General features: G+C 36.3%; 1 protein-coding gene across 1 annotated transcript; it reads right to left on the bottom strand.

Annotated features, from left to right (window-relative positions):
• Positions 1-22,833: 22,833 nt before the first annotated feature.
• Positions 22,834-64,872, bottom strand: ZPLD1 (zona pellucida like domain containing 1; the record flags this gene model as incomplete). The annotated part of the gene is made up of 10 exons (XM_084231288.1): positions 22,834-23,074; positions 23,508-23,537; positions 30,752-30,860; positions 32,077-32,248; positions 36,212-36,292; positions 39,085-39,182; positions 42,396-42,468; positions 44,057-44,238; positions 47,163-47,383; positions 64,737-64,872. The coding sequence occupies 10 exons, from the start codon at positions 64,870-64,872 to the stop codon at positions 22,899-22,901; spliced, it is 1,278 nt and encodes a 425-aa protein (XP_084087414.1). The 3' UTR covers positions 22,834-22,898.
• Between the last annotated feature and the right edge of the window lie 7,217 nt (positions 64,873-72,089).

The raw sequence follows: 72,089 nt of genomic DNA, 5'->3' as shown, positions 1-72,089 counted from the left end.
GAAGACAAGATATATGGGAAGTCCAATTATAATCAAACTGTTTCTGGTCAATGAGAAAATAGTTGAAAAATTGGATATTCACATAAAGCCACCATCTCCCAGTAAGAAGTCTTGACAAAAGCGCAGGTGCTTGTTATCTGCCAAAGTTATCAGCCAAAGGTCTTTTTTCCTTCATATTCACCAAACTGTGCCAGAGTGGGTCCAGTTCCATTTATTGCCCTAACTCTCCTTTTTCTTTGTCCTGGAGGCTTAGTGCTGTCTTTTGATAGATTCATTGGTTTTAAAAAAAAATTGTGTTAATCTATTTTACTGGGTTAAGATCAATTCCTGTGAGCCCAGTAGCTAGCCCACCTCTCTGGTAACTTGCATGCATTTCTTGGCTCTATTAGTATTAAAGTTTTAGTCTTGGGGTGGGGAGGGCAGTGATTCCATCATGTCACTGTATGATGATGTCATAAAAGAATTAGCTAAAAGGACAATTAGTAAGAGAAAAAAAGTGTTCCCCAGGTCTATGATCATAAGCATCTCAGATTTTGTGGCACATCCTGAATTTCTACAAACCTAGTTATCCGTCTCTCTCTGAATTCTTAGGAGATTATAATAACTGGGGATCTCACACTGCTAGAGACTATGACTCCATCATGTGCCCAGTATTAAATGCTCACAAGACACAGGCTATCTGACATGACTATAGGAAGGATTTTGTGAAATAACTGCTTTGATCTCACTTTCCTCCTTTCCTTTCTCTAACTCCCTCTGCTTTTCTTTTGTCTATCTCTTTGGGTAAAGAGCAAGGTGGAGTAGGAAACTGGGGCAAATGGGGAATATCTGAAGTAGCAGATAAAAATGCAAGCAAGAGACAGGAGTTTGGTCAAGCCCCTTTTCTACACCTCAGTTTTCTTATTTTTTGAATGGGAATAATATTAGCCCCAATATTGTTATGATAATTAAATGAGCCTAGTTCATGGAAGATTGTTCAGCAAAGCACCTGTTAGAAACAGCTCTAGGGCCTCCCCTGGTGGCACAGCGGTTGAGCGCTGGGCTGCGAAGCTTCCCGCAGCCTCTGCAGTTCCAGTTCAATCCCTGGCCACTGGCGAGGTCCCACATGGCACGCAGACCTCTCCTGCCGCGCCTGCTGCTCCCCTCAGCAGTGTATTTCGTAGGCCTGCCTGTTCTGTTCCCCCCTCTGGCTCTAGTGAATTCCCTCACCCTCCCGCGCTTCAGACTGTTTCCAGTGCTTGTATAAATAAATAAATCTTTATTAAAAAAAAAAGAAACAGCTCTAAATATGCTATCTGTTATTATTGCTTGTGTTATTATTATTGCAACCAATTACCCAAATCACTTTTCTGACCCATTCACTTTGGACAATGCTATCAGCTAAGTCCCACCTTCCTGCAACTAGATTTCTATTCACAAAACCTGTTCACAAACCCTGGTTTATAAGCAATGCTTTCTTTCCTGTAATCCAAATGATTAACAAAGTGGATCTTTGCCTACTTGTCTTTCAGATTTCCCATGACTGAGCTCCACTGATTGTTTTACTGAACTGCTTACTAGTAAACAGTGCTTCACCTGCTGAATATTACTGTCTTACCATGAGATTAGACATAGGAAGAACTGGAGTTTCTAAACTTGAGAATTTCTCAGCTCATGTCCTTGTTTTTAACTTACTATGGTTGATATACTCATATTCCAATATAAGACCAGGACAAGAGTTTTATTTTGAAATCCTTGGTGTTATTCAGAACCATATGCATGACTGTAGCATTTAAGAGTGACATTTAGAGAATGAAAGGATGCATCATTAGGAATTATGGATCTGTATACAAATGAATATAAATGCAAACACAAAATGCCTTGGTGGTTCCCTCTTTCCTTCCTGAATCTATGGTTTATGGGTGAAAGCTTCATTGGCTACAGAAAATGGCTAACCATTTTAGCAGGCTCATTACCAATTGCTTAAAAGTTTGACAGTCAAAACATATTAGGTGACTGTTGGTCATAACTTACCGAAATTATAAGCACATATGGAGCTAAGCTGAGGTTTGAGGATTGTTCTGAGACTGTGAATACTAATAATATATTTGAATCCAGTAATTTACTGCTGCAAACTTAGTATGGTTCTATAAACATTTTGAACTCTATTGCTAGCTGAAGTGGTCATTTGATAGGTGAGAGGTTTTTGTTTTATTTTCCAATATGTTTTTTTTTTTCTTTCCTGGGCAACAAGAATCAGGTATTGCTTCTTTTCTGTTCTCAAAGACCTAATCTCAACTGCCCATTCTGGGGTGTTAAGGAGTGATAAGGGAAATGGTTATATCTTCACTCTAGGATTGCACCCAAAGAATAAAGCAGAAAGGCTGGCTTTATTTTCATAAGGACCAAGAATCTAATAGAAATCTGAACTGCCATAAGGATGAGAAAAGGGTGTACCTGAAAGAGCAGTCATCTATCATTTAAGTCTAGCATCTGTAAAGTGCCTCAATGGAGATCATTTATATTCTAGATTTTCAGTTTGATTTAATTTCTTGTGCTTTAAATGACAGGTTTAGCGTGGTACATTTCCTATACAAGGTAAAATTAAAGGATTGTAATTGAGAGGACACAGTTAACAAATCACAGATAATAAAGGACAATCAGCGATGTGAAATCCTCAGTCGATGCTGCTCATTCCTGGCCCAAGCCCGAGCATGTACCTTTGCAAAGCTTCAATTGTGGCCCATGAAACAAGGTAGAAACAAAGAGTAATTATGACTTTGCATTGATGTTGTGATTAACAGTAGCGACCTATCCTTCAAAAGATGTAAAATGACATAATTTAACATTTTTTAGTGTTCTATAATGTGGAGAAATATATATATGAATTTGAATATTCAAATCTAGAGGGGAAAAATGCACTTTAGTCACTTATCTGCTTTCTTTTGTCTGTAAAATGGGGTATTGGAGTCATAGGATAATCACTTGAAACTGGTAGCATTTCCCTGGACGCGTGCAGAAATGCTGCTCACAGTATTATAGCTAAAAACTCAGAATCTACAGGGAAAATGTTGTCATGGACCATTAAACTTATTCTTCATAATAAGGTGCAATGCCTAGATGCTAACTAGCTTGGACTATTTGCTTAGCTTTATATTTCAACTGCAAAATAAGAGGTTTGGATTAGATGATCTTTTATTACCTTTCAAGTATTAAGCTATGAAATTCTAGGGCCCCTACCCCTACTTCCTCTAAAGTGGCAGGACAATCAAAGGAGCTGAGGTGTATTCTCAGCCTTATGCAAACACAGTTCTAATGTTAACAATTATACTATAATTTTGATGAACCTGTATTTCATACAGTGTGGTTGGCAATTTCTTTAACATCTCTGATTATTCAAAAGCCAAAACAGAGCTCCTCCTAGAAAGTCATATTTATTATTGTGGGTTTGAATGAAACAATAAAAAGTGCCAAGTAATACTTTTATATATTTTCCCAAGCCATTCGATCTTCCTCTACTTTTTGGCCATATATTTCCTTCCTATCTGTCACATTGCTGGCATTGTAAGGCATAATCCAGTGCATATAAATGAAATAAGTAGTCTCTATATAATGAAAGATGTTCAATGCAATAGTAACCAAAGCAGGTCCTCATGCTTTGAACCATGTCACCTCAACACCTTGTTATAATTGAAGAAACCCTAAACTAAATGCACTCAATCCTATAATGTGTCCTAAAGTCAAAAATCAACTAATTACAGGTGCTGTATGCAGGACTATGATTATCTGTCTTGATTAGGTCCTTTTCCTGAGAAACTTGAGTACAAAAATAGAATGACTCAGAAAATATAGTAGCAGAGACACATGGAATGTTTGCAGTATCCAGAAACCACGAGACAGAGGTAACCATGTGCAAATGGAAGTCACAAGTTTGCCTGAGTTCCAGTCAAAACAAAAACCAGAAGTAAAGAATCACAGAAAGAGACTTGGAGGAACAGATCATTACTAGAATTGTTGTTGGCCCATTTGAGTAGCTTGAGTTCTTACAGTTCTCCATGAGGCCTGATTATTTCTGCTGAGATTTTCTTCAGTGCTTCTTGACCTCTTTGTACATCCTAAGCAAACACTCCCATCATGTAAACAAGCCTGCATACCTTTCTATACTTTGCAAATGAGCCTAAAATAGGCCTGCTTCAATAAATGTGAATTGTATCCAGTGAAAAAAGAGCTTATTTCTGAATTTGAAACAGGCAGGTGTGTGCATCAAGGCCAGGCCTACAGGCGTAGAGTCCTTATCAGCATCCATCTACACTTCGGGTTTTAGTAAAGGGATAAGAGGTCCGGGAATCTACAACTAAAGGTTTTTATGAGATGACTATCTATAAATTGCATTTATCCGTACTATCCCTGCTCATTATTTGCAGAGATATTCAAGATTGAGGTGTAATGAGATTTTGTAAATAAATCTTGCTTAAAGCTATTGTTACTTTCATGAATCCCTGGTGTCAGCAATATTGTTTATCATTCTTTAACAGAAAAATGCCACGAGGATTGTGTAGATTAGACCACAGAATGCTTACTCTGTCTGCAAGTTGTTGGAAGTATTTATCAGTGTGCTAATTAGAGTCCTGTTTATGAAAGAGCTCAGGGCCATTTTCCCATGTAGCTAGTGTTGGTGGGCATACTTTCCAGAAGAGCATGGTTACATCTGGTGTGTACCTTGTAGCTCAGCATTGATATTTTATTCATTTTATAGCTAGCAGCAGTTTTGCAGACAATATCTTTCTGAAACAGTGGATTCAGTACAAAGAGCAATGTAGTTATGATATTGTTGCTCTGTTCTATCAAGTGGAAAACTTTAAAAGGAAAACCTGTGTGATTTGAATATCCTTGTAAACCGTGGTTAATGCACCTTTAAATGAAAGGAAAGGAGGTGATCACAGGAAAAAATCACTCAATACATCCCCCTTCCAGATCTTATGCAAAGTAAAACTCAAGGGATGTCAGGAGAATGAAAGCCATCACCACAGAGCTATTTCCAACACTAAGAAGCCCAGGAAAATACTTTGACACATGGAAAAAGGCAATGCTTTCTGCACTCTGATTTAGGTTATCAGTTAGGCGATCAGCCAACAACAATCTTACTTGTTTTTACCTGGCAAAACTGCTAATTTGTGGATGAATATATTTTCTTTGTCCTTTAGACCATCTATTCTGATGTTAAATTGAAATTCAAAACTGTAGGAATTAAAATCATTCCTCAAAGTAAAAGATGACTAACTTTCATTGCCCATTGGTCTGGTCAAGATGAAGCTGTAACTGCTGATCAGTTTCATTCACTTATTTAGAATGATGGATAGCTTGGATAGATCTTTAAATTTTTAAATAGGCAATGTTGTTATCCAACTAATTACTCTATCAAAGGTATGGCAAAACCTTACAGTAGTACTTTGCCCACAGCTATTAATTCTGTGGTCCCCAGATGACCCTACTCATTACATCTTCTGCACAGTTCACAGTACTGCCCTGTGGTTTACATGAGAATGTAGAAAGATTTGAGAAACCTGAAGCAATCCTTGCAATGTTACCAGATTGACAGATGTGGTCATCATTGATAATCCTGCACCTTGTTGGTGTTCAAAGTCAAGAAAGTATTTTCTAACTCTGCCTTTCAATCTTCAACTTTTCACTCAGATAAGCAATTTGGGGCTAAAGAGAATCATAAAATATTGGAGTAGAGATCAGATGCAAAAAGTGAGGAGACGGTCCATTGATGAAATGCCATTTTGTTCTGTGATAAATTTTTCAACATACTCTGAATAGCAAACTGACCAGGTCAGGATAATATAAGTTGTCATCAAATAGTAAAAAAAAAAAAAAAAAAAAAAAAAAAAAATCAAGGAGTTATAGATTATAGATGTGCTTTTTTGGTGGTTGGTGCTGTGTGACACCGGGGGCTTGTCATAGATTTCAGTAAAACAGTTCAGAACAAAGATGGGTCAGTTCACAGTGGCATCTTTGGTTAGGGGAAAAACTTTGCTTCTCTCTTCATCTTTTATCTATGACCTTCCCCTAACATTTTTATTCTAGTAAATTCTTGTTAAAATAAATATCAAAAGAATGTAGAGCCTAAGAGAAATACATGAGAAAAGAGAGGAGAGCATCAAAGCCAACCTCTGTCCCCTCTGGTTTGGGGGATTGTTTATATCCAGTTGCTGCTGTATCTTTTGTTTCTTTACTTCTTTACTCTAGCTCAATACTAGTAAAGGCACCTATAGAAGAAAAAAGAAGGCAGTATTTCTTAATATAATTTTAGCACCTTCCTTGTGAAAGATGTTCCACTAGGCTTTGTGGAGTGTTGAGGGGAAATGGTGACCTTGCCTTCCACAGTTCTCAGGTCATGTTGTACATGACAAACTAAGGTGAAGGATGAATGGAGATATAGTCTAAAAAATGGTGAACAGGTAAGAGTGAGGTTGGTTTCCAGCTGGGAGATCCAAGAAGGTAAAACAGGAAAAACAAAATTGTAAGTAGGGCCATGAAGGACAAGAACATGAATAGTGAAAGAGAAATAGCCTATTTGGTACAGAGTGAAGGTATATGAAAATATTTCAGATCCATGTTTACCAATTAAAGAGTTATCTTCTCATAAAAAGCAAAATTAGAATATATTTAGAGGAAGGCATGTTTCTGAAGTGCTGGAAAGCAGAGTGGTGGTAGGGTATTAGGGGAAATATTGGAAGGTTGTAAAAAGAAGTAATGACCCACTCTGGTAATGTTATACATCATGCTGAGGAGCGATGGGAAGTATCTAAGAAGGGAGTGATTCTAAAAAGTTTTGCTTTAAAAGGTAGTTCTGGTGGCACTGTTTAGAATCGATTGGGATGTGTAATTATCAGAAGTGGAGCATATATTAAATGCTGTAAGTTCAGTAACTCAATAAAATGCTAAAAATATCTAATTATTCTATTGTCTGATAGAACATGCAGAGCTCTCTCTCAGACATTTTCTCATACCAGGACAGGAAAATAAAGTGCAAAGGTGAGATAACGTTGAGGCTGCCTTGATGGATCAGCTGTCGAGGGACTGCAGCCTGAGGGGAGAGTTACTGGGTAGCAGAACCACCATCAGCATACTGAGGACAGACGAAGAATTTGGCTGTGTTGAGAATTTATATCAAATGATCTAATTTAATCCTCCAGCAACTATATTTAGTCACACATTTTACAGATGAGGAAACTAAGGCTTGAAGATATTAAGAAATTTGTCAAGGATCACTTAGCTACAAGTGGCAGAGCCCAGATTTGGGTGAGTTTTAAGCTGTCAAAAAACCTCTTTAGCATGTAGGGCCTCCCACAATACTTGTTGGTGGCAGTCACGGAGGCAAACATTCTGTTTACATCTGAATGTTTTATGTAAGATGCTGATTTTATAAAGCTTTAATTTGACTTAATTAGGTTCATTATATGATTCAAGGATAAATAGTACTTTCTTTTAACATATGAACCAGGAGACTGTCAGATTTGATTAACGGTAACAGATCCCATTTAAAGAAACTTGGCAATCTCTTGCCACACTAGATTTTATTAAAATGGTGCACAATAGTAGTTAAGATTTCTGCCAAGATCTTGTAACATCATGATAGAGTTAGTTTCACTTTTAGACAATGGTTACTTCAAAAATTCTCAAGCTTCCGGTGAAGAAAATAATTTTCTTTTTCCCACCTATTCATATATGACAAGATTTACATTCCCCAAATTATTATATGGAGACACGGTCATTTCCTATATGCCTGACTTGTAGCATTTCTGTACAAACTACTGCGGCTTTCATTCTAGAACCTAACGTAAATCTTTCTGGCCAGCAGGACCACTTCTAAGGTTACTGCTTCCATACACTGAATGGGCCCTTGGCGGCAAGAAGCAATTAATAATGTGTCCAGAAATTCCTGATAATAGCTTAAGTCAGGAAAACGATTCAGTGGCAAACATAATGTACAACTGAAACGTGCATAATGTTATAAACTAATATTACTTCAATTTAAAAATTTAAGTAAAACCTAAAGAAAAAAAAAGGTTTCCTATTACTACATCTTCTACAACATATTTCTATAAATGTAACTGTGTACACTTCAGATGGATTTCTGTGATATTTATCTATGCTGGTCTTGAAATCATAGGCTGTCTACTTAGGATTTCTAATTCTCTTTGTACCTCATTTAATTTATATTCTCTAGAGAGAAGTTACATATTAAATGACCTATGCAAAGAGAAATAGAAAGGTGTAAAGTCATACTATGAACATTTGGGATTTCTGATTAAAATGATAAAGCCACTCAGTCACAAATATTAAAGAATGATAAGCATCTCTTTTTTGCAAAGTAAATATTATCATATTTTTCATCTTATCTTTCCCTTGTATTGGTGTGTTACTTATTTTACTCATAAATTTTTCCTAGAGTAAGAAAGGAAATAAACAACAGTCTGTGTTTCTTTCCAAAGAAAGCACCGGCAAAGGGAAAGTCTATTTAAAGAGTATTGTCTCTTTGGTTAAGCAGGAAATGAATTTTCTACAAAGAGTTGGAATCTGCTCTGATAGAATTGAAGGTAATTAAAATCTAATGGTAGACTCTAACCATTTAAATTGCAATTTAAATTGGTCAAATCAGATTGAAGTCAGAATACTTGACAACCTTAAAATGTGACTATAAGAGATTCACTGTGTACATATGAAATATTTGCTTACTCTGGATTGAAATGAACATTGTGTAGAAGTAATGAAATGGTTTCTAAATTTATATGACTTTTCATTAGTATAAAAAGATGATTGTAAGGATTTGCATCTTACAATATATAATGACAAAGAACAACTGGCATCAAATTAAAAGCACTCAATAACAAAAGATGATTAGGTATGTGCTGTTTATGAAATCTTATTATTCTAGCATGTATAGTTTATTATACAAAGTCTGAAGATGGGAATTTTAAATTATCAAATTGTATTTATTGCTATCTTAACCTAAGGCTACATGGCTGGGTTTGACAGTTATTCTCTCGCCAACTGTGGAAAACTTGGAGTTGCAATGCATATATTTCCACATGTACTTAACTATTTTTATCAAAGTTTTAATATATTAAAGTAGTCTGACACATGAAGTAGAAGAAATGCTGTGTGCATTTCTTATGGGAAATTAATAAAGCACAACAACAAGGATTCTAATGAAAGTTTGGAGAGATGATGATTTGCCACAGTGAATGCAGGTCTTCAAACTTTTTGCTCAACATTCTAACATATCACTAAATTCCCATTAGCTTGCACTTTACCTAAGGTGCTAGATACAACTTATTACCAACCACCAGAAGCCCAGTGTTGGTAAAGAGATGATGCACCATTTTTATATCTTGTTCCAGGTTATCTTCTTGCTCCAGATTACCTTCTCACTCCTGATAACCAGGGAGAGGATTTGCAGGCCATACAGACCAAATAAAATCCAGACCTCTGAACAAGTCTGTGATTTGAAATACACTGAAAGAAGAATAAACTACCAACAATAGGAGACAGCTCTGGGTAAAATCAATTTTTATTTTGTATTTAATAGCTTTTTTATTTGAAATTGCTTTCTATTTTTGGTTGTAAATCATTTATACATACAACCTCACTCCCACCCACAGACAAGCACTTTTAAAGAACTTCAGCTTCCTTAGAATTTTGCATCTCAAGGAAATGAAATCTTCATTCATAGTAAAAACTTCACGACCACATAACATAACCACATAACCTCAAGGGAAGCAATTATCCCAAAAGGGAAGTACAAAGAGGAAAAAAGTCCCAACAGAAATAAGAAAACCTCCATCTCTGGCCATTTGCTTTATTGAAAAACAAGCAGAAGCTTATGAAAGACAATGCATTTATGCTTTTTCCCATAGAAGCAATGTTGAATCGAGAGCTGTGTTCTTGACAAGAGACTTGGCATAAAAGTCAGTCTAGCTCAGGCCAATAATATCATAAAAACAACCATAAAATTCTCCCATATATTTAATAGTGAAATTATGCTCAGAGTCCAATAAAATGAGCATAAATATTCTCTATACATTGATTATACAAAAGGGCACTCTGTGCTATAAAGTATACATGCTACATATAAATAAAATTGTGCTATACTATAAATTAAAACTATTTAAAATATGCTAGCTATAAGAAAGATTAAATATTTAATTAACAATATTTTTGCTTGCCTTTTTAGAAATGTTATGATTTAAATGGCCTGGGTCGCTTCAATTGCTATCTAGGGAAGTCTGAAATGATTTTTTTTCTTTTCAGACTTTCTGTCTTGACTTACTAATCCAGGCTGTACGATTCTTGGAGTACTCAGCTGACTATAGCATAGGCCAAGTAAAATCAGAATAAGCATGAATAAGAACCCACATGCACTAGATCCCCAAGGGATGGTCAACCATTTAAAATTCAAAATCAAACCTCCAACAGACTTAGACATGGTATAAAATTCAGCTGGTAAAAAATTCCTACGGGGGAGAAATAATAGACCTCCAAAGAATAATTTTTAACACTGATGATGTCTTTGATCAAGAAGCCTCATCACTCATGATTCTAATTTATAGCAGGACAGGGCCTGAGTGGCAATTGATGGGCACAGAGGCAGAGAAACAGATTGCGCAGGTCTCAGAAAAGAGAACGAGCCAGGCATCAGAACTGAAGTCCAGTCATGAAAGGTGATCAATAAAAGGAAAGATTGGATCCCAATGGACACACACATGCCCAGAGAATTCCCAGAGATCCAATGGCAAGGGCTCTTAGGAGGATCAAGTTAAACTTAATATCCTTTGATCGCCTGATGGAGAAGGAACACCCAACACTCCCTGTTTGTCTTCCTTGGTTCTATGCTGGATCTGTAGTGACCTGCACCCAGCAGTCTGGGGCACATAAAGAACCATCCCCAGTGTCATTCAGTGACCTAACTGATGCTCAAAAAGTGAGTTTTTGTTTCTACGGTTCCATCTTGGTGGTAGATAAACGTTCTTTCCAACAACAACAATTTATTATGAAAAGCTTTAAACTTTTGAAGAACAAAACCTCATGAATTTGATCCTTCTGCTTCTTTATTTCTTATTTGTTAAATCTCATTCTACGAACAGCCCTAAAGCTGCCAAAGAAAATACAAACTGGCAGGTGGGAGGGGGCGGTGTTTGGAAAGGAGAAGCGGTCACTATACTCTTCACTGAGAGTGTGCTCTCTGGGGAGATGTTTATAGTTTGGTTATATACACATGACCTTGAAGCTTTTCATTTCAGTTTTTGGAATCATGTCATTACCTCATTTTATTTACAACAATTTAGAATAGATACCAAAGAATTACCTCCATTTTCCAGATTAAGACACTAACTTGGAGGGGTAAAGTTCTAAATGCAAATCTGTGCTTCAAAAACTAGGGACAGGAATCTATCTGTGTTTAAGTTCTTCCAAATAACAGTTCCTCAAAAACAGTTGCTGATTGACTTAATTAATGTATGGGGTTATTTGCTCCCACCAGAGTAATATGTTTTAGAGTAAAGGAATGATAAGGAAAAGTGAAGTCAAAACAGGGCTACGAAATGAGGATAATGAAGTAACAGCTAACATTAATTGCATCCTTACAATCTGCCAGTTATTTGATAAGCCCTTATACTCCTTTGTTCCTTACCAACTTAAAAAGATAGGGAGTATTGTTTTATCACATTGTACACGTGAGAAAACCACAGAGTATATTTCAGAACTGGGATTGAAACCCATTTAAGATGACACCATGGCCCATGCACTTAACAAGAAGGTCCAACACCATGGCCCATGCACTTACCACCCTCTGCAGAAAACAAATTAAAAAGACAGAAATCACAATAAAGACAAAGAACAACAGCAAAGGCAAATCATGCAAAGTGGAAAGTCTAAAATGTACCAAGTGCCAGGAATTTATGCAGATTATCCCTACTCCTCAAATTAACCTGAAAGTTGCTATGAGATTGTTCACTTCCTAGATAAAGAAGCTGAAGTTCAAAGAAAATAGATGACTTCTCCAAGGTCATGCAGCTAACCAATGACAGAACCATGGTTCAAATCAGGTCTGTCTGATTCCAAAGAACATGTTTTTTTTCCATTACACATTATTTTCAAATGTACAGTCTAGACAATAGAAGTTTTCCATATCCAGGAGTATTCTCTGTCTCTAAGGAATGTGCAGAAGAGCTGAGGAATTCAGGTCATGTGTATGACTTGACCAAAGAACAGTCTCTGAAAAGTTTATCCTCTTTAACAAAGCATATAAATTACTGCCTCCAGAGGATAAACAAGGAGCTATAAGGCAGAAAGTATACACCAGGTGGGCCAGGGCTGCCGAATCAGTTCTGGTACTCATGAGTGGTAACAAAGTGGAATCATTTAGATTAAACTCAGAAAAGAAGAGACTGATTTCATAATGGGGATATATTTCCAATTCTAGTCTCTAGAAAGTGTGGCTCATACCTTCAATTTATGAATATACAGATGATGTCATATATTTCTGATGACCCCAAACTTTGTAAAATTGCCTTCAATCTTATTCCAGAGTAGTGGTTCGCAAACTTTCATATGCAACAGAATCTACCAGAGAACTTGCTAAACAGAAAATATAGGTGTCCACACTGAGTTCCTGATCTAGTAGGTCTATATTGGGTTCTCAGAAATCGCATTTCTAACAAGTTCCCAGGAAGATGGACTGTGCTGACAGGAGTCTGCACTTTGAGAACTATGGTTCTGAAGTTATTGCAACTTTCTAATTTATTTCTCTTTACTCCAAACCAAAGTTGCCTATCACATGTATCAGCCACCAGGAGGGTGTAATCTGCTTTACAAGCAAAGTGCTCAATTCCTTGATTTCAAATCAGGCCACCGGGAAGCTCTAAATACTGATTTTTGAAGAGTTTATGCATTTCACAGTGTTTTCCACATTTTCCCTGAGCATAGAAAACACAAATATAGATGACAACTAAGATAAAAGTTCAAAACAATAATGCCTAGAACTTAGCAATTTATGCATAGATGCTCAAAACTCAATTTTGTATAGATGGTTTCAATTTCTTGGGTAGCCCTGCATAATCAATATAATCTAGAAACCTTCACTAATCAATATTGTAGAATGTGTTCATTTTTCTGCCAATAATCAGTGAGAAGTAAGGTTTTGCTCATGTTTTGCAAATGATTTTTCCACAAAATAATTTTCATGGCTTTACTGTGAGCCCTAGACTTTTATAGTTGTCAGAGCTCAGCTAGGGAAAGCTATGACTGACTGTTTCATTTTGACAGTTCCCTTTGGAACAATTATTTAATGTGAGCATTATTTAAATGTGAGAGTGGAATGAATATATATCTTGGTGTGGTTTTTAAAATTTAGTCTCAACTTCTTATCTTCCATCTACATTTAAAACAGCACATTATTCTTTGCTTCTTGCCTTCCATTTAGAGTTAGCACCGAGTTTAGATACTGTAGAAAGTAATTTTGACTGAAGAGCAAAGATACACATTGACGTGCTATCCTTAACTCCATTATTCTTTTAATCCCATCTGAGGAAAGAAAATGTTGATTTCAAGCTGAAGCAAAATGTGATTCCCTTTGAACTTACAGTTGACAATTTAGGAAAAAACACAGTCTTACAGCATTATTTCCAACCCTCTGGGTATATTTAAAGTTACTTTTACTGGTTGCTATTTTGAGGTAAGATCCATTTTTGAGAAAAAAAATTAATGCAAAAGAATTAATGAGCTAATGTGGAAAGCTGTGGCAGACATTTTCCTCAGACCTGCAGGAATTTGGATTTCATATTAACAACGGAACCCTGGCTGACCATTCTAAGAGATAATAAGTAATGAAAAGAATGTGAAGAGAAGACTGTTCTGACAGGGATAAGGGGCGAGGTGAAAATTCATAGAAAATAGTCATTTGTTTACTTCAAAATATGGGTAGTGTTCCACTGAAGGGGGTAATCTGGAGAATTTCTGTATCTTTTTACATGCCAATTTCTCTCAGGAATCGGCAGGCAGTGGCATTACACTCATTCTGGAAATTGCCTTTATGCACAAATAGCATTCATTACATGCAGTTTTTCTCAGCTCTAAAGGGCAAGGGGAAAACAGATTATTTGCAAAATAAAAAAATAAAGCTGGCATGGATTTTTTTTTTCCTCAGGGTGAGAAGGAAAATGCCGGGATGTTGTTTTCGAACATTCCAGCCATCAATTCCGGAGAGTATGGACAAACATCATTTTCACTGTTGACATAATGAAGATGATGCTTTTCAACCATTTCCCAGAGCATAAACTCGTTTTCGGTGTGAGCCTGGCTGTGTGACCATAACGAATACTAGTGATGTGGGGCAAAGAAATACACAAATGGAAAACAATGAGTCAGCGAGCTCAATCATTGCTATCGATAGGAGGCACAGTTTCCCCAAAATCTGTTTAGTATCTTCCTGTGTATAATCTGAAGTACATTGCAGACCATTTTCTTGTTGAGTAAAATGTCACAAATATTTAGGAATAAACAAAGGTATTGTATTTTTATAATATCTCAGAAAGGTTTGGCCTTTTGTTTTTCTTCATGTGCACGCTTATTTAATACAAAGAACATTTTGTTCAGTAGATTAAACTGAATGATGTTGAGAATTGATGTAACTTAATATAAATAAAATCTCGATAATGTGAATGCAATACTTACCTCAATTTCTAAATTTCCAGGCTACTAAAATTGCTTTCTGGGGTAAATTATCTGACTATATTTTTTAAAAAAGGAAATTATTATAAAGAGTAATACAAGAAGGCTAATATTAAAACCAATTATTTTACCCTACTGACTATTATTAATATTTCTATCAATTTCCTTCCTTTCTTTTTTCTGTTAGCATACACACATACACACATATATGGTTCTGTGTTCTGGTTTCTTTCTTTTCTTTTCACATTATTGCAAAATTTTAGAACTGTTTTTTAGTGTCTACATATTATTATATGGTAGAAAATTACCACAATGCATCTAAGAATTTTGCATCTGGGACCATATAAGTGGCATCTAGTACTCTTTTAATAAAATTGATACTATGTACTTATAAATAGTGAAAACTTTGAGGATGTTCTTAAAGGCTCTTACTTTGGAGGAAAGAAAGATAAAGACTTTTGAAGGGGATTTGATACAGAAATCAGTCAATAGAATTGTCTTTAGTTCCTTCCCAGGTCTTTAGAAATGGTTTGAGCTTTTATAATCTGAGAAATCAAAGATCTAAGATAAGGAAACTGGCTCGTGTGTGTATCTGTGTATGCATATGTGTGTGTGAAGTATTGAGGACCAGATGATAAAAACTGGACAAAGAATCTGCACTTACTTACAGAACTATTTTGACAGCTCTAGGGAGGAAGCAATTGGTGGGCATAGGTTGTCATCCTTTGGAGACCATTAACGGCAGTGAGAGCAAGAAGCATCTTCCGTGTGTTTCCTGAGTCAAGGGTATCAACAAGAAGCAGGCAAAAATACAAAGGAAAACCTGTAGGATACCTCTTGCTTTCTGTACCTGCTGAATATTTGTTAAGATAACTATGGCTTGTTTTTAAAAGGGATTTCATTTATGATAGTCACTAAAACATACTATAACTGGGAATAAATCTAACAAAAGTTCTATAATGTAATTATCTACTCCTATAGAGAAAAGCACAGGACTCAATTGAAGATAATACTGGAAGACTAGAAAATAAGAACTAGACCATTACTGATGATGGAAAATCTCTCAGTATCAAAAACACAGTGATTTCCCATTAATCTTGGACTTCAATGCAATTCCATAAATTTCTAACATCATTTTTGTTATGATATGTGATTTGAAAATCCATGTGTAGAAGCAATGACCTAAGAATTGCCAAGGGAATTTTGAAAGCCAAAAAGGTGTGGAGGGGACTTACTTACAAAATATATAGACATTTTACAAAGTAATTATTGCTAAATTATAATAATGATCGCCAGAGGTGTTGGCACACTAACAGGCAAACATAATATAAAGAAGGCATGGAACTGATCCTTCTGAGGAAGATATCTTAATAACTTGTTACTAATTTCAAGAGGCAAAATGCCAAAGGAAATGTATAAGGAAATGATAAGGAAATGTACCATATGATAACATTAAAACTCTGTTGTTTGGAAACTATCCAAATGTAATAGAAAAATACGATTGGGAAGGAAATACACTGAATTTATGATAGTGATTATCTCTGAACACAGAGATAAAAAATTATATTAATAGGAGAACAAACTGGAATTCAACTTATATGCAAATTTCTTTTTAGAGATCTGAAGCAATTAAAACAAAATATGTATTTATTATAATCAAGAGTGGAAATACATTTAAGATGGTTACATTGTCCTCTGCATTTTCCTATAAGTTTGAAAGTTTTAGGAATTAAAAATAGAAGAAAAAGTACAGAAACCTTTGATATCTCTGACATTTTGCCACTTAATCTTTTATCAAATATCCAACTCAATTGTACCTTTTTCTAATTAACTCAAATTGTGTGTATATCAAAACCAAAAATTATATAGACTTCCCACCAAGTTGATTCCTATACACAAAAAGCAAAGAGAAAGGAAAATGACTGTGGGCTGATGAAAATACTATTTTGGGAGAGTATACAACATGGATTTGGGAATCACTGGTGTGGTGACCAGGCATACACAACTGTGAACACAAAGCCAAATGTGCATACACTTTTTAAGCTAGAATAGCTCTGCAATTATTCACTTGTGTAAAAAAAATGCTGTCCTATTGGTTTAATCATAATGTTCAAGAGCAACTTGAAAAAGAGTTCCTGATCTAGTCCTAAGAGAAATTCCCATTACATACCACTAACAACTGGAAAAAAAAACAAAACATTAAAGTTTTGACAAATTTAGTAAGAAATAGTTAAACATCTTTATTCCATTTGTATTTTTAGGAGGGTGATATAAAAAATAAAATCTATGATTTACCTTTATAGGACTTAAAAGGGATTACTGGATTCAGTTTCTCTCTGGAATACACTCGAAGGCATGTCGTTTTATCAAAGACAAAATATATATAGCGTTTAAACAAGAAATCAGTTCCAATTCCAAATGGTAAATTATTTCTAAAAAGTAATATATTTCTTCGAGGGTAATTTTTCATTTTAATCAAAAGCTCACTACCATAAGAATAAAAAAGACAAAACTACGTACAAGTAGTAGTCTCAGGACCTGTATAACTTGAGTCAGGGTGCCTGAAATTGTCAAAGCACAACTCTCCCAGGATCAGCGCTAGTTGATTAGCCAAAGCAGCAGACCATTCAGTAGCTGCTTCTGTGCTGGGCTCTGTTACTCCAGCTACACTCCTCATGGAACCTAATCTCAGAATTTGGACCACATTGCCTTTGACTAAACTTCCATCTCATGATAGCACTTCTCTTTTCAACATAGAAAATGAAGGGAAAATTGAGGTAATTACGTTGACAATTTAAGTAAAACAGGAAATATCCAGATACTTGAAGCCAAAGGGAATCGGAGGTTTAAACTTTGCAGATAACAATCTCAGCTCTCAATTCTACTCTGCCAAGAATACAAAGCATTTCATAAATGAAGTTTACTGAGCAGAAATTTCCAAATATTATCTCTAGTACCCATGAGCAGAAGCCCCCAAAACCAATTCTCTCCTTCCTATGTCAGCAAAAAGTGGCATTTATTGAAGCTATTTTAAGTTTTCTGTGCTACTCAAGTGTGCAGAAACTGATGTTGTTAACCAAAAAGCTATCAGGCAAGATATTCTCATAGACATGAAACTGTAATTTATGTTTATCCAGTTTTCACTTCCTTTGAGCCTCTGGAGGAGACAGGCCACCATCAAGAGGAATACAGGTAACAGCTATCAAAGATTCTAGTTTTGTCTTCCACTAATTCATCCCCCCCTGAGAAGCTGCCTCTCCAAATGTCCAGCACTTTTCTTGTCACATCTGTTCCCTATCACCTCTGCTGTGTTCTTTCATGTTCTTCACCACTTATAGACTGTTGTTAATGCTCATGTTGTGACTCACTCAGCATCAGCTGCCAGCACCCTCAGTCCAAACTTGCAGGGTATGGGTACAATCAACACTTTTTATTTTCCTTCATTGAGATAACATTGGTTTAAAACACTATATAAGATTTAAGAGAATACTTCACACCGGATTGATATTACTCTACCCCTAGCATCCAACACCCATAGTCCTTTACCAGACAATTGTGCCCCTTGCTACTTTTGTTCCCACCTCTATTCCCTCCCCTTCTAGAAGCTCAATTTCACAGTCATGTTTCTAGTGGATTTTTTGGTTTAGCTTTGTCAGTTCCTTTGTGTTTTGCCATTATTGTTGCTGAATGTTTGTTTTCTTATATTCCATATGACTGAAATCATCTGGTATCTTTCTCTTTCAGATTTATTTCACTTAGCATAATCCCCTCCAGTTCCACCCATGTTGTCACAAATAGAAAAAGTTCATCTTTTTTTTATAGTTGAGTAGTATTCCATTGTGTCTACCACAACTTCTTAATCCATGGCCCTGGCAACGGGCATTTAGGTTGATTCCATAATTTGGCTGCAGTCAGCACTTTGATGCCAGGCTTCCTCCTGCCCTATTTCTCCTGCTGATGTGGGATAATTTGGTGTGAGTTTAGAGCTCATTACTGCCCGTCTAATTCATAGTGCTGTCTGTGCTCTATTTGATCCTTATTATTAGCTAATAAAAGGGCCCTCTGAGCATAAGCCCCTAAATCAAGACAACAAATATTTCAAAATTATTTCAATTATAGACTGTCAAATGTTATTAAATTTTATTTATTCATTCCTTGAATGTCACTGGATTAGGGTTTTTCATTTTTAGCAGTGTGATACATACAGTTGGTTTGTTTACACATATGCCAGTTGTGATGGTTAATTTTATATCAGGCCACAGGTTGCCCAAACATTTGTTCAAACATTACTCTGGTTGTGTCTATAGTGTATGTGGTTGTGTTTCTGGGTGATACTAACGTTTGAATAAATGAGTAGGGCAGAATGCCCTCACTCATGTGGGTAGACACTTTCAGTCAGTCCAAGGTCTGAACAGAAGAAAGAGCTGGCCCCTCCATGAGTCAGAAGAAACTCCTGCCCTGACTGCATTTGAAACAGACATACTAGTTTATTCCTGCCTTTGAGCTAGAACTGAAATAGCCACTCTTCTTAGGTCTTTACCCTGCTGGCTTTCACACTGAGAACATACCATCAGCTCTTCTGGTTCTTAGGCCTTTGGATTTGGACTAGCTACAGCACCAGCTCTCATGGGGCTCCAGCTTGTGACTGCAGAGCTTGGGACTTATGAGCTTCCTTATCTGTATAAATCAATTCCTTAAAATAAACAAATACATAGAATGGATTTATATATCTTATATATGTATAAGTATGTATACACTCATTCTGTTAGTTCTTTTTCTCTGGAGGGCCCTAAATGCCAGCTAACACTGGTATTTATTTCATTTACCACCAAGCATAATTTTTTTCCAAATTAGGAATTTGGATTGTTTATATCAAATGTCTCCCCACTTGTCAATAATTGAGGAACTTCATTGCCAAAAATAATTCCTCTATGATCAGCTTGCTCTTTTTTAAATAAATATGGAATGAAAACAAATGTGTGCTGACCCATTAACCCCTACCATCATGACAGAAGCCTCTCCAAGCTGTTATAATTCCCTACTGCCAAGTGCATCCCCCAAACCATACCTCACATGCATTCACAGTGTCTCCCTTGAATTTCTTTGCTCCTTTCTCCCCTTACATGTTTACCGCCCTGCATTTTCCACACTGACAATGCCTTTCATGAACCATTTTTTTGTGATCTTCACAAAGCTCACTGCTGATATTTGATTAGCACTCGGTTCCATAAGATTGAATCCTTCCTGGGTCAGAAAAAGGATTTCTCCTTAAGTCTGTGTCACACCCCAAAACAAGGGCTGACAACCAGACCCTGATGGAACTGTCATGAGAGACTATGTGACTCTGGTCAAAAGCTGAGCTCTTGTGCCTCCCCTGGAGGCGCAGGCAGTTGAGCACCGCTATGAAGCTGTCTGCAGCCTCTGCAGCGCAGGTTCCATCCCCGCTGGCGGGCGAGGGTCCCAATGGTGCAGCAGACCTCTCCTGTCTTGCCCGCTACTCCCATCAGCAGTGCATTTTGTCAGTCTGCCTGTTCTGTTCCCCGCTCTGTCTCTGGTGAATCCTCTTACCCTCCCGCACATCTGGCCTGTACCCCGATTCTTGTATAAATATATCTTTAAAAAAAAAGCTGAGCTCTTAGTCTTTCCAGCTTTTACTTTCCCCTCAAAGTTTTAAAAATCATAGACTCTGTTTAATTAAAACGCAAACTCAAGGTAAAGTTATTTGTTTACCCTCAGTTGATCTCACAAATATGTCACCCATCACAGGAAACTCAGTTTGGGGAGGTCAGCCTTCATCCAGCTGCAGATGCCACTCTGTTGGATCAGACAACTGATTTTAAGTTTAATCTTAATATTTGTTGAAGTAGGAATAGAATATTGAGAGTAGGCAGGAGAATATATTTAAAAATAAAACAGGTCACTATTTTAAAATATTCATTTATAATTATTTTATTAAACAATCATCTTTTACATGTCATCAGACCTTACCCCTGAAGTGCAAAAAACAGTTTGAGGTATTAAAACTGAAGGAACATTTGCACGTATTTTGTAAGGATGTCACACTATAGCAACTGGATAATTCAGTATAACTAAATACTACATATAACTTCAAGCCTTTAAGAACCAAGCTATATCAAACAAGCCTGGTCTGTTTCATTATAGCTCTGACTCTCCCATTTATAATAAAAGGGTAACAAAATAACAATATGAGATTTAAATTGCTTGCAAAATATGTCCAATATCCAGTGTTATAAAATAGTATCTAGAACTTAAAAGGTCAGCAGTTGCAACAGTAGCCATCCTAAGGCACAAAAATCAAACTGGCTTCTGTGATGTAATGTCCTATTTGAAGGACTTCATTCTCAGATCAAAATAAACTCACTTAAAGTATCTGAGATAGATATTTCCAGAATATTCCAATATTATCAACATCTACATAGGGCCACATAAATAGTATGCTCCATATTATTTTCTGTAGGACTTTTCTTTTTAAATTAAAAAATATATTTGTTAACACAGATAATTCCGAATAGCCATTTCAAAGATATTTTAAAGTAACACAAGGAAGAAGAGCTTGACTTCTTAAATGACACATTTTTTTATATTAAAAATTATCCAGAAACTTTCTAGATTCCATTCACTCTGTGTCTATACCTTGAAATAGAAAGTTAAGGCAATTATATATCTAATTACCATAATAAAAACAATTTCTTCTGAACTATTCAGGCAAATTGGAAAAAAGGTTTTTGATTTGGTGATTAATTTAATTATTAACGAGAGTGCAGACACTTCATTTAAAGCAAATCTAAAATTTACAGGTAGTATAGTAAATTAAGTCCTGAATGTTGAACAAAAGTTAGCTTCTACAGTGATTTTTACAGTTACCACCGGAATTCCAGTAGCTGCTCACCGTAGGTTTGGGGATTCGTCATTGAATGTTTTCATTTGTTCAACGGTGCAAATAAACACAAACAAAGGGAAGGCTGATATTTTTATAAGAACACATGTTGCTTCAAACACGGGTTTTTTAAAATATTTTTGCAAATATTGATAAAGATCAACTAGTTCTTTTTACTTTACTACTAAAGAAATGAAGTGTTTATTCTATGGCAATCAAAACACTTTAAAAAGAAGGCCGCCTCCAATTTGTTTTTCCCACATCAGAAATTTGTGGGAAAAAGAACATTTTTTTCATGGAGACTTCAACAATGTTCTGCAAAATACACTTAACCTGTTTCATTTTTGTTCTAAGGGAAAAAAGAACACAGGTTGTTAAAAATGCGCATAGGAATACTCTGCTTCCTGGCGGGGACAATGTTCCACAGCTACAGTCGGCTTTCCCATCTACTGGTTCTGAATTAAGAATAATCTTTGCAGTTACCTCACTGCTGGAAACACAGCTGTGACAGCAGCTGAGCTGTTTACCTGGGAGGAGAATCAACATGTGCTGATGTTCTCACATGAACCAGAAGAGGAAAACCAATCACGGCCAGCCCTATCCAAATGAATAATGATCTAGGGCCATTTAGTATCTTCTGGAGGTTAATGAATATTTTTTAGTGTTTGCTACACAAAGGGATGCTCCAGGTTAAGATACATTTCCCAAGAGTTTTTGGTTTTCTCTAATGAATTTCAACAGATATGGAAGCTAGCCAATTTCACAGGAAGGTCATAGAATGATTAATTAAATCTTAGGAGTCCAAACTGACCAGTCCAATTAAAACATATCCCTAAGCTGGAATTACCTGGAATAAAACAAAAAAGCAACTTTCATTTTAGGACCACATGTGTAGTCTAAATACCATCACATTGAATTGTGATGCTTAAGGGAGAATATGCAACAAATTCCTTTTTTTTTTCCTATGCCTACTTTTTAATCTCTATAACTAATGATCAAAAAAGTTGAAATAAAAGGAAAATGACTGACTGTGGGATCTAAGTCCTGTATATCTTTTGCTTATTATCAGTATACCTATTGGTGCCATGCAAATAGGGCTGACCACACACATAAGTGACAAGAACAATATTATCCAAATTCTTCACTATCATGTTCATAAGCTACACAGTGAAATCTATCAAACTTACAAATACCGAACACTGGCTGGAATTCAATTCAGATGGAGCACTGACTGATCACAAGATATAGTCAGCAAAGCCTTCACAAGACCAGGGACCTGTTACAGTCAATCAAAAACAGGGTTTCTTATGCCATTCAACACCAAACTGGTGGGTGTCTTCCTGTGCAGGAGGGCCAGTGAGCACAGGAGAAGGGAAAAGCTCATGACCCCCAGGATGACCACACCTGAAATTAGCGCACTGGTGACTGCGTTCAGCTGGAAAGGAGGTTGGTTTGGAGAACCTACAAGGGATAAAACACACACAGTGAAAGATCCAACATCAGATTTATATCACCTTATCCCAATGTATACCTAAGAGATCTGTCACCAGGAACTTGTAGAAACAATATGACACTGGGTTATACTACAATCTATTGCTTTGTAATTCAACCCAATACCCAAAAGATTGTGTGGTTCCATGGCCCAGAATCCCTAAGGTAGTTAAAAAAACAGATCTTTAAAATGGTATAAGTTAAATGAATAAAGTGAAAATTGATCAACAAGTTGCCTATGAGTTTAGAAGTCCTCAGGGAGCTGTTATTTAAAACAGAATAAATATAAAAGAGCAGAGATCAATACATTTAGATAATGGCAGTTTTGTTAGCTAGTCATCAGAAAATAATTAACATTTAAAAAAATCATACTTTTAAAATCATTGTATGTTAATAATCTTACCAAGCTGTGAATTGTTGGTTGGAGTCTCATCTGGAAGGGAACAAGAGGGAAAAATATAAGCAACATTGGGTTTTCAAATATTTACCTATGTTTACTAGAATTCTTCCCCCCTTTTTATATTTATATATATTTTACATTATTGTTAATTTTTAAACAATATTTGCCTCCATCCCCACCCCAAAGATGTAGTCCACATAGAATTTCCTTCACTAATTTACCTGTGCACCATCACCACAGTCCCCTGGGCTCCTCTCTCCCTCCCTCTGATCCCTCTCCCTCCTCCTCCCCTGCAGGATATCTCTGGTTTATAATTGTCTGTTTGTTTTTGTTTTGTTGTATTGTGTTTTGTATTATTATTATTATATTTCCCCCGATATCTTATTTGGTTCTCCTATATTCCTCCTATAAGCAAAACCATCCAATAGCTTTCTTTTTCCTTCTAGCTTATTTCACTGAGCATCATTTCTTCTAGCTCCATCCATGTTGCTGCGAATGGCATTAGTTTATCTTTTTTTGATTGCTGAATAGTATTCCATTGTGTATATTTTGATCTTCTTGATTCAGTATCTATTTTTGGGCATTTGGGTTGTTTCCATAGCTTAGCTATTGTAAATAGTGCTGCAACAAACATAGGAGTACAGGTATTCTTTTGAATCAATGTTTTTGTGTCCTTTGGGTAGATCCCTAAGAGTGGAATTGCTGGGTCATATGGTAGCTCCATTTTTAGTAGACTGAGGAAACTCCAGACAGCTTTCCATAGTGGTGGGACCAGTTTGTACCCCCACCAGCAACGTAGGAGAATTCCTTTTTACCACCTCCTCGCCAATATTTGTTGTTCCTAGTTTTTCTGATAGGTGCCATTCTTACTGGTATAAGGTGGTGTATCATTCTGGTTTTGATTTGCATTTCCTTGATTATAAGGGATGTTCAACATTTTTTTCATATGCCCATTGGCCATTTGCATTTCCTCTTTGGGGAAGTGTCTTTTAAGTTCTTCTGCCCATTTCTTGATTTGATTATTTACTTTGTTCTTGTTGAGTCATGTGAGTTCTTTGTATGTCTTTGTGATCAGTCCCTTACCAGTTGTATGGAGTGCCAAGACTTTTTCCCCTATCAGTGGGGTGTCTCTTTGTTTTGGTTATGTCTCTTTTGCTGTACAGAAGCCTTTCAGTTTGATGTAATTCAAGTGTATTTACTATAATTCTGTTATTGTTTTATAGCTATAGGTCCCTTCACCTTCACTCACAAGCTCCATGGAGAAGGCAGTAATAAAAGTCTTCCTGAACCATTCTCCTTTCCCATTTTCTGCCCCACACATTCTAGATTTTATCATCTATCACCTTCCTAAGCCCACACCCTGCCATTGCCATGGGTATACAAATACAATCACAAAATATACTATGCTGTATTCTTTCCTGCCAACTTTGCTTCATCATTATCTCTCCAGTAAGGTTAGTAAGGGCAGTAATTGTTAACAGCTATTACATTTTTATAGCCCTATAACTCACCATTTGTTATTCTGTTATAGAGAAATATTCATTATTTAGTGCAATTCTATTCTAAGTGTTGCCAATTTGCCCATCATAATCTGCAAAAACATCATTTTTAAGTTTCAAAAAGATAAATTCACACTTAATAACTAAATGAAAGAAAAACGTGACTCCTCAGCTTCAGTTGTAGTTTTATTTGCATCTGTTAAGTAAAAGATTGGATCTGTTGATTTTTCACTTTTCCCTGGCAAATAATAAATGCAATGAACGTTTTCACTTGGTTTCCCAAATTTTGTTGCCCATTTTGTGATCATGTAGTAATTAACCCTTGAGCTTATATAATGAGTGAATTTCACATTTGTGTTTAAATATGTGTGTGTGTGTGTATGTCTCTGTTTTTTATTTGAACCACACAATGTGTACATTTGATTCTAGAGCACAAGCATCATTACAATTAATAGATGTATAATGTCATATAGTTTGTATGTGATCACATAAATCTTCTTATTAACCATATGGTTCAGATACCCCCATTTTACAGATGAAGACACTTCCATCTGTCACAGGATCCATGATAAAGTAAACATATGCTTAAATGAAAGCTCAGTTTCAGAGTCATTTTTCTAAAATAATATAAACTAACCAAGTATGGAAAATATCCTTAGTTACAAAGATAAACATCTGAAGATACAAAACTCCAAATAATTACTGGGAGAATCTGGAGATATATTTATAAAACAACAGATGCTACTTATTTCCAGGCACCTGAGTCTAGGCAGTAATGATGGTTCTTCTGTTTGCTTCTGAAGAACTGCTGGGTTGTCAGAAAAATCATGATGTATTTTTTTTTTAAACTTCAAATTTTTATTATTTTGAAGTCACATTTTCTTTTCCATTAATTTAACTTATACAGAATCAGTCAAAGGGTTATGGAAATGATATAAAAAGAAAGGAAATCCCTAACATAGAGGCTACTCTATAACCCTCTGTATTATATAAAATAGTTAAATTCCAAAACAGATTTTAGGCAGAAAAAGAATCTTCAAGTAGAGGTAGAAGTTGTGATGTCTGAATTGAACTTTGAAGGTAAGAATGGTTTGAGGAGATAGTTATAATCCTTTCCACCAGAAATGGTAGAAAAACAGGTGCTAAGAAGTCCAAGTAAAGGGATTTCTTGGTCTAAGGTAAATCATATGTTGTCAAAAGAACCTTTTATAGATCATTTAATTGTCACATGATGTATTTTTCTATGTTTTCAAGCAAAATTGCATCATGATTTTTCCAACAATCCAATATAACCAAAATTCACAGAGCACTTACTCACAAGATTCTTTACAATGGTGCATGCAGTACATTGCTTTAGGACAAACAGAAAAGCAACACAACATTTATTTTATAGGACACCATTAGGAAAATCCTAATGGAGAAATCCTAATCTCCAACCAATAGCATTTGATAAGACACTTCCTTCTCATGGAACTAGATGGGCTGAATGGATCGTGACTGGCTCATCCAAAAGATCCACAAACCTTTTTTCCAAGACAAATGGAACATGCAGGAGAATATATAATATATAAGGAATATATAATTCCTTTCTAAAACCAATTCTTTGTTTACAATACACAACTTGCTTTTTATTAATGTTTCTATTAAAGAACAGAAAGCTCTCCCTCCTGTGCATACCTAATAAGGTAAAGTGCTATGACAAGATGCCCCTAACATTAATAAAAGAAATAAGACTATCCCTCTCTTCTCCCAGTGATCACCAAAACTCTGTAACAACAAAATCCAGATATCCAGGTGTCACCTATGAGGACTTGGCTGTGAGCAAAATCTCCCCGTGTGGGGGCAAGATACCAAGTGAGCCAAATGAGTTCCAAGTTTCCAGACTGAAAAGTGGAAAGCATCCTACCTTTGGCACATGGCAGGAATCAAAACATGTAATATTTGAATATTATTGAAAGTATATTTGATAATGAATAAAAGTAGAGAAATTCACTTTATCTAGATACATTTCTTGTACCCTGCAATTTAGTATCACTGTGAAAAAAAAAAAAAGGAAAAATCAAACCATGTCTAGCAGAGAAAGGAGATAGACAGCTTTTTTTTTTTTTAATATACCTGGGGAATTGGAATACTAAACTTGGTGAGCTCTTCAAAAGATGTATAGCTAGCTGAGGGCCCATAGAAAGGAAGTGATAGCAGCAATACTACAGCTGTGAGAAAGCCAGAAGTGGCAGATAACTTGTCATTCTCTGCTTTTCACTCATATAAGTTTTGAAATAAATGGCAAAAAATGGACATCAGTACAAAGATATATGGGGAATGAATATTTTTCCTTTTTTTTAATAGAAGCAGGCTGTTTTTTAAAAACTTCAATGATCTATGTAGTGAAATAGACTACAAATTTCAAGAAACTTTTTACTGTCCTTTGTGTTACGTTCATTAATTGTCCACTGTAGTCTACCCTTGATTGTTAAATCTCTGAGGGTAAAAATTGTGGCTGGTTCTCTATAACACTCCCGGTTCCCAGCATAATGCCTATATCAGTCAAGGACTAAACAAAAATGCTCAAGTGATTTATTCAGCACTCTATGATACTAATAGAACAAGACTTTGGCATAGACATGTCCATAGACATTTGTGTTAAATATGATTAGGTCCTATTGCCTTTTAGGCATTTTTTATATTTTTAAATTTCCAGAATTATGCCTCATGATAAGCATTGCCGTACCAGACAGTTTTAGCTTTTGATAGCTTAAAATAAGAATGCTTTGTAAATTTTGAGAATTTTGAATATTGGGGATGTGAATATTTCCCTAAATCAACTAAAAATGAATTAATAATGTTGAATAGAAATAACCAGAATGGATTTTATTTCATTAAAGCAGAAAGCAGAAGTTTGGAGGTTTATCAACTCATTTAACTTGGCCTAAGTCAGATGTCTAGGGGAGAAAGGAGTGGTTCAATGAATAAATAAAGCAAAAATTCCAAGTATCAGAGAGCTTTGAAGAGAGCAAGCCAAGCCTGAAATGGGACTTGTCTACATATAATAAACCACAGGATCTGAAGAGATGAATTCTAAATTATGTAAGATAAAACTCAAGTGAAACTAAGGAAAAAGGGTGCCCTTGGTCATTAAACTGGATAGAAAGCTCACAAAGGTTTTGCATGTGGATTGATAGGACCTGATTTTTTAGTTCTGTGCTTCTATGAAACTTGAAATAAAATTTTTGGTATTCTACTGCTATTTATCAAAATCATAAAAAACAAATCCACAGATTAAGAAAGAAATGAAGGGGATCTGGAAGGTCTGAACACGATCCTTTGGCAGTTTTGTGAGAGGCAAGACCAAAGTGACTAAAAGACAACCCTAGTGTGCCTGGAAATAAATGTCATCCTTGAGATGGAAATAGGTTGCAATGGGTAAGAGAGAAGTCCAAGGATGACATCAAAAGCACTGTAATCAAGGCCTCCCCTGGTGGAGCAGCGGTTGAGCGCTGGGCTGCAAAGCTGCCCGCAGCCTCTGCAGCAGCCTCTGCAGCAGCCTCTGCAGCAGCCTCTGCAGCACTGGTTTGATCCCCGGCCACCGGTGAGTGTCCCACATGGCGCGTCAGATCTCTCCTGCCATACTCACTGCTCCCCTCAGCACTTTATTTCATCAGTCTGCCTGTTCTGTTCCCTGCTCTGGCTCTGGTGAATTCTCTCACCCTCCTGTGCTTCTGACTGTACCCAGTGTTTGTATAAGTAAATAAATAAATCTTAAAAAAAAAAAAAAGCACTGTAATCAAAGGCACAAGCTCTTCAAGGTTTCAGTATAGTTACATGGGTGATTGGATATGGTACAAGTGAAAACTACCTGGATAGCTGGTTGACTATCATAGAACCAGAAACTTTTTCCACTGGAACTCTTTATTTGGTAATCCTTTCTAGGATTTGGGAACTTAATAATTTTTTTGTCTTTATAAAAATTATCTTATGCTAAAAAAAATTTGGAATTTGTAATATTTGCATTCGATGTGGACCAGGTATGAAGGAGGTCAGGAGGTTAATAAGGAGGAAAAGCTACCTATTCAACATAGGCAGAGAGAAGTCATTTTTTAAGGTTCTCTTCTTACAGCAAACTGACAAGATAGATATGCACCACAGAAATAAAACATTTTAATTATACCTACATAAAGCATTCCTAATTATTGCCAACAGGAGCTGAGTTTCTATGCAGTGTAATTCTCTGAGCTATTCCTAATCATTAAATAGAGATAAGAGTTGAGCCCTTCACAAACCACAAACAAGCCATTTTCAAACTATTCAAAACACATACCAAACCCTCAGGGAATCAGGATTAAGTTTGAAATTTCATATTTAATAAATTTCTGCATTATTTAAAAGGCCTATTAGTTTGTTTTTAAATAATGCTATGTCTACCCAAACACAGAGGAGTGAATAATTAAAGCAATTGTCTGGACTTTCAAGCCAAAACCACTTTTTGCTTAATTACCTATTTCAGGCAAAACTTTCTTTTTATTGTGGAGTAGGAGGCATGGGAGAAAAAGTTAAGATACCCACTGAACCACAGTACTAGCCTCGCTGCTAAAATGAAATGGAGGGAAAAAAAATATTATAATATAATCCAAACCAGACTTCTGCCCTTTTTGGGAAAGATTTAGAACTATAGTGTTAGAAACAATTATTTTTAGACAGCATTATAAAAATGTAATTTTATGATTTTAGAATTATGCTGTGTTTATGTAACAGTAAAATATACACTGTAAGTCCTCAATGTCAGTAAGACTACATTTTCAAGCCCCTCTTTTGAAAAAAAATGAAGAAACATTTGCCTAGAGAAGTGATATAAAACCTCAAGTAATATCACTTGTTAGGACAAAAGCTGGAACTAGAACTGGTTTCTCTGACTTTAGTTTGTGTTGAATACACTGCATGTCTCTTTATTCAGCTGATTCTGGTTATCTCTTGGTTACCAGAACATAAAACAATATCCCCTTGGAGAATGTGTGTGTATGTGTGTGCACATGCACCAATTTTTGTACACCTGGTAATATGTGTATATGAATATTTGTGTCCATTGGATTCATAAGCATGAATGTATGCATTAGATGGTGGTTTGTAACATTTCAGGATCCTGGGAGGAAACAAATGGTACTCAAGATGTAGGGAATTCACAAGAGAAAATCAAGTTACGTGATCTATGGGTTAAAGGGGGGTTTCCAGAATTCAGAGAGAGTTTAATAGAGAAAGGTGTCTGGCCGGATCAATGAGGACTGCACCCCAGCCTCTGACAGAGTCACCAGCTGGCCAAACCCAACCAGAAACCATGTGTCCAAGAAACCAGAGGACACAGCTCACATAGTTTCTTCCTTGGGAGCAGAGATCAGGGAAAGGAGGGTAGAGTAGGCCTTGAGGGGCAAATGAAACATTCGGGGGGGAGTGGGGGAGTGGGGGGGCGGTGGTGCTATTGTGTGTGTGCGTGTGCGCGTGCATGTGTGTGTGTGTGTGTGTATCTGTCTGCTTCGGGGAGGGAGTGTGATAGGGAATGTAGTAAAGACAACATTGCCCTTTGTGTGTGAGTTGAGAGAAAACAGGAAACTACCGTGAAATTGAAGTTGTTGAGCAGTTTATCTTGTCTCACAGTTAATTAGGGCTGTTTAGGAACCACTTTGAGCTCCCCTTAGATGCCATGCAAGGGATCAGTTGGGGAGGCTCTATTACTGCACGCAAAAGAAGGAACAATCTTACCACTCCGAGTAATGATGGGACCCGCAGACAGGACTGCGTTTCCAGATGTGCTCTGGGGGCTCCACGTTGTCCTCCTCCCGACATCTCTCCTTTCTCTGTTGCCACAAATCTGAGGTGTTAATGAAAACAAATGAAATTCCACACCAGCATAAAACCATTTCTTTATGGCCATTTAGAAAGCAGATTCTTTTGCAAGAGATACCACACGTTTAATTTTATTCATTTACTTCTGTGCATTTATTTAATTACTTTGCATATAACTGAAACAGTGTTCCGTTATCTTGGTTTGGGCCACATTTCTTATTTCCTCTCGTTGTAATTGTGCACTGCCTCATTAATTTACATAACTCCACCGGCTTTCCTGAAAAAGAGCTGTGTTTATCAAACTTTTTCACTTTTATTTCTCTCAAGCCTTTAATAAATGTTTCCCTGAAATGTTAGTCAGCACAGAGCCAAGGGAACGTGGACTCTCCATTTAGCTCCACCGGATATAGCTAGTTGGGTTTAGTCAGCAGTGATGGTGAAGAAATGCAAGAATGTGAGCATAAATCTAAACATATTAAAGCTATTTCAAATTTTAGAAATGTCTGCATTTCTCTCAGCTTATCATCGATGTGACCCCAGGCAATCTGCCAAACAGATTTTTTTAATTCAGTGTTAAATGGATCTATATTTTAATTATGACTGTCTGAATTTGAATCCAAGCCTTTTACAGCTTTTAACTTTTAATGCAAGAGATTCCTGGGTTATCTGGTCCCAATCCACCTTCCTAATAACATCTCTCCCTCCTCCCCAGGCTCTCCAACATCTCTACTCTTTTCCACAGCCTCACGGAAGGACAGATTATTCTGTATGTGACTTTGAGCACCCTTTGACATCAAGTGTCTCTCACTCACATGTTGGTTTTGTCCCTTTGGGATTCACCCATTTTCAAAGTCACAACCAAGATTCATCTCTTCCACCAATCCTCCCAACCTCTGCTACCCCTTCTCTCTCACAGTGATGAATATTACCTCCTGCTACAATCTACATACATAACTGCCTTTGCACCATAACATTTTTGTCTTGTTTACTTCTATGACTATCTCACAATCCTAAGGACTGAATTGAATTCAGAATTTATGCAGAGTTCATCTCTGTATTCCCAGTTTGCCTGGCACAAGGCAGGCATTCAACAGATTTTTACTGGACAAATGAATAAATGCTGTGCTAAACGCTTTGACCTGATGCACATCCTCTTTCTATGTAGAAATCAGCTCCTAAACTTGATAATCTTCCAGCTTAGATCAGTTCAACAATTAAAAATAAAGTTGCTAAAAACTTACTGGCATAAGGAAGGGGCAGTCATCAGCTCTGCAGAGCTTGGTAACACAGTGTAGGAAGACCGTGGACATTTTCTGATTCTTGTGCTTCACAAATCGGAACACTTCAAAGGAGAATCGGCCGTGCTGGCTTTTGCCATTTTCAATGACGGTCGTCTGAGGATCTTTGTCACAGCTACATTGCGGTGAACATGAAAACTGGATATTACTGAAAAGTACCATCCCAGTGGGACTTGTAAATTAATTTCTACATATTACACCATTACATTAAGAGCTAACAAAATTATGCCATGTTATAGACATTTAGTAAGAATATAAGTTAACTCAACAGATACAGTGATTGACCTAGAACATAAAAGTTAAACAGATTAGTTTCTGATTAAAATATTACTGTCTAATTTTAGAGGGATTATTGTTTCATATAGTTCAAAAATCCAAACTGCATAAAACACGTATAATGAAAACTCTCCCTCCCATCTTTGTCTTTGCCCATACTATTCCATATCTGCACAGGTGTATTCTACTTAACGAGGTGATCTCTCTTGATATTGCTTGCTTCCAAGGCATATGCAAGTAGAAGCAGAAACAATATATTCGTATAATTCTCCCCTTCTTAAACAAATGATAGAACACAATCTACATTGTTTTGTAGCTTGCCTTTTTAAAATTCAACAATGCATCTTAGAGATTTTTTCCTATGGATATTTAGAGGGCCTTGTCATTTTTTCACAGTTATATAGTGTTCTGCTATGTATTTGTGCCAGTATTAATTTAACCAGTTCCTTTTTTGCATATACTTTCATTGTTTTGACTATTTTGAATAAGTAATAATTTTGAATATTCAACTTAAATAAGTATTTCAAATATGTAATAATCATAGACTTACATATATCATTTTGAACATGAGCAGGGTTACCTTTATGATATGTCTATAGATAATTCAATAGATTTTGCTATACTGCTTTCTATAAATATTGTTACATTTTGCAACCCGGTAATATATGACAAAAATCTATTTACCCCAGGATTATATCAATAAAATGTATGGGTAAAATTTTGGACTATTCCTTATTTGACAGGAAAATAAACTATCACCATATAATTTTAATTTGGCTTTTTCTTGGTGAGAATGAATATGTGCATTTTTTCACTTACATAGGAGTCACTGTATTTCTTTATCTGAACTTTTTTGTCATTTGCTCGATTTTTACTGTTTTCTAGTTCTTTTTCTTCTTTGATTCCTATAACTACTTTATATATTAGGAAGCGTGACTCCTTATATAATTTACAACTTGCAATTAGTTTTACTTTGCTGTTTGGCTTTGGAAATCTCTAGGGTGTGTGTGTATGGGTATGAGTGTAGTTTTATTTTTACTAGGATAAATTTTCAGTATTTATTTTATGACTTCTAATATTTTTTTTTTATTTGTTTGTTCGCTTGTTTTGTTTATACATGCACTGGGTACAGTCAGAAGTGCGGGAGGGTGAGAGAATTCACCAGAGCCAGAGCGGGGAGCAGAGCAGGCAGAAGGACCGAAGCACACTGCTGAGGGGAGCAGCGGGCGGCAGGAGAGGTCTGCGCGCCATGTGGGACCCTCCTCTGGTGGCCGGGGAGCAGCCGGGGATCGAACTGGCGCTGCAGAGGCTGCGGGCAGCTTCGCAACCCAGCGCTCAACCGCTGCGCCACCAGGGAGGCCCTATTTTATGACTTCTAATATTTGAACTAAAGACAAATTTTCCTTTCTTCAAAGTGATAAAGGTATTTTGCATGTTTTCTCCCACCACTTTTAAAGCTGTAGTTTTACATTGATCAATGATCTATTTAAAGATTATTATTTTTTTAAAGATTTATTTATTTATGCATACAAGACTGGGGTACAGGCCAGAGGTGTCGGGGTGAGAGGATTCACCAGGAACAGAGTGGGGAACAGAACAGGCAGATTGACTGAAATACACCACTGAGGGGAGCAGTGGGCAAATCAGGAGAGGTCTGCTGCACCATGTGGGTTTCTCCCTGGTCGGAGATTGAATTCCTACTGCAGTAGCTGCGGACAGCTTCATAGGTTGCATCTTAACCCTTTGCGCTACTAGGGAGGCCCCCTATTTAAAGATTATTATGATGTACTGAATGAAGTAGAGATCCAGTGTTTTATTTTTTAAATGATTATCCATTGTCAAGTACTATTTTTAATAACCTCTGTTTATTCCACTGATTTATGGCATCTATTCTATTATGTAGTAAATCTCCACTTGTGTTGGATATATTTCTCAACTTATATTCTAAATTTTTTTGTGTTTAATCTTAAAAAATATCACATTCCTTTACCAATTTTAGAACTTTAAATAATTATAATATTTGCTAGGGCCATGTTCTTCTTTTTTTGTATTTCGTGGATTTCTCATCTCTTTTTCTTAATTAGATTAACATGTTATTGTCTATTTGTTTTTGTTTCTTTTTAAAGAACTTACTTTTTCTCTATTGGTCTACATTTCCTTTTTCTTACCTGAGTGTTATTTAAGAGTTTTAAATTTCCAAGTGGTGATTTGTTTCTATTATTGTTATAAATAGCTATCAATATATAGTTCATATATTTTGAAATTTCTAGACTTTCTTTTCCTCTTAATTTCACTGAAATAAACATTTGGCTTAGTTATCCATTTAACTCTATAGTGTTTAAATAAGAAAACTGAAAAGGTTCAGAACTAAACTCTCACTACAGTCATACTAGAAAGGGCTGATCACTGTATTCCAGTTATCAAAGAATTATATCATTATAGAATATTTGGAAAATAAGAAAAAAATTAAGGCAAATAATCCACAATTTTACAATGTGCCATGTACCATTGCATTTTATGTATTCCCTTAATCTTTTCTACCATTTATTATATAAATTAGTTTCTATACATATAATTGTTTGTTTTTTTCAGTTCATATTTTAATACATTTAAATTTTAAAGAACCATATTTTCCAAGGATAAAATACCAAGAAGATATAAAGGGAAGAGACACTATGAAACTAGCCATTCCCCCCACCTATTTTTTTAAGTAACTGTATAAGACTAAAATGCCTATGTGAATTTTCAACTTACTGGTTCTACATAATTCACCTAACCATTTCACATTACACTCAGTTTATTCCAATATTTTACTATTTTAAGTATCACTGATAAACCAGGAAGTTAAACATATTTTAGGATATGTTTCTCAATTTATATATACTTACATATGTAAAATCAAAGAATATAAAATCTTCCAAAGTTTTGATACATACTGATTTTTTTTTCCCAAAAATGATGTCTAAATTACTACTTCCCGCAATAGGATATGAGAGTGTCAGTTTAACCATAGCCTCCGGACATCACCTTAATCTTGGTTAGCAAATAAGACATATTCTTTTGGTTTCCCGTCATATTACTCCCATCATGTGTCAATAAACAGCAGTGATCTGAGCCAACTGCATTTATAATCATGATTAGAAACCATTGCTTATACTCTCAAGTCTGTATTGCTGTCAGATAAAATGCTGAAAGGGAACTGGACGATTCAAAGTTTTTTGATCAATGTTCCCTTTCCCCAAATGCAGACTACATTCAGTCTATCACTGTCTATTGGTAAATAAAGTTGAAGTTATTGGCTCTGATAAAAAAGGAGGGGTAGGCTATATTATACTTTCATATTAAATACTTATAAATGAAAAAAAAATCCTGAGTATCTAAATTATCCAGACAATCACTTAAATTTTAACTCTCCTTTTGACATATGATGATTCCTTCTAGTTTCAGATAAATAGTACTCACCATTGCTTTTTTTTTTTTACTATTGGCAATAATATTGTAGCCATGCTTTTCCTAAGACAGTGAAATATTCTCATATGTCCTAAACATGAATAAAACATCTTTGTTGGACCTAACTTGCTTGCCACTCTCATTCAGCAACAATCTTATTCAGCATTTCATGTTGAAATCTGTTCTTGACTTGTATATACTTTCAGTTTTACAAGGACTAAAAGTTCAAACATAAAACTTTAAATTTAAAAGCTATCAAAGTTTATCTCAATAATTTTTTCATCTCAATAAATTTTCTATCTCTTGTATTTTCAACTGAGACTTTGCTATCAACATGAGATAGTACACCTACCTAAGGAAGAGATCATACCGGATATCATCATTTGGGTTCCCTGACGGGGTCGTGTAGCAATAATCCATTAAAACATTCCATCTGCAAAGAATAGTAAGCATAACTACAGTCAGACACTCATTTAGGTTTTTGCTACTAATTCCACGGAAATAAATTTTGACAAACTTCTTACCCTATAGAATAGGGTGTTTTTTTTTTTCCTTTAGTTATTTGCAGAGGCTTTTTTTTTTTTTTAAATAGAGGCATGTTTTATTTATTTATTTGTTTGTTTGTTTTGTTTATACATGCACTGGGTACAGTCAGAAGCGCGGGAGGGTGAGAGAATTCACCAGAGCCAGAGCGGGGAGCAGAGCAGGCAGAAGGACCGAAGTACACTGCTGAGGGGAGCAGCGGGCGGCAGGAGAGGTCTGCGCGCCATGTGGGACCCTCCTCTGGTGGCCGGGGAGCAGCCGGGGATCGAACCGGCGCCGCAGAGGCCGCGGGCAGCTTCACAACCCAACGCTCAACCGCTGCGCCACCGGGGAGGCCCCAGAGGCTTCTTATTTATTAAAATATTTTCCTACTGAAGGTGTTTAAAACTCTGCAACAAATTGCCATCTCACATCAAGTGGGGTTAAAGGTAATACCCTATACATCAAAAAAGTATATACAATACACCTGAAGGGCACAAGTCTCAAGAAACAAAACCCAAAAATGAACTAGATATTTCCATGTTTAGTGACACAATGCCTTTTGTTTCTAAAAGTTGTTCACTCTAATAGATGACAGAGGATATTATAAAGCCACATACAACAAAGAAGTTTGGTACATAAACTATATTGTAAATTATGTCATAATCAGTGAAAGTGGGAATGGAATTCCACAATAGATTCTGTGTTAGGTAGAAGAAAGTCATGAGGCCAATACACAACCTTCCTCCACATGACCACATTCCAACTCTGTTATCATAAAAATTACTAGTCCATGAGAAATGAATACCAAGATGAAAAAAAAAAGTTTCATTTGTAAGATAATTTTAAAGAATCAAATATATCCCAAAATAGGAATACCAAGAAGACACAAAGGTAGAAGGTAAGGTAGAACCAAATTTCTAGAGTATAGTAACCTCTTCAGAACAGAGTTTAAATAATAATTCATGAGAAACCCAAATACTCTATTTACACATTATAATTTTTATAAGGCAGGATTGAATTTTCAGTTTTTGCTTTGTGTTTTTTTTTTTATAAAGATTTATTTTTATTTATTTATTTATTTGTTTGTTTAGACAAGCACTGGGTACAGTCAGAAGTGCAGGAGGGTGAGAGAATTCACCAGAGCCAGAGCGGGGAGCAGAGCAGGCAGAAGGACCGAAGTACACTGCTGAGGGGAGCAGCGGGCGGCAGGAGAGGTCTGCCCACCATGTGGGACCCTCCTCCGGTTGCCGGGGAGCAGCCGGGTATCGAACCGGCGCTGCAGAGGCTGCGGGCAGCTTCGTAACCCAGCGCTCAACCGCTGCGCCACCGGGGAGGCCCCTGCTTTGTTTTTTTTTGTTTGTTTGTTTGTTTTTTAAATGATTTTTTTTTAAAGATTTATTTATTTATTTATACAAGCACTGGATACAGTCAGAAGCGCGGGAGGGTGAGAAAATTCACCTGAGCCATAACGGGGAACAGAACAGGCAGACAGACAGAGGACACTGCTGAGGGCAGCAGGGGGCGCGGCAGGAGAGGTCTGCATGCCATGTGGGACCCTCACCAGGGATCGAACTGCCGCTGCAGAGGCTGTGGGCAGCTTAGCCCAGTGTTCAACTGGGGAGGCCCTGAATTTTCAGTTTTTGAATCCCCTTTCAATATTGATCATTTAGAATTTCTGAAGTATCATATAACTGAAATGATTTGAGTTTTTTGCAGAGATTTTTATGGGGATAGTTACATGTAATTTTGGCTCAGATACTGATGGAGAGAATTATATTGTTTCTTTAATAAATTTTTATTGAATAATAATACCATGTACAAAAATGCACAAATCATTAAGTGTTCATAAAATGACTGCATCTGATCAATCATCTTAAAACCAGAAGATCTCTTTATGTTTCCTTCAGTCACTACTCCTCCTTGTTGAGAGGAGAAAACCTGTTATTTTGCAATTAATGACATAAAATGAGTATCACTTCTTAATCTTATTTGTTATTTCCATCAACATGTTTTTTTTAAGACATTTATTTATGCAAACAAGAGCTGGGATATAGGCCAGAGATACATGAGATGAGAGGACCCACCAGAGACAGAGTGGGGAAAAGAACAGGCAGACTGACTGAAATACACTGCTGAGGGAAGCAGCGGACCAGTCAGGAGAGGTCTGCTTCGCCATGTGGGTTGCTCCCTGGCAGGCTGGGGATCCAACTCGTGCTACAGAGACTATGAAATGCTTCATAGTGCGGTGCTTAAGCCCTTGCGCCACCAGGGAGGCCAACATTTTTTTTTTTTTTTAAGATGTACTTATTTATGCATACAAGAACTGTGGTACAGGCCAGTGGGGGGTGTGTGTGGAGGGGAGGGGTGTTAGAGGATTCACCAGAGACAGAGTGGGAACAGAACAGGCGGATTGACTGAAAGACACTTCTGAGGGGAGCAGCAGGCAAGTCAGGAGAGGTCTGCTGCACCATATGGGTCACATTACTGGCCTGGGGTCAAACTCATGCTGCAGTGGCTGTGAATAGCTTCATAGGTTATGCCTTAACCCCTTGCACCACCAGGGAGGCCCTATCAACATTTTTAAATGGTGTGGCAATGACAGTACTCTTTAAATAAAAAATGAGTAAAATATCTTTATAATTCATGAGGCTTTAGGCAACCAAATGATTTAACCATCAAAAGATAAGAGTTTGAAAATACCTGCCATCCAGGTTAGTGGCTTGTACAGCTGCATATACTTTGGTTTTCAAAGGTAATCCTATACTTGGGATAATTAACTGTTGACTGTAGGTTGAATCCTAATGATGGAAAAAAAAAATGGTCCATCATTACCTTCCTCACACAGTACATTTACCACATAAAACAATAATGACAGAGACAAAGGAAGAGGGTGAATAGTATAAATATACAGAGCCAACTCCAAATATACCTAATGTTCTAATTTCTTAACAAAATTGTACTTAAACCATGTAAATGGCTTGCATGTCCATAGAAGAAGTTCATTTTCACACATAAATCTTTTTGTTTCCACAGTTTACCACATATGGTGATTAATGCTCAGTTTATTTAAATTGTCTAAGGATTGATAGTCAGTGGTTAATACTTAGTTTAATTTTCAATTACTAATAATTAGCTTACTTAAGTTAATATTCATTTATTTAACTTATATTAGTGACTAATAGTATTTACTTAAATTGCATGTTTCATGTATATATATTTTTATAACCCTTTGCCACTGGAGTTGTGTTTACAGAATTTCTCTGTTATCCAAACACTTATATAACAGCTTGAAATTGCCAACATTTAATAGAAAACAAAAAGAGACAATATGTTCCCAAAATTGCTAAAATGCATGTAATAGATACTCTGCACCAAATTTCTTGAGGGTTGCATATAGAAGGATGTCTCATGATTTCATTTCTACCTATCTGTGTAAATCAATTTTAAAGAGTTTGTTTTATTCCCCAATCTACAGTAGTTTCCCCCAAACTTAGTAACTTTGAAGGTACTGCTATTTTGGAGCAAAAATAAGATTTAATGATCATTATGAATCTCAACATTCATCAAGCAAAGGCAAAATACAGAACATACTCTAACAAAGCTGGGAAGACAGCAACAGATTATGAATTTTTAAAATTTAAAACAATATAGTTTGGAATTTCACTTTTGAAAAAGGTGATTCATATGAAACATTCAATCCAAAATAATAAAAGACAAATGAGAAGTTATGGGCTATACTTATTTTCTATATTTCTGTGATAAATGGTAACAGCTCCTCTAGCCATTCCTTATAGGTAATGTTTTTATGTAATTATCTTTCTGGTTCCCTTCTCCAAATTCCCCAAATTAAGCAACATTCATTAAATACGCAACTCTTGTATCTTACTTTTGAATCAGTATTGTCCAGAACAATGCTTATCATTTTGCAACTTACACTGCTAAGTCATAGAAAACTGAATTATGGCTTGGAGCATCATTCTTTCCTCCTACAATTGCTTCTAAAAGTTATTTTTTGACTTTATCTTGTATCATTGTCTCTACTCTTGCTAGAACAATTTTGTCCCCCAAATAAATTATATTTATTTTAGATTTTTCCTCCAACTTTTAAAAACTATTCATAATTACCGTAAGCTTATTTCAGATTTACTGATTTTTGTATTGTTCTGAAGATACTAGTATTTAGTTACAACTCAAATTCACAAATTCATATGACCTTTCCATGCCTATAGAGCAGAAAACTGACATATTTATAGTACATAAAAGTAGGTCAAAGTTCAACTTGAAATAACTGAAATACATACAAGTCATGTAGACAACAAAATTCATTAATTTTTATAATTAAATTTTTCCTGAGTTCATTTACTGAATCTTAGAACACATAGAAATACAAATTGTTTGGAATTCAAACTAGGTAAAATTTTTCTCTCCAAATAACAAACCAGGAAATAATAGTAGTGGGGATGTTATGTAACTTTTAATCAATCTTATCATTATAAAAAACTCTGCATGGTAAATAGGAAAGCATAGCCCCTAGTGGTATAAATCAGTATTTAATTTGAAATGCTACATTAAAACTACATTTGGATAAATATTAGCATTGTGAACAAATAATTATTATCAAATTAGAATCAATTTGAAAGATTGTGTCTAGTTAGCAACAAGACTATGACATGATTTCTAATCACAATACAAACACCTAAATAGCATAGCTCTCCTCAAATTCATATTTCTAAACTTTTGATTTTCTGCTTTTCCAGTACTTTCCAATTTCACAGAAAATAATGGTATCATTGACTGCCATGTGGATATATTTTTCACTGACTTAGGATCAGGAATTCTCATCTTTGTTTCACTCAATTATAACAAATAGTATAGAATCCAAACCTCAAGTCTATCTCAGGGAGCTGACACAAATAAATCAACACATAGAAACTTTCCAATTTAAAACTACCACTTACAAGAATAATAAATATCTTGCCATATATGGAATGAATATTGACACACATTTGCTGAGATTGTAGAACCAAGTAACTTGGCAGTTTCTACTTGCAGAAGAAAGTTTAGAAATGACAGAAAGGCAATCTTCATTCCAACACATTTTAATTTGTTGTTTAGAACTCCATGGTGTCAGACTACAAACTTATAAACATGATTTTTTTTAAATGTCTTTGGAAAATGTCCTACTACAATATTTATAGCTCATTATATTCAAAGTATAAAGCACTGACTTTTAAATCAGTTGCATGAATTATAACTCAGTGCCATGATGACATGAATAATAATGTAAAAATCAGATTCATAATTTACAAAAATGTTGGTTGATAGATTGAAAAATTGATATTTAAATCAGGCATTTAAAATGTATGAATAAAAATTTTTAATCAACATGAAAATATCATTTGGGGGATTAATGTTAGAGTTATAAATAGAAATCCATGTATTTTTCACGTTTTGCTGCCACTGTCGATATTTACATGACAAAAGTTTAGACAATGCTATGTAGTTAACCCAAATTATTTCAGATTTTACAGAACTGTCATCAGTAAAAACTCATATTGAAAATATTAACACATTCATTACCAAGCATCTCCTCAAGAAAAGTGTCACTTAGGAAAAGTATCACTTTTCCTAACTTTGTTTCACAAAAACATTATTTCCAAAATCTTGACCCTAGCTAAGGCTACACATACACGTTATATAGGTAGATGATAGATAGATAGATAGATAGATAGATAGATAGATAGATAGATAGATAGACTCTTGGAGGAACTATGTAGAATCCCACTTATGATATAAAAGTTAAATCGTTCATCAACTTTAAGAAAATAATTGTGGTTTTAGAATACCTTTATTTCTAAGATATATGAAAATGGTAGTAAAGATGGATACATGTAATCAAAGTAAAACAGGGCTGACACAGCTTTTGGTAGATTTTTATATAAAAGTCATTCACATAAATGGCTCCTCAAAACAGTGGGAGAGAAAATAACATCCTTCACCCGCCAACTTACGTTATAAAGGAGCAGGTTCAAAGTGCTGACAAATGTACCATTGTTCTCTCTCACAGAAATAGCAGCTGAGGATCTAAAACAGATTTAGAAAAAAAGAAAGCATTGATGAGATTTTAAATTAAAAGTTTCAGTTATTCCTTAATGTTAGATTTAAATCACTAAAATTTTGAGTAAGCCTGACACACTTTTAACTAGGCCTTGAGTGGGAATACTGCTCAAATCCCTGAACAGATAATCAAAAAGCAAGAGAACCAAGTAAAGACAAGCTGACATTATGATCTTTTTTTATTTATAAAGGCATCTTTTTCTCCATTTTCCATTTCATGTATGAGACTTTTGGCAGAAAAACTTTATTTCATAAGAATATAAATCTAATGCAAATACATTTTCATCAATTGGATTAGAACAAAAGTTTCACAAGATCAGAGATTTTGTTTGACTTTATTCAAAGCTAATGCAGTGCATAGTATATAGAAGGTGCCTAATAAATATTTATTGAATAAATAAATAAACTCCCGTGGACATGAAATTCAGAAATGTGCTTAGTGGGGAAGTGCAAGGGGCAGAGAAATATGTTGGACACCCTAATGTCCTGCTCCCCTCTACACCTATCCCTTGAGACCCAAGGGCTTTTATTTCTTATTTTCCATATCGAAATATTACTTTTGACCAAGGTGTTAATCACTATTGTGCCATTAAACCAGTTAGCAGATATTTTCTCATACAGCAAAGTGTGGTTTCCGCATTCCTTTGTGACCTACGTTAAACAATAACTAGACCTTTGTGATAGCAGATCCTAGAGCTGAAGAGGAAAAGGTCTCTCTCAATGGTTCCATTGTCTGAAATATTTGACAAATCCAGATCATTCTGTTATAATATAAATGTGAACCTATCTTGAAGTATAAGCTTTAGGTACATGACTATAAAATAAATAGCTTTGACCTCAGTCCATTTGGGGATCTCTTGGCTCTGGATGATGTCACCTTTCTTTAAGAATCATCAGTATCTGTGCAGGTGAAACCACAGCGGGAGGCATGGAGACCCCAGATTCTGTGGTAGTTGAGTCCAACAGTGAGCGCATATGACAGAGACTGAAACGAAGCAGGACCCAACAATGTAAAGGCCAAGTGTTCTATTTACTGGCAACAGGACAGAGCCTTCTGAACTCATAAGCACCCAGGGGTCTTGGGCTGTGGGAAATTCTGAAGCAACTAGGAGAAATCAAGGCAGACACCTGATTAACTTGAGCCAGTTTTAACTTGGGGGAGTATTATTCTATAACATATTAATATGATATATTACATTAATATTAATATATACTTGTATATTATATGTGTGTGTGTGTATCCCAAGATGTTTATATGGGTCATAACATTTATAGATAATTGATAGATAGGTGGGTGGGTGGGTAGATGGGTAGATGGATGGATGGAAAGAATGATAGAGAGGGACAGATAGGTAGAGATAAGGAGAGAGAAAGTAAGAAAGAGAGAGAGAGAGAGAGAAAGTGAGAGAGAGATTAGACAGATAGATTAGACTTGTGGTTTCTGTTACATCAAGTTTGGCTATTGACATCACATCCTGCTATCTTTATAAGTTCCTCAGGGAAAAGAAATAACTCAAAATAAAGACTGAAAAAGCAAGGAAAAAAGTGAACTTACGAAGCAAGCTGGGTATTATTAACCAGATACTCCAATGGATAACTACAACTAAATTTGTAAAGAAGTCCAGGTAGATAACTGATGATTGTTGGTGGATCTGGAGTATCTATATATCCTGAAATATTTCCTATTTGTACTGAACTTGCATTTCCATATGCACTTACTCCAGGAATTGTAGATACCTGTTAGAATGGTAGAATAAGTATGATTAAATGACTCCATATAAATCTAGGTAATTTATACACAAAATAAAACATTAGACTAGATCATTTCTGAGGTCTGTTTCAACTATAAAATGCTAAGATTTTGAAATTATACATACAAAATGCTATTTATAAGTGACTACATGTCTTTTAACTAAATATGCTTATTGTATTTACTAAAGTCTCATTACATATTTCAAAATTTAAACGACAGTGACTGTATGCTCAGGGTGCAATAAGAAGTAATTTGAAAACATTCATGGATAAAGTCCAAGTTCTGTGGCATGACTTAAAAGACATGTTAATTTGATATTGTTTTTCAATTTAGCTTCATATCTCCAGACTAATAATCTCTCAGTGAATAATGCTTCAATCCCGATACCCTTTTGCCTTGGCCTTTGTGTTTCCTCTCTGCCTTCTCTCTCCCCCACTTCACCATGACAGACCCTACTTTTCCTTCCCACTGTGCAGGAGTAGCTACAGCCTCTTCACTTGACAGTCCTTTTAGCCATAATCAGAGTTCTTACGGATTGGGAACCCTCTAGATATCGTTCTTGCATCTTCAGCATAAGTGATGAGACAAGCATGTTGAGGCCCCAAGACAGTTTTTGAATAAATGAATTAAGGTCACAAATTTTCTAAGGGTTGATCTTTTCCAGGTCCTTCTCTGTGATATATGGAGATTCCCATCCCCTTGCCAGGTAACAGCTCACAAATGGGTATCAGGGAGATCATGAATTCCTAGAAGTTAGGTAAAAATATTGTCGGTGTTTGTGTTTTCCTGAGACTCACTTTCATGCGATCCCCTAAACTCATGTAAGAAATAATAATGACTGACCTTTATCTTCATAATACCATAGAGGGATACTACTTCCACAATATTAAATACCATACAGTGCTCAATAAATATTTTTTAGTAGATTTAACTTAATTTTCAACAACAGGATGAACTTTTATGCATAAATCTAGGAGCATGTGCGTAAAGCTGAGGCAATTTTAACTATTTCAGGAACAGAGGAGAATCATTTTGATTCTTATCCAGTGATTTGGTGGTCAACTTAATATTTACCATAAAGGACTATCCTTGGAGTAGAATCCAAATTTGGAGACATCTGAGGCAAAAATGAAAGATGGGTAAATCATCCCCTGCTCTCAGGTTGTCTCAGTGGCTAGCTCAACATACCAGTTATGTTTGGAAAAAAAAAATACAGGGCCTCCCTGGTGGCACAGGGGTTAAGTCTCAGAGCTATCACTTCTATGCCTGTGGAACAAATCCACAAATGGAGAGGACAACAGACCTCTCCTGTCTTGCCCACTTCCCTCAGCAGTATATTTCAGTAGATTTGCCTGTTCTGCTCCCCACACTGTCTCTGGTGAATACGCTTACCCTCTGGCTTACACCTCAGTTCTTCTATGCATAAATAAATACATAAATCTTTAAAAAGCAAGAAATATATATATAGTGCTTTTTATACTATAGTTATTCAACTCTAAAATAATAAAGATGGGGTGGGTGGGAGTGGGGGACAGAGATGCTTTTCTTGAGTTTTTCTTCTGAATTGCTTTCCAGGTAGCAGAGTAAGATGACTGAAACTCAGAGAAGAAAGTTCCATGAAGAACGCCTTTGGGGTGTGGTAGGATGAGGGGAAATGCTTCTCCTTTCCACACAGAATCCCTCCCTCCACGAGGAAACACAGACATGCAATAATCAACCTGCCTCAGTCTCCCTTAGGCCCACTTCATAACCTCTGTGCACACAACTCGGAGAGATGAATAAACGTTTTTAATAAAAAGAGTAAACAATGCCCAAGCTGCACGCTTAGAAATGGTCATGAGCACAATATTCTCTCTGCCCTCTGGGAGAAGATAAGCAAGGATATTCGAAGAAAACTCTTTTAACTGTCGCGCATTCCCTACCAAGTCTTAGCAACCCTGCCCTTGAAATAATCAAGCTTTTCCCCTTAATCCCAAGCAATAATTCATAATGAGTAAAGGCCAATGTCTCCTTCCTCACTCATCCTCTTCCCTTCTTTTCCCCCTAGATTTTACCAATAATATTATCAAAATGATTTATACAAGCAAAATGAAAAATAGTACTCAATAAATTTCCGTGTAACAAGTACTTCCCCAAATCACAATATTTTAACTTCAATTAATTCTAATTCTCAGGTCAGTCAATTCCTTATTCACTTCGGTTTGGGACATTCAGTGCATGGATAAGTAAATAACAGCACAGACTACTCATTCTCATTCAGGGTACAAATATTTGAAGTGTTGTTTTGATTTTCACGACTGAAGAGAGTGTGCTGAGATTTCTTGGGTAAGATTAGGTGTGATAAACCTTTTGAAATTCAAAGGACAGTCCCACACAGAGAACAATTTCACCAGAAATGCTGACAGCCCTTTTACAAAACACTGGAAGGATCACTCAACGGCAAAAAGAAACCTAGAAGCTTCTAAGTTTCATATTCTACATAACGTTGTTTGTTTCTTTCTTTGTTTTGAAAGAAGTCACTAAGAGGCAACAGACCAAGCAATTCATTGCCAAAATCACTGGGAAAAATTTGGTAGAATAAGATACACCCATAAAGCATGAAGATACAGCTTATGACAAACAGTAGAGAAATATTCATCAGTGTCACCCCACACACTAATGGTGCTTAGAGAAACACAGCCAATCTCAGGCCCCTCTTCTTCCTAGCTACAATAAACAGAACCATTATTAGAAACTAAAATTGTATGTTTCAGAGCAGACGCCTCAGAAAGGCAAAGGAAAGTGATTTGTTCAGTTTTATTGGATTTTTTTTCTTGAAAGATAGATTGGGCTTCTGATTATGTCACAAAATGGGAATTTTTTTTAGTTACGACCCCAAACCTAGCACACAATTTCACACTAATCTTACCACTAAGTTGTTTCCACAGCCCTCCAAGGTGCTGAGATTGATGATGAAAATGACCACTGCGGGAAAGGTGTTGTTATTGATGAAGCCCCTGCAGTGGGAATCCCCATGCCTTCCGTTCAGCGCCAGATCTGTTTCAGAATAACCGGAGAAAAGTACTGTGCAAAAATTAATCTTCATTGTAATGGCCTGCACCCCACAGTAGACGTTGATGTCTCTTTCAGCTGAAATAAAAATAAATAAAAAGCAAACACAGGTCACAAAAGCACACCAGTGGGTACAAGAATAGCATTAGCATTCCCTGATGCATTTACTGATCTCCTCATTAATCTGTTTAACTTACCCCTATATTTAAATACTCCATAATCCAATGTGCAAGTCATTAAGAAAAGCTTAAGGAAATAGAGTCTTTCATCTAGTTAGTTGGGGAGAGATATTCGAGTGTGGAGATTATGGTTCATATTTGTTTTCTTGTGCCTGGTACAGTGGATGAACATTCAGTGTCAGTCAAGTATTGTCAAATGATTGGAGAATTGAGTGGAAAAAATCAGGTTACTGAGAAAATTCTGCACTAGAGTAACTAAATTATTCAGATCACCTGTCGAAAGTAGTAAAACTCACTACAAATGATGCATTTGTAAAAAAGATAAAACAGCAGCGCTAAAACCCACCCTAAGTCATATTGTTGAGTCCTTTGGTATTTTGTAACCCATTTCATCCAGGATGTTGAAACAAAAGCCATCCATCAGACTTCCATTTTATTTTGTCTATTTTAAATCACAAGAGAGAAAGAAATGAAAAAGAATATGCTGATAATACAAACAAAAATGTGTAGTCTACTCTAAGAAAACATTGCCAATGACTATGTCTTAGGAAAAGGAATGGACTAAGCATAGAAATGTAAAAAAGTTTGCTCAGTTTTCCATAATTTCATGAGTTATCAGTGAAAGGAATTCATCCTAGGTCTGTGGAGGTAAGTGCACATGCACACATACTAGCTTTCTCGTATCTCTGTGTAGTTATTTTCCTATCTAATAAATATAGAAAATGGAGAATTTGATGGTTAGGTAATGAACCAGTGGCAGTGAAACTTTCATTTGTATTGGTTTTGGTAATGATTATAAAGTTGAATTATGCCCCACCCTACCACAGAGAAAAGTTATATTGAGTCCTAACCTCCAATACCTTAGAAGGTGACTTATATAAAATTGGTGTCATTACAGATACAGATCTCTAATTCAATATGACTGGTTTCTGTATAAAAGAAAGGCATGCGAAGAAGCGGAGACACAGGCCATGTAAAGACAGAAAGTTGCAGTGATAACTGCAGCAAGGAATGTCAAAGATTGCCAGCAAGACACCAGCAATTAGAAAGACACAAGGGGGCCTCCCCTGGTGGCACAGTAGTTGAGCGCTGGGCTGCGAAGCTGCCCACAGCCTCTGCAGCGCCAGTTCGATCCCCGGCTGCTGGCAAGGATCCCACATGGTGCGACAGACCTCTCCTGCTGTGCCTGCTGCTCCCCTCAGCAATGTATTTCGTCAGTCTGCATGTTCTGTTCCTGGCTCTGGCTCTGGTGAATCCTCTCTCACCCTCCTGCGCTTTTGACTGTACCCAGTGCTTGTATAAATAAATAAATAAATCTTTAAAAAAAAAAAAAAAAAAAGAGAGACAAGGAAGGATTCTACCCAGTCTCAGAGGGAGTCTAGTACTGTTGACACCTTACTTAGTTTTAAATTACACTGTGGTACTTTACGATGTCAGACTTGAGAGATTAATACAGCAACCTTACCAAGTTTCAGCACTCTGACTTACACTTAAAGAATCTGAAATATGCACTGGTTTTTCAAATTATAGAAACAAAATCTGGTTAAGCTATTTGGAGAATTGACCTTGACTGTTCAAAAAAAGAAAATAAGCAAAATGAAAGATATTTTTGGTAAATGATAGCATGTTCACCTGAATGTCACTTAAGATTTTTCCAGCACAGAATTAATTTGCTTAAATATCAAAGATAATTTAAGGGCAGTAATACTTAAGAGCCTATCTTTTTGGAGTGTCTCTCTGTCTCCTTGTCTCTGTGTCTCTCTCTCTCTCCATCTATAGATATATTTAATATATATTCATTTTTTTTGCTGACGTGGAAGTCATATTTTGAGAATGTGAATAAGTCAATATGGGAAATTCTATGTTGGGCTACAATTTTATATTCTTTACAAAAGAATGGGAAATATTTTTTCCCCTTGACCCAAGATAGGTACTCTTTCTCATCACCAAAAGGCAAATATTAGTCTATTATAGAAAACTCCATACAATAGTCTTTTTGTTAGTGGAAATTTTAAATGAACTTTTTATAGTACACTTTGCCAACACAGAAAAAAATTAATACCACTTAAATTGGGGAATTGTCTCTACTGACCTTCATCAATGCTAAAAGTAATTATATCTTTTAATGATGCTCTTTACTAAAATAATTTCATTTCTACAAATGGTTATTGAATGCTTACCAATTTCAAAATACTTCTAAATCTCCATCTACATGCTATTCCTTTGCTTATGTTATCATTTTCCCTAGATTATTACATTAACTTTCTAATTTCTTTATTTCTACTTTAATCCCCTCTAATGAATACAACTGTTAAGACATTAGTCCAAACATATCACTTCTATACTCAGATCTTTAACTGCTACATTTTATCAAGCCACAGTTCAAATCTTGAACCAAGTCATTAAGACTTGCATGATTTCCATCTGCTTACCTCTGCATTCTCATCTCTGTCCTCTCTCCCCTTTGCTCCCTACATTTGTTTCACTGAACTTTATGGTCTTTAAAAGCATCACACTGAGTAACAGAAGGCAAAAATAGTGGTTACCTCCCAGGTGGAATTGTCTAGAAAAAGGGAAAAAAGAAAATCTAGAAAATCTGGAGAATAATAAAAATGTTATATCTTGATCTGAACAGATCAAGCATGGTGCATGCATGGTAGATGCATGGTGACAACATGTATGTACACATATTGTCAAATCTCACTTGAAACCTTAAAATTGGTGCATTTTTTCTATGTAAATTAGTCTCAATAATGTACTATGAACCATTTAAAAATACCTAGTATAGGGTCGCTACATGCAAAAGAATGAAGCTTGACCACCACCTCACACCATACACAAAAATCAACTCAAAATGGATTAAAGAACTAGACATAAGACCTGAAACCATAAAATATATAGAAGGAAATATAGGCGAAACACTACGTGATTTGCACATCAAAGACATCTTCACAGACACATCACCCAAAGCAGTGATAGTGAAGGCAAAGATAAACAGCTGGGACTATATCAAATTAAAGAGCTTTTGCACAGCAAAAGAGACAATAACAAAAACAAAGAGAAACCCCACCAACTGGGAGAACATTTTTGCACCCAACACTAATGATAAAGGACTGATCACAAAAATCTGCAAAGAGCTGATGAGTCTAAACAACAACAAAGAAAATAATCCAGTCAAAAAATGGGCAGAAGAGCTTAAAAGAAACTTCTCTGAAGAGGAAATGCAAATGGCCAACAGGCATATGAAAAAATGTTCAACATCACTTGTCATCAGGGAAATGCAAATCAAAACTACCATGAGATACCATCTTACACCAGTGAGAATGGCACATATTAAAAAAACTAGCAACAACAAATGTTGGCGAGGGTGTGGAGAAAAAGGAACTCTTCTGCACTGTTGGTGGGAGTGCAAACTGGTCCAACCACTGTGGAAAGCTGTGTGGAGATTTCTGGACCTACTAAACATAGAGCTTCCATATGACCCAGCAATTCCACTCCTAGGTATTTACCCAAAGGACACAGAAACATCAATTCCAAAGAACACCTGCACCCCTATGTTTATAGCAGCACTGTTTACAATAGCTAAGCTTTGGAAACAACCCAAATGCCCAAAAATAGATGACTGGATCAAGAAGATGTGGTACATATATACCATGGAATATTACTCAGCATTCAAAAAAGATAAACACATGCAATTTGCTGCAACATGGATGGCGCTGGAAGGGATCATGCTCAGCGAAATAAGCCAAAAAGAAAAAGAAAAATACCGGATGGTCTCACTCATAGCAGGAATCTAGAAAACTTAAATAAGGGACCAGGAAAATGAATAACTATAAGAAAGTGAAAATCAAAATCAACAAAAAACTATGAACCAGAGACACTTTTAGGGGGGCGGGGGCGGGAGGGGAGGGATTGGGGTCAGAATGCGGGGCTGCAATTGTATGGGGAATATAACAATAAAATTTATAAAAAAAAAATAAAAAAAATAAAAATAAAAATACCTAGTATAGTTTATACACAAAGCCTTGAATCAGTGCTCTTTTTTCTGTCTGGAATGCTCCTCCTAACCCACTCTTTGTTTACGTAACCACAACTGACACTTTAGGTCCCAAATGCCATTCCTTTTCCCAAAGACTCCCCTAATCCCTAATCTAAATTATCTGCTTCAAGATGTTGTATGCCTTAGGATCATATATGAATTTAAACATTTGTCTTCACAATAAACTGATGGTCCCTCAAATCAGAAAGCTGTTATAATAATCATCTATGCACTCTATTTAGTATTTAATTACTTAATTAATCACATAAAGTACAGGAACAACAGACTGCACTGATGAGTCACAAAGAGTGGTCTTTGTTCTCAAGGAGATGAAAATCTATAAGGGGTCAGCCCCACTGACAGAAACATTAGGTAGAGGACTAAGGGGTGGCATAGAAAGTTGGCTTCACCAACATGAGTTGGTTGGGAACCACTTCCTGGAAGAGGTGGTATTGAACTGAATTTTAAAGTATTAGTAGGAGCTAGCTACATAAAGTAGTAGAAAATTTATAACAGAGGTGAAATGTGAATAATGATACAAATATAAAAAGCCAGTTGGGAGCCTCCCTGGTGGTGCAGGCAGTTGAGTGCCCCACTGTGAAGCTATCTGCAGCCTTTGCAGTGCAGGTTTGATCCCGGCCGGCAGGCAAGGGTCCCACATGGTGAAGCAGACCTCTCCTGTACCACCCGCTGCTCCCCTCAGCAGTGTATTTCATCAGTCTGCCTGTTCTGCTCCCCACTCTGCCTGTGGTGAATACTCTTACCCTCCCGCACATCTGGCCTGTACCCTGGTTCTTGTATAAAAATAAATCTTTTTAAAATTTTTTTAAAAATTAAAAAAAAAAATAAAAAGCTGGTTGGAAACTGGACAGTTCAGATTCTGTTAGTATTTAAATGTAAAGGGGGAAATGGCCAGGAATGAGGCCAAGTGGCAAGCACACAAGCAAGATGATAGGAAACATTTACCTATAAAATAGTCTCTGTAAGGTAATAAAATGCTTATCCGAATGTCAAATCAAGTTTTCAGCTACAGAGTTCACCAAGAACTCATTATACCAATGAAATGGAGAACGAGTATCATTGCATTACCTGGCATATCATAAATGTATCAAAGTAAATATATATTTATAAATGTTACAAAAGAGAGGCATCATTCTCTTTAATTAAAACCAAAGCCTATAGCATCTTAACCTTTGTTTTAGAGGAATTAATTGATGTTTAGAAAAGCATAACAAATGGCAAAGATTATTTTGTCCAGATTTCTATATTCTGCTTTATAACTGAAATTTGTAACCCCTCCAATGGAACTGAATTTTCTACACAGTGATCCCACTTGGAGATATGATAACAAACTAAAGGCTTTCTGCAGGGTAAGAAGAGATCTGCTCAAATCCAACCTAACTCAGTTTTCTAAAGACTTTTCACTGTCCCTTCTGACAAACACATTTTTCCCCAGTTGTAGAAACTAAAGACATCCATTCAGCATAACTTTTTCATTTGTGAGGCTTTGAGAGAAAAAAATGATACTTCAAGTTGCCAAAGGGCAATTTCTGCCAAAAGTAGAGAACTTTTTTCAGAGTTACCAATAACAGTTGCTCTCAGAAACTAAATTTTATAAACCTTTAATTGCCCAATTTCTGGCCTGAATTGTGGCAACCCTTTAAGTGAACACAAAATCAAGAAATAAATATCATTAGATGTTTGATTATCAGTATTTTGTTTTTAAAGTTATTCAGTGTGTTTAAAATGACAGGTCTATTCACAGATTTTAGGTAAGTTATAGTGCCAAATGGCTATTTCCCCTGATATTATTTTTTAAGATTTATTTATTTATGCATACAAGAACTGGGGTATAGGCCAGAGGTGTGGAGGGTGAGAGAATTCACCAGAGACAGAGTGGGGAACAGAACAAGCAGAATGACCAAAATACACTGCTGAGAGGAGCAGTGGGTGAATCAGGAAAGGTCTGCTGGGCCATGTGGGTCACCTCCCTGGCCGGGGATCAAACACGTGCTACAGTGGCTACGGATAGCTTCACAGTGCTGTGTTTTAACCCCTTGTGCCACCAGGGAGGCCCTTTTTCCTGATATTTTAACCAAGCGAAGTTTTTCCTAAGAATAAAAAAATCCAGTCTTCAGCTGAAATCAGATAAAGAAAAAAGGAAATGTTATGTATTCCAATTACCTATCAATCAGGCATTGGGTTTATCTGTTTCAGATTTTCTAAAATTATGCAAATTCTAAATAGGCTGTCACATTGTCAACCATCTATCTCACCACGTATAAAAATATGTCTTAACTTGGGGTTCACAAGTCAGGGTTTGGGGTTCACAAAATATGGTTACCATATAAAATGAGAGTAAAGAAGGGATTCTACTTTTTCAATAAAGTTACATTCCTACAACACCTAGTGACACTTTTCCCTTTTAATTACTGACAATATATTTATAGCAATTCATTCTCATATTTAACAAGTATATTCTAACTGTTTTTATTCTCAACAATTCCATATTCAACTTGTCTAAATCCAACACATCCAGATGAAGCCAAATATTCTTAGCTTTTGATAGACTGAATGATTTTCATATCATTTCAGACTGTTCAGTTTGAGACCTACATTTCTTTTCACTAACTCAGAATGTTTAAAATTTTTTAACTATTTCCTGAAATAATTTGGACACATATCAGTGTAATTATTCAAATAATTCGCATGCACATAGTATACAATACAAACAAACAGCAACACCACCAAATTGGGCTATAGATTGGTGGTAGCATAGCAGTACAGTTGCTCAAAATATTCCTTTATCATTGACCAGAAAAAAAAATAAAAATCTATATGAAAAGCATTTCTGGTAGACAGCCTATAATAAAAAGGATAGTGGATAACTAAGAGTTGAACACACAAAATCAGTGCCATTAATTGTATACAAGCTGAAGGCTGTTGGTCCTATTTATTTTCAAGACCTAACATACATGGCACATCATATCAATATAGTATTTGAAAATTCATTTACATATATTGTATCAGTCTTTGTGCTAGACTCTAAAGATAAGGTCATTAACAAAACTCCTTTAAACTCCTTCCATAGTTGAGTAAAGGAGACAGAGTTGAAAAGCAGATAATAACAAGACAGGCTGATAATGAAATGACAGAATTCTTGGTAGGGTGAAGTTGTTTGGAAGGGATAGCTGGGATGAAATGAAGTAGTGCTAACATATTAAATTTTACAAGATTGATTAGATGGCGATATGCAGAGAAGGGGAAAGCAGACTGATATTCAGGTTTCTAGTTTCAGTGAGTGAATTATTCCATGTTATAAGAAATTCAAGAGACAAAATGATGATAAACTCAGATTTTGAGAGACTGAGGTACATCTAGGACATTAAAGCAAAAATGTAGAGTAGGTAGTTGAAATATATGTCTAGGATATGAAGGATAGGAAACAGTGAGAAATACAACTTTGAGAATTACCAAATACTCTATATTTTAATTATAAACAATATTAGTAGATGAAATACCCATGAGAACATTCTGAAATAGCCTGTCACAATTTCAGGTGAGAAGAGAAAGAAAATAGGAAAAATAATATCTAAAATATTTAATAAGACTTTCCCTGGAATATAACCATTCTCTTCTATTCTATCCTATTTCACTTTGTGAGGTTACAACATTGCTTACATTATGTATGAGAGTTGATATATGCTTTTCCTTTAGATTGAAAGCTCTGTTTTCTCAAAGTGCCTCACACGCTGGAAATGTTTATTAAAAATATACTTAAGTAAAATTTCACTAACACCATGTATAATTTCTATTTTTTAATATCAAATTTCAAGATTCACAAAGAAAATATGTGCACCATTGAGATGGTTTTGTCTCTACTATTCATCTAGAATTCCTATTTCCTATCATTCTTCTGCTAACACTGAGATGATTCCTGTTTTCAGTTTTAAATGAACATCAAAATCACTCAAGTCAGAGATTTTCTGACTTCCACTTGAGAAAATTCAACCTATGAAAATAATATGAAATTAATGGATTTTTTGCTATCTGTTTGCATTTAACCTTTTGAATTCATTAGTCTTATTGACTATCTCACCTCACAATTAATAAGGAATTTTTTAATCACTTCCCTTTAACAGTGATAGATTTGCTGATCCCTTTTGTCATTACCAGCTATCAAGTGCATGACAGAGGGCTGAGGTTGGCATAAACTCTGTGGTTATACAACCACACAAAGCTAGCAAGACATGCATCCCACGCTCCACCCAGCACTTCCTACACCTCACTGTGCAAGCGTATCACTAATGCAGATTGGGACTCAGTAGATCTGGGGAAGGGCCTGATTTGTACATTGGTACATGTGCTCAGGAGCTGGCAATGTTACAAATCTCTTAATTGATCTGTGTAGTTACAACTATCTATTTTGACTGGGGAGGAGCTAACCCCTTGGTGTATTTGTCTAGCAGGATGAAGCACTCCCACCAAATTCGTGTGATTTACATTGTTACAAGAGGGAGCATTTTGGATGAAAGAGGGCCAGGAGACAGAGGAATCATGAAATCATGAAGGGAATGAATGCGTTTGTCTGACTCTCTTATCTGAGGAATTAACTAGTTTAGAGTGAAGAGAGCTTATGAAACAGCCTTTGGGAGACTGAGCCCAAACAAGTCAACTCTAGTGCTCAGGTGACAATGTGTGAAACAAAATTGGAAATACTCAGATTTTGACCTCCCCTTCTGTGCCCATTCCACAAACCACCGCAGTTGGCTAAATGGAAGAGTCCACTTCTAAGGGTTCCTCTGCCCTGGCCACTCTCCATAATGACTAGAGAAGACATGAGGTGGAGCAGATGAGTCTTGTGAACACAGGGACGTCTCCACAGTTCACACATGGGTACTCCTGTGTGGATGTCTGCTTCTGTATCCAGGGGCTGGCTTATATACACTTAAAAGTAGCATAAGAGAACAGCAAGACTCAGAGCTCTACTCTGACTTCCTGAACAGGGCTTGCTGGGCCAGCTGGTGGAGTGGGGCAGGCAGCACAGGCAGGCTGGCTTCCTCATATGGCTTCTGCTTGACCATGGTCTAGGCTGGGCAGAAATAATCTTTCTCTACTTTCCTCTGCTCTCACTTTTCCTCCCTTCCTGTGTAAATACATTATTTTCTTTTCTGCTTGTGGGTCCTGTCCTGCATTTTGAAGTGCTCAGGTGAGGACTTACCAACTGGCTCATTCCCAGTCCCTTAGGTGTGTTCCATTTCAGCACTGATTTAAAATTGATAGTATGAGGGCCTCCCTGGAGGCGCAAGGGGTTAAGATCCAACCTATGAAGCTTTCCACAGCCACTGTAGCACGAGTTTGATCCCCGGCCAGGGAGCAACCCACATGGCGCAGCAGACCTCTCCTGTCTTGCCCACCTGCTCCCCTCAGCAGTGTATTTCAGTCAATCTGCCTGTTCTGTTCTCCACTCTGTCTCTGGTGAATCCTCTCACCGCCACACCTCTGGCCTATACCCCGGTTATCGTATGCATTAATAAATAAATCTTTAAAAAAATAAAATTGATAGTATGATATGATATAGTAGGAAGATCCTCTTTCTGATACTAAAGAGTGTATAGCTTTGTAGGGCCATAGAAATCTCATCTGGAAATAATTTACTTCCTGAACGCAAACAGATATTTCAAAAACCATACCATCTTAACAGATCATAAAAGTAATTTATACGTTATTTCCATTTCTATCTCTGTAAAATTAGAGCAGTGATATTTGATACTACCTAAACTTACAATTGCTTGCAGATGTTATATGCATTGTTTCAACTCATTTTGTCGCTACTTTTCCTCTTAGGTTTTTAAACAATGTGCGATTTTAGTACTAAAAGAGCAAGAAGTTCTAAAGGGGGTTTGATATTTTATCTACACAAAATAGCAGCAGCTGATGAAGAATTTAAAGTGATTAGAAATTCAGGCTTCCTCTCTACACTGAACAGGTTCCTTCCATCCCAGTTTTTCATGTCTGTTTCTTGTTAGCAAATGCAAGCTGTTGTTTCCAGAGCTATAGGAAATTCATATGCTGTCTGAAGCAAACTGCAGACATATTCATACTTGTTGTTCCACATCCTTTGGTATCAGAAGTTTGTTCATCTTTTCCAGGCAGGAAAAAAAAAAAAGCACATGGGTTTTACTTTTTTACTTACTCAAGCAAAGTGAAAATTCATGCAATAAAGTACTTTGTTGTTAAAAAAAGAAGGGCATGGACTCTGAATTATTCAGTTACTAAACTTGCTGACTAATTGCTCTTCTCTCCACTGCCCTTTATCATTGGAGATTAATCGGGATGTGATTTGCAATCACTGGCTGCATCAGGTCTTCTACCTCATCTGATCCAGTAACTGCAGTCACCCTCCCAACAACCTGGAGAGCAAAACACTATTCCTCCATGGGGAGGCAGAAAAATTGGCTTTTCTTATCTACAAGAGGGCCAGGATATATTCATTGGCAAATTACACTTTTTGTTGTCATTGTTAAAATTTTTTTTATTGAGGTACCATTGGGTTTCATTTGTAGGAGTAGTAACTACACTGGGTATAGTTACTGTAGGGCACCAGCACTGAAGCACCATAGCCCACCCCCACAGTCCATCCTGCTTCCTCCCCACTTTGTTCTCACCTTTGCCCCACAATCTCTGGATGTGCAAGTTCGATGGTTAGCTTTCAAAAGTTAGTTAAGTTTGACTTTATCTGACCTCTGTTGAGTTTCCCTATCTTTACTCTTGCTTTGTCCTTTGGCACTGAACAATGCAATGATTGGGCAAAGTCTAACACAAGATTAGATATTTCCTTTTGCTTGACCCACCTCTGAATTCTATTGATTAAATCAGTGATGCTCTATTTGATTGATATGCTAATAGGTGTCATTGCAAAAAAGGTTTCCTTAGTCACGCAGGTCCTGTTTCCCTTTCATCAGATTTTTTCTTACTATATGGTACTTTAACGCAGTAATTTCAATTGTGATTCTCTCTCTCCTTCTCTCTCTCTCTCTATATATATATGTATGTATGTATGTATGTATGTATGTATGTATGTATATACCTGGCTGCTCAACTGCACCCTCAGTTCTCAGCAACCCTCCCTTCGGTGATGCTATTATGGGATTTGTAGTTCTTGGTGGCTTGAATTTCTTTGGTCTGTAGTGGGGGTGGAGTCCATAAAACCTGTATTTGAGGACTTTGTTCAGGACATCGTTTCCCCCCAGCAAAATGAAGATTTAAAAAGGCTTTGTAGGTGTGTTGGAAGGAATAAGAGAAAGAACTATGTAATTTGCCAAGAACTTAATAAATGTAACCTATTGTTTTCTTCCCTATTAGTGCTATTTCACACAGATGGCATGTTATATAACACTGACTTACATTCAGTTTCCTTTATCTGACTAGTTGCCATTAAGCAGTGTGAGGTCACAAAATTTCTGGTGCCATAAGCCTAATTTATCCTTGATTGTATATTTGCCAGTGAAGATTTTTTTATTTTATTTTTAAAAATATTTTATTTTATAAAATTCTTACATCATTTTTCATTTTTGCACAGTATATGCTGAAGACTTTTTTAGAGGCCTGAAAGATTAAGCTAATCCTTATATAATAAAAGGGGAGGCGCCTAATTCCAGAAGGTATTTATATACTGCCACCTTCCCAAAAAAAGGGACTAATTCCAAATACTCAGCAAATACTCAAAAAAGATAACCTCATGCTATTTGCAGCAACATGGATGGAGCTAGAAGGGATGATGTTCAGTGAAATAAGACAGAGGGAAAAAGAAAAATATCGAATGTTTTCACTTATAGTAGGAATATAGGGGAGTCAAGTAAGAGGTCAGGAAAAAAATTAACAATAACAACAACAACAATAATAATAAAACAACAAAATTAGCAGGCAACCATAAATCAGAGACATTATGCGAGGGAGGGGAAGGAAACGGGATCAAAACAGGGGCCAGAAGAGTACAAGAGACTATGCTGATGGTTCACAGGTGAACTGGTGGTTAGAATTTTATGGGGACTACACAATGATGTAAAAGATATAAATTTAAAAAAATTAAAAAATAAGAAAGATTGAAGCTAGAAATGGAACTTAAAAAAAAAAAGGGACTAATTCCAGAAGGTATTGTAAATGTCATGTAAAATTTTCTGGGGTTGTGATCTGGATGGGGAAATTCACAAGCCATCTTCCTAGGCTCCTTCTTGTATGGGAAAACTCTGATGCCTGCAGGTAAACCAGTCTTTCAAGTGTTTCAATCCCCACTAATTACCAAAGAGCTGGGAAAAGATTTAACAAGTATGTCCTGCCTTTCCTGTCTCTGCAGGGCATTCTTCTAAGGAGATTGGAGCCTCCATTGCTTTCTTCTACCACTGGCAAGTCTTTGTGTAACAGGGTGGTCCCCAGGAAAGGGGGAGGTTCCCTGCCCCACCCAAGGGAGGGTGGAGCTGAGCAGGGAGAGGAGAAGCAGCAGAAGAGACTGAGGAAGGAAGCTGGATGGAGCCAGGAGACCTGGAGGAGATGCATGGAGCCTAGAGACACGTGAAGAAACTGCGCTTGTCTTTTGGTCGTGGACTGGGTGACACAGATGTGGGTGAGACCCATGGGGAGGTGACAATGGCAGCTTTTATCTTGATGTTGATTTTGCTCTTTTCCTTCCGGGCTTGTCTGGTTGTTTCTGACCCTTTTCTGTGGGTCCCCACTGGAAGATGCTTTAGACTTGTGGCAGGCTTTGGGGCCTTGCTCTGCGCCATTCCCATATGGATGGCCTTTTACCCACGAGGGGACGGGTAACTTTGGGTGCTTCATTTAGAAACTAGACTCTTTGCCTTACCTGTATTGTTTCCTAGTTTTATTAAAGTTCCTTCCCATTAAAGTCTCATATGTTTTGTGTTGATGCGGCGGATGGCAGAACCCATTTAGAATAGGCAGGTTTGCGGGGGTTTGGGCTGCCCCTCTTCCTGTCCTATAACATTTGGACAGGAAATCTGGAGTTGCAAGCTCCTGTTAACAAGAGCATTTGTTGCTGGTGTTGCTGACTCACTGTTTCTGCCCATACAAAATAATACAAAGTTAGGCTTTTTCCAACATTTCTCACTGATTAAAATCTGTTGGGCTACTTCTGGGTTGAATCCTCACTTTGATTATCTTAAACTCTTTGTCTAACTATTCTTGAGACTTTATTTTTCAGTTAAGAGTATTCATTAATCACAAAGGCTAAATGCATTTACCTGTATGTTTCATTCTGGCCAAATCATTCTTTAATGCTCTAAAAGTCAACTGTCCTTTGAGTTTTATTCTGAGAGAGCATAACTACTGTTTCAGCAGATCAGTCTCTTCCATGCTTCCATGCTATAGCTTTGTAAACATACTGTAAAATTTTCTGGGGATCCTGCCACTGGTCTAGCAGGCAAGAGAGCAAAGTCATGTTCACAGGCTTTATCCTGTATGCAGCAATCTGCTGCTTGAAGATAAAGTTAGTCTTTTCAGATAAACAGCGATTTAACAATGGGCACCCACCCAGCCTTTGCATTGCCATAGTACATTCATTAGCAAGAAAAAAAATTGGGCCTCCCCTGGTGGTGGCGCAGCGATTGAGCGCTGGGCTGTGAGGCTGCCCTCAGCCTCTGCAGCACCGGTTCGTTCCACGGCTGCCAGCGAGGGTCCCACAAAAAAAAAAAAAAAGAAAAAAAATTAAATCTTGTTGCCTTCCTCTGGCATCAGCATATTTTCAGATCAGGACAATTTAGAAAAGAAGCCCCTCCTATCAAGAATAACCACATTCCTAATGTCATTGACTTACCGTTTCTACCTATAAAAACTAAATTCAAACTTGTTTATTGATCCAGCGCTCACATAGTAAAATTTGTTGTAGTGCTTCCTGGGTTCAAATCCTCACTTTGATTTTCTAATAAACTCTTTGTTTATCCTTGAGACTTTACTCATTTAACAGCTTGAATAGCCAAGTGTGAATACTTTTAAAATAAAGAGGTATCCCTTTGAATTTAAAACGCATTAGACTACTGTGGTTCTCTTGGCCCAAGGATAAATGCCATGGAAATTAAAGAAAATAGTTCTAATGCCATGAAACAGAAAAGGTCAGATAGGGTGAGATGATTACTCTCATCATTATTAACATTACTTTGCATTTAGATAGGCCCTCTCCTTTGCAGACTCATTCTCATTCTATCCCATTGCTTGTATTTGAGCAGCTGTGGAACTCTTGATGACATCAAGAGTGATCCTGATGTGGAAGAGAAGCCACAAGTCAAGAGGAGGCAGAGCAATTAACCTTTGACTTTATTTGCTCCCTCTGGTCGTCATTTGCAAACAACCCACAAAAAACTGTGCTTGCATGAAAATAATAACCATATAAACTTAAAACCTCTTTGGGACTTCTGAATTAAAATTCTTTAAGATGTTTTTGAAATCTGAATTTTATATTTTTAATATAGATTTTAAATTGTAATTGTTTGTGTGCATGTGTATGTCACATTGAAGAATCTCGGTATCATATTATAAATATAGTGTGGTTGTCGGAAAAGTCATGATGCATTTTTGCATAGAAAATGGAAAAAAATACATCATGACTCTTCCAACAGCCCAAAATAACTCCAACACCAACTAATTCCTCTCTGCCAAGAAATCTGTTTATATTTTGAACTTCTTTTACTATCCATAGCAGGGTAAAGCTGGACACTCTTCCAAGGCCCTGGCCAGGTCTCAGACCTCACTCTACTGAACGACACTCCCTCCTACATCACAGAGGAGAATACAATTAGCATCTTTCAATTTTTCTGTCAGTGTCTTTTGTCTTCTTTCTTTTCTGAATCAAAGAAACTGCTAACACTTTTGCATGGTTAACTCCTCCACCTGTACCTTAGATGTCTTCTATAGATTCTTTCCTCATCACATCACTTACTTCATTATTAGAGTTCCCCAGTCTTTGACAACTTTCCCTTTACTCAGATGACCCTAACCTCTTAGCAAAATCCTCTTTTTTTATTTAAATTGTTGACTTGCTAATCCTCTTTCTCCTTTCCCTGCACAGTTATATCAATAGTCTATTTGCATACCTCTCATGTTCCTATACCCCATTCATGGCTCACTCACTGCGCAGGGACTCAGTTTCACCTAGCTACCTGGATTGCATGTTTCCTACTACCAGGTTGCTACCAAAAATTCTCCAAGTTCCTAAACTCATTATTTCCAAACTCAAACTCCCTTTCTAACACATGAAAGTGTGCTATACTTTTGGTGTCAGTTAACAGTATCAACAGTTATCTATGGTCAAAATATCCTGAAAAACATAATTATCATTTCCCTTTCTCTCATGTCCCAAATCATATAAGTTTTCAAGTTTTGTTGAGTCCGCCACAAAAATCTCTGTTAATAGCTGTCACCTTCTATTGCTCCCACTGTCACTGCCTTCATATTTCTTTCTGCTGTTAGTTTCTTCTATCTCAGTTCAATCTTTCATGATTTTCCCAGTGTCTGCATTCTGAAGTAAAATGTGACCACCTCAAAACCTAAGAAAGGCATGTCTAAAAAGACTCAATGATTCTTCATTGCTATGACATAAAAACAAATAACACAATTAACACATAAAACATCCTTGCAAAAACAAGTGAGCCTGAATTTACTCAAACTTCTACTTCTGATTAGTTTACAGGAAAAGAGGAACATGGTAAATGACACATCAGAGTTGTGGTTAATCAGATCCAGAGAATCAGAATTCTATAAAACAAATGACCAAATCACTTCAAGAGATAAACAGTAACTTTAGGCAAACAACACAGAGGATCTGTCATAAATTCAAACAGACTTAAGACATATGTCAACATATGCACCATGTGGATGTTTTAGAGGCAACTTGACTGAGTGTTTAATGATACTAGGGAAACACTATTAATTTTGTTAGATGCATATATGAAATATGATTTTTAATCATCCTTTTCCATTAGATATACACTATGAAGCATGAATAATGAACTTGCTATAAAATATTCCAAAGATGGGGGAGATTAGATGGGGAGATATGAAGCAAAATTTATGTGTTGATAATTGGTGAGGCTAAATTATCAGTATGAGAGCTTTTTTCCTAATCTCCACTTCTGCATATATTTGAAATTTTCCATAATAAAAAAATATTTTTAAAAATCCCTATTTGTGGTATTCAAAACCATTAACAACACTCCCATAGAATACTTTTCTAGACTTAACTTTAGATGTTCTTTATCTTCATCACATTTTTCTTAACCTGCTAAGCACTTGGATACTAGATCTGGGCTCATGAAGACATTCCTACACACTCTGGTCACTATTTTGGAGAAGTTAAATGACCTCTTCTCACATAAATTAGAAATCTCATATAAGCAATATAGCTACCTACTAATTGCTTTATGCAGGTATGTTCCTGCCCTGGTATGCTTCAAACAAAGGAGTATTAGCAAATTTGAAGAATGTAAAACATGACAGAAGGTATTTCAGTTTCCAGGATAGATTTGGATAAGTAGTTTCAGATGGTCTAATCCTCATTTTGTAAATGTACTGTGGTTCTATTACTTTAACTGATATAAAATGATGAACACTGAAGTGAAACATTGAATTACTTCTCCTGAGTGCAGATTTTAGGAACCAGTCAGACATATCCACCAACATGGTAAAACCTCAAAATCTCTATAACAATATTGATGGATTGCTGTGTGGTACATTCCAAAACTGACCTGTGTACTTTGGTGGTGACCAACATTTCATTGAAAAGATTTTTTTTTGAGTGCTACATAATATTTCACAATCATTTTCTTAAGTATTATTTCTAAATAAATCTATTAGCATATAAAGGCAGTTTAAAACTTAAGAGGAAAAACTTATGAGAAAAAAAGGGCATCAATTAGGCAAATTTTGAATGAAATTAGTCTCACAATTTTATCACTCACTAGCCAGTAAGTTTCATATCTTTGAGCAGCCATTATAATAATATTAACTATAATGAACACTTTGTATGTTAATGTGGATATAAATTACAACTCCAGAAAAAGGTCTTTTGTCATTTGCCATTTGCTAATACCCATTTAGTGTTGAGGGATAACCCCCACTTTCCACATATATTTAAATGATTTACTATTCAAATACGATCACTCTTTCCAGATACAATTAGAGAAAAGATTAGATTCGTACTTACCAGGAAATCTACTGTGGAGGTTGGCATCACAGTTGTAGCTATTGAACTGAGCAGACCCCGGAAGTACTCTAATCATTAGAAGCAGCAGCAACCATATTTGTTCCATTGCAAAACCTAGAAAAGAGTTTCTTATCATGTAGACGTCAACAGCCTTCACTTTTAATTTCTGGAAAGACTGAGGTTGCTCTCAACACACTCTTAAACAGGCCATATATATATGTAGTCAAGGTTATTAAAAGTCTAAGAATTATTAGAAATTATTATCAACAATGAAGATAAAGATTTTCTTACATTATTTCAATATTATGATTATTCTTTGGCTTCAGCTTGCGAAGGGTGACAAAGTGAGTTTTTTCTGGTGAAGAGCTATAGCATAAATCATGAAGTATGCAGAAGAAAATTTCTTTTTCATGAATGGGAAAATCGATCCAAGTATCTGACAGATTAGAGCAGTGTAACTAGGCAGGCTAATCAATTCAGAGACAAATCTATACTTTAAAATATCAATACATGAAATGTATTGAGGGACTTATTGCTTAATACTTGATCTGACAGGATTCTCAATATTCTGCATGACCATATAACATCAGGAAAAATTTGTCTTTAACAAAGGAATTCTACTAGAGTACTGCCCTGTCTCAAATCAAGGGTCTGTGTATCTTTTTTTTTTTTTCAGGAAATACAGGAATAATGCAAAAGGAAGAACAGAAAATACTATATGTGAAATAACTCACAGTTCGTCTAATAATTACTCATTGGTGGTTAGTAAGGACTGATACAGATATATGAAAACACTGAATTCTTAGGAGAACATCATGATTTTTTTAATATGACAGTGTGGGTTGTACAAATAGACAGAAGTTGACTTTGAAACTTAAATACGAGTCATCTCGGTGTTTAATATTATTTTTCCTGGATTCCCTTTCATTGGTTGGATAAAATTAAAACACCTGTCAGAAGTGACCAACTAATTGTCAGCATAGAGTTTGTGAACTGAGAAAGAAATCTGTTCATTGGTAGCTTGTATCTATACATAACCAGCAAAAAGAAAATAAAATTATAAATGGTTTATTCAAATAATTCAGTACATTTTAAAGTTTGGGGCTTGGGGAAAATGGTATTTTACATGTTTTTAAAGATCAAATCTTAGATGATTAATCAAGGTTTTAGCAAAAGGAAGGAAACACATTTTGCTTTTGAATCATCATTTGAGTATAACAAGTTTATGGTGAATGAAGTCACTTGAGTGAGGATGTGGGAAAGGAAGAGATGAGTTTACTCTCAAAAAATTGACTGAAAAAATTATTAATTCAACAGGAGCTTCCTTCCTTTCATGCTGTAACATACTACTCAGATAAACCTAATGAGTTTTGGTAGAAGAGTCATATGTCAAGTTAGCACTATTCCCCTAGAACAGTCCATTATATAAAAGTCAAGCAGCTCAAGACACTTCAAAGAGACTAAAACAGTCCTGCTCTTTTGGGTTTGTGGAAAACTACTAGGAAAAGGAACAGCTTGGTCTGATTGGTGCATCCCATCACACACACCTATTCCATGCCTTGCCACTGCCTTCTCATGATGGGTCCCCCTAATTCTCAGAAGGCATTAGAGACTATAGACCCTCACCACCATCACCACTATTTTCCATTCTACAGATGTCTACCAGCCCTAAGGTTTCAATCAGGAATTTTAGTTGGTGGATTATTTTTGTTATTTTGAAGTAATTTCTAGCTTTTATATCTTCCAATGGGAAAAATTAGCACTAAGTGTTCAACATGCACAAAGAAGACACTATGTGGCAGATAATTTACCTATAATAAGGTGTTCAATGATTCCTTATAATTCATATTCCTTATAAGAATTAGATGAGGGAGCGTATATAAACAGTGATGTAGACCTCCTAAATATAAAGAATTATTACTCTAGGTACAGAGAAGGAAAAATAAGTCTCAGCATCCATATGGCCAGCAGACATATGAAAACATGCTCAGCTCCACTTATTTTGGGAAAATACCAACAAAATCACAATGATATGTCACTGCACACTTGTGGAAATGGTTTGTATCTAACAGATTGTAAACAACAAGTGCTGGTGAGGGTGTGGAGAAAAAGGAACTCTCACGTGTTGTTGGGAATGAATGGTGCATCCATTATGGAAAACAGTGTGCAAATTCCTTAAAAGGCTAAAAATAAAAAAATCATATGATCCACTGATGTCTTTCCTATGAGTTTATCCTATGACTATGAAAACACTAACTCAAAAAGATGTGCACTCCTATGTTCATAGCAGTGGTATTCACAATAGTCAAAAGCATGAAAGCAATATAAATGGCCATCAACAGATGAGTAGTTTAAGAAGATGTATATATGTTTGATGCAATAATACTCAACTCTTAAAAGATAAATCTAGCTCTTTGTAACAAAATGGATGGAACTTGAGGTAAGGAGGCTAAGCAAAATAAGTCAGAACGTGAATTATTAGGGGAGGTACCACGTTCCCCACCTCACTTAACTATGGGTGGAACTGAGCAGCCAGGTGAAGTATAAAACGCAGAAGGCAGGTGGGCTGAGAGGGGAGTTCCTCTTGTTCCTGCAGCCCATATTGTACCATGATCACAGCTTAGAATGAGACATGGAAGGAAATGCATGCAGGAGAGACATGGAAGAGACACAAGGGTGAGAGACAAGTGGGGAGGCTGGCAATGGCAGCCGCTCTCTTGATTTGGAACCTCTTTTAGTTGCAGCTTTCTGGGACGTATTTCAGAAACCATCCCTTATGATTCCCCACCAGAAGGCGCCTTACACTTGTGGCAACCTTTCAGCCTCAGTGGCCCCACTTCAAGCCAACACTGTTTGACTGGGCATTTACCCACTAGGGGATGGATAATTCTGGGTGATTTAAGGGGAAAAACATCATTTCTTCTTTATGTTTACCAATTACAAATATTAAAGTCTTTTCACGCTAAGGGCCTGTCTTTGCCTTGTATGTACAGAGAGCCAGATCCCTTTTAGGACATACATGTTTGGGAGTCCCTAGACACCCCTTGATCACACTAAAGCAAACAGTTACTGGATGTGATCTATATATATGTAGACTATATATCTGACATGTGGACTCATATGTGGACTATATATCTCATATGTGGACTATAACTAACCGAATATAATAACTCTTAGACTCTGTGGGGAAAATGGTGGTTACCAAGAGGAAACGGAAGGTGATGAGGTGAAAAGTTAGAAGGGGTCTAATTTGATAGCGTGTATGGCATTAGAAGTTTGGTGACATGTCACGGTATGAGCTGCACTCCTGCAATTTATATAATATTGTAAACTTCCTTTATCATCCTTAACCCTATATCCATCATATCAATTACACATGAAAACATAAGCTTCAACTCACATTAGCAGTCTTGTCAGCTGCTACTTGCCACAGTTCTTAAAGTTACTTTCTGAAATGGGATTGCCTGACATTGGTGATGATGTTGAGTCCCTTTATACCCATCAAAGCATAATGACCTGTTTTCTAAGGGCCCTTGGCCATGGGCAGGTTCAATTCTAAACTGTGCTCTGCAGGACTGGTCTAGCTAATAAAGCTTTGTTGAACTTCATGACACAAAATAGAACCTGATTTTGGTGGTCTATTCTGGTATGAGCTGAGGTGTTTGCTGTCCCATTGTGACTCCAGAAACTAAGCAGAAGCATCTCCCATCTTAGCAATAGGTACAATGACAACACCCCTTCTTTGGTGTCAACAATGGTGGACAAAACTGCCTAACAGCCAATATTACAAAATATTAGTGACACATTCTTAGATAATAATGGCCTCAGAGATAGGTATAAACAAGATTTTCAGATATGTTTATTTCTTAACTTAGCACCTTCATAAATTTTAGTTGATGGAGATCAGGAGGGAGAGGACAACTGTATGCATCATGCTGAATTTTAAGGAATTCAGAAGTACTGATTTTAAAAAGACCAACTCTAATGGGCTAAAGAGATTTTTCAGACAGACCATCTGTACATCTCAGAAGGCTGAGAATTTAGAAGACTTCTATGAAAGTACATGTCAGAGATCATGCTATTCAACAGAAAATAGTGTGGCACCCTTGTGTTGTGAGAGACAGTTGACTTCTGGTAGGTAGAATTGACCTGGCTTCTGTACAATATCCCCCAACATATTGCACACTTTTTATGGAGCATGCACCTCTGTCATCTGTTTCCCAGAAAAAAACAGATCTGTGTATATGTATGTACAGACAAATGCTTTAGACAATAAATGTCTTATTCCTTCATTAAAAAAAAAACTATGCTCATATCCCTTAATCTGACTAACAGAATCTGTGTTTTATATTTAACAATGCTAAAAAAGTCATATGCTTGATGATTTTGCTAGCAAATATGTCAATATTTCTCATATTAAATTTCTCTAAAAAACTTCTTCCAAAATATGAATTTCTAGTTTAGAATTGAACTTAGAGTCAGAAAAAACAATTTCTCAGTTCCTACTGAATTTCACACAAATTCATGTTGTTCTGTCAAAAATACCGTTTATTTTTTTTGATATCTCCTTTTTTGAGGTCTATTATATTCCAGGCAGTGTGCTATGTTTAATATTCAGCTATTAACATGGATTTAATTTTTACCCATGTTACAAATGTGAAAACTAAAGTCCAAAGTTTTTAATTGACTTGTCCAGGGTTACAGACCTAGTAAATGGCAGAACAGAATTCAAAACCAAGCTTGACCTTTGTAATTATTATGCCACTCTGGTTGACTTAATTGGAGTTTGTCAAATAAATAAAATTAATGTACTGCTAATTTCCAGAAAGTAAATTATATTAATAATGTATGCTTAAAATATGCTTTGAACTAAATGAGTCAGATGATTCAGGCAAAATATTTTTAATATCTACATAATTGTCATGACTCTCTCAATTAGGAAATGAGTGCATAAAAATATCATTCTTTTCACAAATTGATTCAATGATAGTACAAGTGAGTTTTATGCCAGAATTTTTTAAAGCATCTCATGCATATTTTTTAAGCAATGAGATATGTTATTTATTCTAGGATAAGAAAACTAAGGCACAGAAATATTAAACGACTTGCCCAAGGCTAAGGAGACAATCAGCATTAAAATCAAGATTCAAAGCACAATGACTCCAGAAACTGTCAACTATTATGTAGCGTTGCCTTCCAGACAACAATCCTTTTAACACTAAATCAAATTTGGCAATTACTTGGTAAGTTTGACTTATCTCAACTTATTACTACATTTATTTATCAAAAATTATTGAATGCCTACACTTGGCTGGTACCATCCAGGGGCTAAGTTACAACAATTAGAAAAAACTTTTATCTGCATAGAATTTATATTCTAGTGAGGGAAATGTGAAGAAAATACAGGTAAAATAGAGTGTGTTTGTGAAAAGTGACAAGGAGAAAAGTAAAGCCAAAAAGAATGATAGGAAGTTCTGAAGTAGAAAGGAGGGAATAATAAAAATTTAATTGGGGTGTTTAGGGATATATAATCAATCCATATAAATGAAGTTTGCAAGGAAATTTTTAAAAATCACTTATGAACACCCTGTTCTACCTGACTTTAATTGGTACTTTCCAATTTTTTTTTTTTTTTGGCTATTTAGTCATTTCCCAAATAAAACAGATTTTAGTGCATAAATTATTCTCTGGGAATAACATGAACACTTTGAACAGCTGCATTAACCTTTTCAGATGAATAGAGGTGGCCCTTAGTGACCAAGAAAAGTAATTTCTTAAATAGCACCACTGTGACCTGAGAAAAAGTAAACATGTCCAAAAGTGCCTTTATTCACTCATGAGAAATAACTTATGCAAAAACAAATGAGCTCAACAATTTAGCAAAGTTTCATACTGCCTTAATTTTATGGCCTTCATATAGGCCAGTATAGTTGGGAAGAAAGGAAATACACAGCAAACATCATTTCTTCAAATATTCAATCATCAATGTCAGATTTATGTACTTTAAAAGAGAGCTAAATGTTTTATCATAGAAATTCATAAATATATGAGTGGTTTCTTTGACCTGGGTCATTGTCCCAATTATGTCATCCTTAGGCCCCCTCTGCTTTTATTGATCAGCTCCCCCACACAGGCTTGCTGTCCTCCATAGAGATAACCTCATTCCCACTGCTTCTGTATCAACCCCCCAACCCCCACCAGCCTACACCGAAAAAAGGATAAGAAACAGTTCATTAAATTCAAAATGACAGGGGCCTCCCCGGTGGCGCAGAGGTTGAGCACTGGATTGTGAAGCTGCCTGCAGCCTCTGCAGCGCCAGTTCAATCCCCGGCTGCTCCCCGGCCATCAGAGGAGGGTCCCGCATGGCGCGCAGACCTCTCCTGCCGCCTGCTGCTCCCCTCAGCAGTGTACTTCGGTCCTTCTGCCTGCTCTGCTCCCCGCTCTGGCTCTGGTGAATTCTCTCGCCCTCCCACGCTTCTGACTGTACCCAGTGCTTGTATAAATAAATAAATAAATAAATAGATAAATAAATAAATAAATAAACAAACAAACAAACAAATAAATAAATCTTCAAAAAAAAAAAACTTTAAAAAAAAAGATTCAAAATGATAGGATTAGTAGTTGTATCAATTCCCAGGGAAGAGAAACAGAAATGTGTGTACTTTAACAGAGATCAGAGCTTATGTTAAAGAAATAAAGACCTTACACCGACCTACGGAGCAACCAAGAGAACCTAGACAAGTTCTGGCAAAGAGGCACTGAAACTGTGCAGGTAGGTAATGGTCCTGCTCAGTTAAGTCTCATGTTGTTACAGAATATTGCCTCTGGGAAAAAAAAAAGTAACTATTACTTCACTCTCCAAAATTGCCAGCTTTAAAGTTCTGGAGACCATGACTATTTAATAAAGAAACATGTTTTCTGATGGCTTGTCTAGACTGAAGCTCTATTTTTTTTTATCTCTATGTTATATTGGATCATTAGAGTAAGGTACATTTTAATAGGAAAATGAAAATATAAAACTTTTATCAGAAACAGCTAATATTACATATATATATATATATACATTCTTTACACAGTGTCCTTGTCTTGATAAACAAAAACACTCTGTGTACTTCTAGAATAATGCCTCAAATAAAGAAGGAAATACTTTTAGCCATCAAGAAGACATGCAGAAATTTTATGACTCTAAAGATGCTGATGTATATACCATAAGGAAATATGAATGCTAAAGGCTGCTCCTAAGAGAAAAACATACTCCAATTTTCTCTGACACGAAGCAACTGTTCATTTATTTCCCTTTGCCCAGTTTTCTCATTTATCTTTCTGTTGAGGGTTTTCTCAAATAATCTATAG

This window comes from Talpa europaea, assembly GCF_964194135.1.
Source record: "Talpa europaea genome assembly, chromosome: 4".
NCBI lineage: Eukaryota > Metazoa > Chordata > Mammalia > Eulipotyphla > Talpidae > Talpa > Talpa europaea.
Note: the sequence above shows the minus strand (reverse complement) of the source record. Positions and strands in the feature narration are given on the sequence as shown.